This window comes from Pinus tabuliformis, chromosome 9 (assembly GCF_031772625.1).
Source record: "Pinus tabuliformis cultivar Carrire ecotype Pingquan chromosome 9, CPIR1, whole genome shotgun sequence".
Lineage (NCBI taxonomy): Eukaryota > Viridiplantae > Streptophyta > Pinopsida > Pinales > Pinaceae > Pinus > Pinus tabuliformis.
The window spans coordinates 669,317,817-669,389,905 of NC_142307.1; positions in this window are offsets into that span (position 1 = coordinate 669,317,817).

Here is a 72,089-nt window from a genome sequence, read left to right on the forward strand (position 1 = left end):
ACAAGTCACATTTTGTAAAAGGAAAGATTGTCCGCCACAATGTAGCCTTTAAAGTTATTATCGGTTTTAATAAAAAGTTTCTTTGTGGTTTTTGTTTATTGGGCATTCTCCTTTTTTTCTCTTTTGGCCATTCAAATTTTCAAATCTTGGGGGCCTCCTCCCAAGATTCGGATCAGTGGTATCAGAGCAGGTTATGATTCCATGGGAATGAGGGTTTGATGCATATTTCAGTTTCAAATTTTGCAGCAATATTCAGCAAACTTCAGGCATGTGATACATCCTCCACAAAGCATTTTCTTGGGCCAAGCGGGAAGAATTTTTCTTTTTTCATTTTTTTGCAGGAATGTTTTTGGGCGGCGAATTTGCAAATCAGATATGAAACATTTGGTACAAAATTTACAAAAACAAATACGAAATCTGGATTCCTTGCGAAAAATCACCCAATTTAAAAAAAAAATGGGTCGAATCGGAGTCCGGATGAGGGATATATCGCTGATTTAAGATCAGCTATTTTTTCAAAACTTTTGTGACGGAGGAATAGTTGTAGTGTGAATCTGAGATTTTAGAGTGTCCAGATAAGGATTTCCAACACATGGGAAGATGCAAAATGATCCTTCTGTTTCCAAAAACAGTTTATAATAAATATTCGGAGTTATATTGACCGAGTTATGTCCATTTTAATCTGGAGCAGCATTCGGAGTGGGTTCCCATTGGAGATGTGCCCTCCCACCCCACTTTAGTAGGCACCTGCTTCACATTCATCAGTTTCAACATAGCAACATTCGGCTTGGGTTATTTGGGGATGTGCCCTCCCACCCCAGGCTATGTAGGCACCTGCTACTTCATCAACAACCAACATCACGGTTATGGGTCAACTGCATAAAATCCTTGTCATCGAAGTCCATTTGCTAGGCCGCACACTGTTAGTATCATAGTTGGTCAAAAGCATTACAGGGTATCTCTATCCTCGGATCTTCATTTTTCATGGTTATGGGTCATCCACAACCCCACACTTCATCGAAGTCCATTTGCTAGGCCACACATTGTCAGAATCACAGTTGGTCACAAGCATTACAGGGTATCTCTATCCTCAGATCTTTGTTCATCATGGTTATGGGTTAACCACATAAAACCCTTATCTTCAGTAGCTCTTCATATTCAACAAAGGCTTCGCAGGAGGGAACTTTACGCAATGGGGACCATTGCTTCTTAAGGAGGGAGGAATGATCTGAATGGAAAATGGCATCAACCCATGGTACTCATCCACCCATATTGTTCATCGACCCATGGAATTTACCCATGGTATTGTAAATGGCATCCGCCCGTGGTATTGTAAAATCCACCCATGGTATTCATTCACCCATGGAATTGACACGTGGTATTGTAACTGAAAAATACTATAAGTAACAAGTCACATTTTGTAAAAGGACAGATTGTCCGCCACAATGTAGCCTTTACAGTTATTATCGGTTTTAATAAAAAGTTTCTTTGTGGTTTTTGTTTATTGGGCATTCTCCTTTTTTTTTTTCTTCTGGCCATTCAAGTTTTTAGATCTTGGGGGCCTCCTCCCAAGATCCGAATCAGTTATTGTGGTGGAAGACCCTATTTCCATAATCAAGAATGGATGTATTCAATGTTTTATATGAGTTATTTGAGGAGTGTTTTAGAGAATTTATGTTTCTGAAAAAATTATTGAATAAATTTAACTCACACAAGCTAACATTTAATGTGTTGTTTTGATTCAAGGTTTATGGAAATATTCATATATGCACTAGATTGAATACTAAAAAGTTATAATTCAACAAATTCATGTATGGGATGAATTATAAAATTAGAGCTAAGGTGAGGATATTTCTACCTCATAGCTTACATGAGGTAGTTTAGAAGGATATCATAGTTAAGGAGGAACTTTTGGGTGGTAGTCAATTTATCCACTTTGACATAGTTAGGGTAAAGAACATAGATACCAATTCCAAAACTAATTAATACATTAAGACCTATGGAAACTTGTAGATATGTGTTGAGGGGACTAGATATGAGTACATACATATTATTGATATAGAGCCAAAGACTACCATAATGGTCACCTATGTAGTATACTCATCTAATATAATAGAATAATAGACCTATTTTTTCTTAGTTTGATAGTCAAAGTCAACCTCCTCAGAGGGGGTGCTGGATATGTGGAGGATCACATTTTCAAAGAGAGTGTCATTGATCATAGAGTGAAACCAATAGAGAGTAGAGTTAGATGATAATTGATGACTTGGTTAAATCCCATAGGATATATGCAACGATGAACATCTTCTTAGCCAGCAATTAATCTACAATGTTGTATACATTGGGTAAGATTAAATGACCTCAATTTTTCAATATTAATAGTTTTAGAAGTATTTGGAAGTTTTATTTCTCATATTGCTTTATCAAACTTAAAAATAAAATCAATAGATCAAGAAGAGTTTAATGAAACAAAGTTACCTTCAAAAGTGAAATAGAAAGTATGCTAGTTAATTAATACTATGAAATTGATCTAGATGTATGTGTATCTCATGAATATTTGTATGTAACTATTATGGGACAGTGTGACATAGTGATAGGAATATATTAGATAGAGAGTCATGAAGTAATTTTATTTTATTTTATTTTTGTGACTAGTGGAATTAGCAATTGGGCCATTCTTGTACTCAAGTGGCACAAGGTCAATTATATCTGCTACCATTATAACCACTAAGGTACACCATACCTACCCCTAAAAAAAACATGGGTTAGTTGGGGAATTGAACCATGGACCTCAAAATATTTTACATAACAAGTTTACATGCTTTTCCGAGTGAGCTAACCTTGAGGGCTCAGTCATGAAGTAATTAAACATTGTAAGAATAAGAAGATCTATTTTATAAATGGCATAGGTCATAAAATAACTTTAGTTCGGAAGAATAATGTAACATCCTTGTGTTAACCCCTCATTTCATAATGATATATAATGACTGTGATTGTAAATAAATTTGATATTTTGTTGGAACTGAAGAGTGGAACTGAAGAGAGGGAGACCTAAGAGTGGGTGGGATGGTGTAACAGAATGACCCACGACGAAACAATTAGTAAGGAAATGATTGGGTATCAAAATTCCCACATCTTTTATGAACTCACAACATGGGTAAATGGAAGCAAGACAACCCCATAAGAAACAAAGAGCCTGGAGGAAAAAAAAGTATGGCAAGACAAAATGAGGATGGGAAGAGGATAAGAAAACTTGATAGGGACAATCTGAGAGAGAATGATGGAAAGAAAAAACTAAAGACAAAAAAAGCATGATAGCAAGGGAAAGGTTGTTGTGCACTAGAAAAATCTATTGAGATTGATGGGATGTAATTCCCAATTTTGATGCATTGGAGAAATTGGACTATGGTGTCCAAGATTGTAAGGTCAATGGGAGCCTCATAGGAGAAATTAGGTGAAGAGTTCTTGCTAAAAAGGGTTGATAAACAATTAAGTTCTTGCCGAGAAGGATGGTAAACCACTTAGTTCTTACTAAGTAAGTTGATAAAACACTTAGGTTCTTGTTGTATGGTTGATAAACCACTAGGTATGGTGGAAATTCACTAGGGTGCTTGTTGAAAAAGAGTTGATAAGCCACTGAATGCTTGATGAGGAATCTAATAAAAAACTTAGTGCTTTCCATGTAAGTTGATAAACCATCCAGACAGTGTGTTATAGGTCCTGCAATGCAATGCTTTCCTTGAAAATAAATCTGGAAAACCACCTATAAAGAAATCCCATACTTCTAGAAAACTAAGCGATACTCCAACTGAACTTAGTTGGAATCCTTGAGATAACACTCCCTTTGGTCATGGATCTGGATCAGGGGTCGACAACTGCAAGAAATATTTTGGTGCAACTGACCTAAAGTTGGGTGGAGAGTTGAAGTCCCATCTTCAGTTTCAAACCATCTGTAGCTATTCAGATAAGTGTACTATCTTGGGTATATACTTGAATGTGAATGAATTATATAATTGACTTTGATTTATGTATGGCTTAACATTACACTGAATGGCTATTGAAAATTGATGCATGTCCTTAAGGACAAGTTATTTGTATGTTTTTTTGGGCTAAGCTAGAATACTAGTTTCTTGATTTTAAATGAAATGGTGATTGGTTGCATGAAGACATGCAATTAACTATTATTACTAGTGCTCTGATAGTTGGAATGCTTATGAAATGAAAGGATCATTGTCTTCTTTAATACAATAATTTATTATGTTATTCAAAGAGTCAATTAAGCATTGTGTGTGCTATGTATTACAATTATTTATACATATGTAAATGGTTAATGTTTCATTACCATTGTGGGAGTGCACTAAGCCACATTTAGACCCTAGGAAAGCTCAACAAAACTTTGGGAAATCCTTGGAGTCCCTAGGTTTGTACATGGCTTGAATATTCTTGTATTTCAGTTGAATAAACCTTTGAATCTATATATGTATAAGAGATTTAAAAATGGGCATTATAGACAATGGCATGAAGAGTGGATATTCTCTTGTCATCTAAGGTGAAATTTTGCATCGTCCCACACCTACCTCACTAAAAATGTGTGTTAATCATTTTGGAGAGGGGCACGATTAATAAAAGGTGTGAGACATATATTTCCCTTTTATCTGATGTGAAAGTTCATGTCGTGCCCCACCACCCTCGCCAATGGAGCATGCTAATCATTTTGGAGAGGGGCGTGATTGATAGAAGGAAAAAAATATACTTATTCTTGTCATATTACATGAAACCTCACGTTGTTCCATGCCTAGTTGGATTAAGGCCTTGTTATGGTGCTATAATGCTATGGCATGAAGGTGGGACAATAATATATCCATCCTGGGTAACAAAGAAATGAATTTGGCAGTTAACGATGAAATCGTGTTGCACAAATAAAATCTACTATAACGTAAAATATAATTTTTTCACATAAGGTCTAGCCCTATGGGATCCTGTGGTGATGGGTAAGGTGGAAGGTTCCATGTAGGGTATGTAAGGCTACATCGACACCATGTGGATGGTGACATGGGAGATTTCCAACATGGTGCCTATGTGATGTGGACACTTAGTAGGTGGAATCAACCCTATTGGATAGTCAAAGGGGTCCCTTTTTTGGTGACACATGACACTATCATAGTATTCCATGTGGCAAGGTGACATCACCCTGACATCAACATGATTTCAACAAGGAGCAAGAGAGATAGGTGATGTGGATAGGCTAATGACATGACATGGCATATGGCAGATGGCATGTCACACCACCTGGCCCAAATGTGATAGATGGAACCAATGTGGAGTTTGACATGGACTAAGCCATGTTATCGCAGACTGTATACCTCCGAAAATGTTTTACAATGTTTATTGTAGTGGGAGTCATAGTAGACAAAAGCCATTAAAAGGGAAGCTTTCCTAGTGATCAACATGAAAAATTGTTGCTATGCCACGAAGGTTAAAAAGGGTATTTCTGAAGGATGGTGTGAAGGGGTGATGGAATATCACATGTTGACGTGGTAGAGCTACATTGGATTATCAGTGACATGGCAGAGCCACATATGCCATTTGGTAGCACCACGTGGCATGGCATGCTACTTTGGCAGGTTTGAAAGGGATCGATTTTCAAATGGGCATAACTTTCAATATGGGAATCAGTTTGAGATAAAATTTACATCACCTGAAATGTCTTGATGAGTCAAACAAAATGGTGTTGTTTGTTTTAAGTTTCACAGAAGTTGGAAAAAAAAGATTTTTATGACCCCGTATTCATAATAGACCTTAGAGATTGAGTAAATTTTTAGGTAACACCCTTCACTTCTTGAGAATAACCCAAGGGGGTGGGAGGGAGTGTTACAAATTGGTATCAGAGAGAAGGTTCAATACTGGACCTGAAGAGGCTCACATGCACACACAGGATGAGTTTTTAATATGCTAGTTTCCTTTATGTTTATAGATGTGTGTTGATTTTAAGTTACAACTAATATAATGCTTGATTTGACAAAATTTATAATTATTTATTTTATCCTTAAATATACTAACAAATATTTGATGTTTTAGATGGTTCACATCAACATTCTTATTGCAAATAAGCCAAGATGATGGATAATTGGGGTTATTTACATTTTTGGTTAGCTAACAGTTATGTGTGTGTAACAACACATAAGCATACATAAAGGAACAACAAAAGAGAAAAATGATGAGTAGTAGAATGGATCAATATGGAAAAAATAGATCCCAACATGATTAAGAAGAAGAGTTAGTTGGGAAAAGGAAGGAAAAATACTCTCTTGATTGGATGGGCACCCTTAGAAGCCTAAGAGTTGAGCTAAGAAGCTGTAAGGCATAAAATAAAATTATTTTAGAGCACAAGAATGGAAAGCCAAGGTGAATGTTGTAATATTGCAGAGCCTATCATACTTGCAAAGGAAAAAGAAAGAGGATCTTGGTGCTTTCTACCTAGATAGGCTCAAGTCCAAACCTAACCCATCAAATGTCCAAAGGAAAAGGTTGGATACTAATAGAGCAGGAGGAAGCAAATAAAGGAAAATGCATAAGCATGTGAATGAAGGCACAATTATACTCAACGCTCTAGAAAGAGAGTCAAACATCCCTGACTGGTCATTAGATACTACCATTAAGAGACACCATCATCAGAGGAGAAGAAATAAGAGTTCGATTCTAGAGGAGTTCAAGAAATAAAATCCTCCTACCTTTGATTGATAGGTGAAGAAAGATAAAGAGGTAGAGGCTTGGATGTTGGAGATAAAGAAGTATTTCAAGGTGCATGATTACTCCGAGAACATGAAGCCCAGAGTAGTGATTTTTAGTTTGAAAGGAAAATTTGATATATAGTGAGAAGATTTGAAGAATGCTAAAGACATCAGGGATAAAGAGCTATCATGGACAAAGTTTGAGAAATAATTTTAGGAGAAGTACTTATCTGGAAAGTACTATGATAGTAGGGCCAAAGGATTCTATGAGAACAAATTGGGTAATTAAGAATTGATGAGTACACACAAAGATTCTTGGAGTTTCTGAGGTATGTCCCTTACATCAAGGATGAGAAGAAAAATATATAGATGTATGTTGGTGGATTACCACAAGTTTAAAAATAAATAATATAGTTTGATTAGCCAAAAACATTGGAGGACACCATTTGAAAGATGAGGTACAACTATGAATAGTTCAAACACAAGAATGAAGTATAAACACATTGGAAGAAGAAAGATAAGGAAAACTTCAAAGGAAAAGGGTTGTATTATTTAGGCTATAAGAAAGGAGGGGATAATGGGAAGTTCCCTACTTCTACCAAGAATGGATATCAACAAAATCCCACAACAAGTAGTATAAACAAACCCCAAAAATCAACAAAAGTAGAGGGCGAAGGGTCCATGAAGGGGATAATACAGTTTTTGACTTGTGGAAAAAACCATCTCTAGAGGAACGGTCCTGAGGAGTAGCAGACTAACACACAGTTGTATAATGTGTAAGAAGAAACAATAGTGAATGATGTGGCTCAAAACATACCCAAAATTTTTGTTGAACTAGGCAATAGGAAGCTAGACCAAAAAGCTACAGTAATCCAAATGGAAGGTATGGTCATCAACCAACATGTTTCAATTTAATTTGATCCAAGTTATAATTTTAGCTATTTTATTTTGAAGATTGTAGAGATATAATTTCCAAAGAAACCTCACGAATAATCATGGTTGGTTCAATTGGCCACTAGAATAAAAATGCGGGTAACAAACATATTGGAGACATGCCCTCTAGAGATTTATTGTATTGCCACCATAAATTCTCTCAATTTATACCAATAGAATCATATGATGTATTCATTAGCATGGACTAGTTGGAAACCCACAAAACCAAGATTTACTATTACAACAAAGCACTAGAATGCCTTAGTGGCATTAGTGAGAAGATAAGAATGTAGCGAATAAAGAGACTAATCTCACTTAGGAAAATAATTACACTTCAAGTGAAGCGAAGCAATAGAAAGGGTTGTGTGTTGTATGTTATCCATGTGACTTAGGATTTGGAAGGAAGCTTGGATCCTTTTGAAATTCACCTAGTGTAAAAACAATTTAGTGATGTATTCCTGGAATAATTGTTGGGACTACCACCTGGAAGAGAAATTGATTTTACCATTGAATTACTTTCAGGAAAAATATTAATAACAAAGAATCCATATCGCATGAGTACACCTAAACTTGTGGAATTGAAGTTGCAGTTGAAGGATATGTTAGATAAAGGATACATTTGGCCCAACATATCACCCTAGAGAGCCCCAACGCTATTTGTCAGAAAGAATAATGGCACGTTATGCCTATGTATAGACTATCGATAGCTAAATAAGGAATACTAAATATCAAGTACTCAATACCCAAAATTGATGACTTATTTGATCAGTTGAGACAGCTTGCAGTTTTTTACCAAATAGATTGAGGTCTAGATACTATCAAGTTAAGCTTAAATATGAATACATTCAAAAAACCACCTTGAGGGCTAGATATGGCCGCTATGAGTTTGTAGTGGTGCCATTTGGGCTTACAAATTCCCCAGCCACATTCATGTTCTTGATGAACAATGTCCTCAAACCTTATTTGGAAAAAATTGTATTGGTATTTGTAGATGATATCCTAGTATATTAAAAAACCAAAGAAGAACATGAAGGCCACCTGAGAGAAATATTACAATTATTGAGGGAACATAAGTTGTATGCAGAATTCAATAAGTGTGATTTTTTCCAAACCCAGGCTCACTACTTGGGGCATGTCATTTCAAAAGAAGTGATTGTAGATCTCAAAAACATCAAAACTATAATGAAGTGGCCCACTCCATGAAATTTCATAGAGGTTAAATCTTTCATGGGGTTATATGGATATTACCAAAGGTTCATTTAGGACTTCTCAAAGATTGGGCATCCAATAACTGCTTTGCAAAGAAAATGAGCCAAATTTCAGTGGACACCAAAATGTGTAGTTATTTTTAAGCAACTTAAGAAATTACTCACCAATGCACCTATCTTAAAAATAATATAACACCATCCTACCACATCTACCTAAGCAACTGACCATTCGGGGTAAACATGCGACGAGAGGCCACTATGATATGATTCAACCTCCTAAGTTACATTAAGGAAGTGGAACTAATAGAAACACACCATACAGACATCCAACATCATCAACAAAACCCTTAGAGGACAAGTTAGCCATTCCGACAGCATGTCCCTGGGTCCCACTGTTGTTTTAGGTCTCCTGGGTCATAGTCGCTCTCATGCTATGGGAAAGGGAGCAACAAACAACCTAAAGTCGCTCACATAGGCCTGCCTACTAACGACTATGGACCAAAATTGTCAGTGTTGTTCTAACGACCTTGGGTTTAAGCCACTTTTTTCAGGCTCAGAGCCCAAGACACTACCCAAAACTGATCCATCTCCTAAAATCAATAAAGTAACATGGAAATGAAATTACTAAAGCAAATACTTGTTCAAGACCTTGACTGGATCCCTACTAGCCATGGCAGGTGTAAACAACAGAATTAAGTGTAGGGATCTTGTAACCTATAGGTGTAAACAACAAAATTAAGTGTAGGGATATTGTACTTATATGAGAATCGCTATGAACCATTGTTCCCTCATGCAATTTGCTGCATTATCATCTATTAGGTCATAGGCACATTATCCATTCACATACAAGTAAAAACATGCTGAGAGCCATACATAGTCATTGTCATAAAATGTGCATATAACCAAGATAATAAGAACATAAATACAATAAATATATATGCCATCAAATCCATAAATACATCAATACCTTTACACATGATGTTGAAAATAGGAACAAGAATTGATAAAAATAGAATCCAGAAATTCCAGTTTAATTTGTTCTTGAATTAAACTGAGCATTAAAATCAAATTTTATTCTCATAGCAACTTGTAATAGTTAACTAGAATGAGTTGACTTAGTTAACTTAGGAATTTAGAGTTGGAAGTCTTTTTGAAGTCATGTATATGTTCTCCCTATATTATAGGGGTCCAGGATGAGTTAAGTATGAGTGGTAATTAGTTAACTCAATTTATTGAGTTAAGTCCAGATAAATTAGTTCCAAACTATTTGAGGAACTAATAGTGAGTTAATAGTCAGTTGATGCATTAGTGCACTCAACTAGTTCTACTCCAGTTAACTGAAGATTCCCTCATCAGAAACTCATGCTTGTCGATTCTGAGAAAGAACCATTTGAGACGAGAGTTCAAGGACAATGTAATATTTGTTGTATAATTTTTTGAGTTGTAGAGATGGTGCATGCAATCAAGAACTGAACCTAGAAGGGATTGTGCAGTTATGGATGAGGAATTTACCTTTAAATATGGGATAATTCTCTCAGGAATTGTGCAAAGACTTAGAAGCTTGGAGGCTTGGAAATTTGGCTAAGTATTGGCCAAAGGAATTCATTAGGAGGAGGATAGGAAATACTTGTGCAGGTTAAGCTCAAGGTTGAGCATAGCATATTGTATTCATCTGAATTCTTTGACCAAGGGTGCAAGGGAATAGAGACTTGGAGAGCTTGTGAAGAGGCTAAGCTTTGGCCTTGAGATTGCTTATGAGTTGGAGATTGAATTTGTTGAGTGATGGGATTTTTCTAAAGAGAACAAGCATTGTAATTTCATCTTGATTTTCCGGATTAATACAAAACAAATAGTGGGGTTTTGAGTTGTCGCTTTCCCCAGATATTTATTATGTTATGTGCCTTTGATTCTCTTCCTCTATTGATTATTTTTTGGTCGATGTTTATGGGCTTCCTTTGTAAAGAGTAGAAGTAGATTCTTGTCTCTTTCTTTAGAAAATTGCATTAGCTTGTGAATCTACAGGATTTTCTACATGGTATCAGAGGTGAGAACAATATAGTAGAGGAGATTTTGAAGTTTTGAGTTTTGGGCCGCGAGTTTGCAGAGAATATCTAAAATGTTTTGTGAAAAAATTTCAAAAACAAATAGCAGATTTGGATTCTTTGCGAAAAAATACCCAAATTCAAAAAAATATCGGTTGAATTGGAGTTCGGATGAGGGAGATATCGCTGATTTAAAATCATCTCTTTTTCCAGAAAAGTTCATGATGGCGGGACAAATGAAATAGATTGATGTGCTAGCCATAAAATTATATGCTCTTGAATTTCAAGATGCATGCAAAGCCTTGAGGAGCAAGGTAAATGTTAGAGACTTGGTGGTTGAGAGGGAGAGTAAATTACCTCTCAACATGCAGCCCCAAAATAAGCCTCTGAAGCAACTTCAAGAAGTTGTGGAGCAGCCACAACTAGAGAAGCTGAGAGGAGACTGAGTGGAGAGATCCACTCAAGTAGAGAAGGAGTCTCAGACAATTGCAGAGTAGCCACAATTAGAGATGTTGAGTGGAGACCGAGTGGAGGCATCCAGTCATGCAAAGACCTCCAGTAGGGGGAAATTTTGAGCCAAGTGGGAAGAGGCATCACATGCATCCATACCTCTAGATGTGAGGTGGGGTGATGTGAAGTGATAGTCCTAAGAGGGCTGAAATTGGGTAGGGTCCATTGAGTGGTTTTATCTCATGGATTGTACCTTGCTACGGGAGCCCAAAGTACATAGTAGTAGGAGGAATCAGTGGGATTGATGCAGTTAGAGATCAAAGTGACATACGCTAGAGCAGTTAGATACTGAAGAAGTGTAGAGAAGGGTTGAGAAAAGTGTAAAAGGGTAGAGTCAAAAGAAGCGCAGAGATTTTAGTCGACAGAGGCAATAGCAGTCAGAGAATTTGATGACAGAGGCATCATTCTGATTCAAGTTGGATGTTTTTTGTTTCTGGAGTTGCTGGAGCAACAATAATAGAGAGAAGTGTTGCATGTAGAACATTCCAAAGGTTCAGGATCAGGATCACGATGAATTCCTTTCTTGTTGAGAGGAAGTGTTGAAAATGTTGGAAATACTGAGAGGGTTGGGTGAGTCAGTATTTATTTTAAATTTTTATTTTTACAAGTTAGATCACTTATAATTAGAACACAAAATGAACAATAAAAATAAATACTTTTATTAATCTCAATAAATCAAGTACAATATTTGTGTAGGGTTCCAACCCTAAATGAAGACACCAATCTTCAGTCTTCCAGGCTCCAACCTGTATTTTGCCAAGCACCGACTTGGACTTACCAAGGCTCCAACCTTGTCACTTTGAGGCACCAAGATTGTCTTTTGAGGCTCCAACCTATAGGGCTCCAACTCTATCTTCCAAGGCACCAACCTTATCTCTTTGAGGCTCCAACCTCTTGGGATTCAACCCTTAGCTTCAATTCATCAAGATATGTTTGGTTATACTTCACAGCTCCCAATGTATTCTTCAACAAGCCCTATCAATCTTCAACTATGCCTTCACTTAGTCTCCATGTCACATCAACAATGGAAACCTTTTTCTTCACATGAAGGTGTCACCATTTCTCTTCATGTTACCCAAGAAAAAATTCTTCAAGGTCACCTCATGATGGCTTCAATGCATCATGGTATTCAATGATCTCCACAAATATTCAATATGCTGCTTCACAAAGTTCTCCAACTTTGCCCTATTTTGTTCTCAAGAGAAGACTTCAACAAGCTCTATTTGTCCAATCCCAATAAATCAACACTTCGACCATGACAACTATGACAACTTCTACCATGGCAACTTCAACAACGACAACTACGGAAGCTTCGATCATGGCAACTACAACAACTTCGACCACAACAACTACGATAGATTCAACTAAGGAAACTACAGTAGCTTCGACCATGACAACTACAACACTTCAACCACGACAACTGTGGCAACTTCAACCATGGAAACTACGATAGCTTCGACCATGACAACTATGACAGCTTTAACCACGACAACTATGACAACTTCGACCCCGAAAACTATGGCAGCTTCAACCAAGATTTTATGCCCAAACAAAATTATCCTTTTTTTTCATTCTAAACAATAGTTTCCTTGTTCTCCTTAGCCTTATGTCTTCTTTTGTACTTTGTATCTTTGAATTCTTGCCCAAATTGCTGATCAAAATGAAGTGTTTAGATGTCTATTTATATATATTTCATTTATAACTGAAGGGACAAGTCTATTTGAAGTGAGGCTGACTTGTATGACTAAGTGTAGGTCGGCTCACTGCTAGAATAATTTCCTTAACTTAAAAATTCAATATCTCACAAACTATTGGGAGTTTCGGGGAAAATAAAGGCTCATTAGAAAGAGGAAAAAATACTCTTTAAGATGGTCTAGGATCCATTTTGAAAGGATGCCTCCAAGGTGTCCAAAATAATTTTTCTTTGTGACTGTCCTTAAATTTTATGCATAAAACGTTTGGGACAACATGAGAAATGTTTGGGATAGCGTGGCTTCTTCATTGTTATCAATGTCATCATAGGAGCATAGAGTCATTACGTAGGAGTGCAACATCCATGTAGCATGATGCATGAACAATTTCATCATATACTACTTCAGTCATAGTGCAACATCATTAGGAGAACTCCAAAATAATCTTCCAACCATCAAATGATCTCCAACCATGTTATTAAGACCTCATCAAGTGCCATCATCAATTGTGGTCATTCATCAATAATATGACATCATCAAATGTAGTCCTCCATATGTCATCAAGGGCTTCTAAATACTTGGCACTTGGCACTTCTTAATACTTCTTCATTCGTGACTTGACATATTAATTGATGACATTCTTATCAAACAAGAGTTACTACATCATCATATGGAACCAGACATCTATTGTATTCAACCTTATCATCTCATTCTAGGGTTTCATGATATTCATTAGGCATATCAAGAATATTTTCCATCTCGGCCAATGCCATATTGACATCAATGGCAAAATTGATTAACAATCTCTCCCTTTGTCATTGATGGACATATTTTTTCCCTTCCAAAATTCTCTCCCCCTTTGACATGAATGGAAAATGGGGTGCCCAAGTACTCCCCCTATCAAGCTACTTCTTTTCATCATATTTTCTTTATCAATAGTAGTTCTTCATAGGTATGTTACTCCCCCTGTCATGGTGCTCTTTCTTCTGGCAATGTGGTCCATGATAGATGTGCTTAAATTCCTTCATGTGATGAACCAACTCCCCCTCATGAAATATTACCTGCTAGTGATCAAGTGGAAGAGATATTCAATAATAATCCACTGGATGAATAAGGATTATATTCTTCAAGGAGTGTTCTTGAGAGATGATATATCAAAGAATGATTGTCCATATAGCTCATCAAGGATTTCATAAGACCAATTTATGGATAGCTTCTGCAAGAATGCTTAATCATCATGAGCTCCCCCTAACTGTATGCATGGTATTCATTTTGGCAGAGTCTCCCCATCAAATACTTGGAATATCAAGGATGACTTCATCAAGTTAACAACATGTTTTGTTGGCTAGAGTGTTCAAGGGACTTCCAGATTCAATTTGCTTCCTTCTCCATACTTGTATAACTTTCTTCTCTGGCATGGTTCTTCCTTGTGTAGGGGCTCAAGTCAAGTTACAATCACATGAATTATGTCCAATGTTATGTCACATGAAGCACTCTATGATTTTCATGAATAAGAATTCATGACTTCTTCTTGCAAAATTTCTTCTCGGAGATTGATGGGGACCATTATATGCCATACAATCTTCTTCCATGTGTCCAAAGTTTGTACATGCATAAAAATAACTAAGCAATATACTTTGGTACTTGGGAGATGGAGATTTTCTTGATGTACTTCTGAAGTCTTTCTGCCTTGAGATCCTTTGATGATAACCATTGCTTCTTTCATCCTTGGCACCATCTGCATTTCTTCTTGGAGTAGGATTTCTTCCAATGTTAATTTGACTCTTGCCTTTGCTAGGGGCACCAAAATTTCTTCCAGGTTTCCTCACATCCTTGTTGTTTGAATCATTATCATTCTTTCTTGAGGATTCACCTGAATATATCCAAGACCTGATTTATCAAGGAGAGACCTTTGATGACTTAGGATGTCATCCAGGGTTTGAGAACTTTTCAAGTTCTTATTCAACAAGTCAACTTCCTTTTTAAGAAAGACAAATTCTTCCTTCATTTTCTTGCATTCTTCATCCATATTTGATATAATAATCTCTGTTTCTTCCTTCATCTTGGTTGCTTCACAGTATTGGGCCTTGAGTGAAGTGATTTTTGATTTTAACTTGGTGATGTCATCATCCTTTTCTTCTAGTTGGCATTTTTAGGGCCTAAATCTACCTTAGGCTGAGAAAGGTAGGATCTAAGGTAACATCAAACCAAGCTTAACCTAGTAGCTAGCCCTACCAAGTCGGGAGAGGGCTCTCTCCTGTCAATCTCAGAAAAAATGATCAATGAGGCTTGAGATGACTTAAATAAACAATGATTTTAGGCTAGGTATTTGTGCAAAAGGGTTTGATTGAATTTAATAAGGTTTTGTTGGCTCAAATAGAAAGGCAGTTTTTGGGTCTTTGGGAATGAGGCTCAATTTTGCAGAGATCTCTATGGGGCAAGGTAGGCAACTGCTTTGGCACTTCAAAATGAATGAAATGGAGAGATTTAGACAGGTGAGGAGTTGAAGAGGGCAAGAAAACCTCAGGGATCCTCTTCAAACAGCTGAAAAAATCAATAACTAAACAAACCCTAGGTAGAGCACTGCAATTTCAATGGATTCTACCTTTATCCTTGTTTGCTTTAGTTAAGAAGAAGCAAGAGAGATAATGGCATACATAAAACACATATAAAATTACAATTTACTAAAGAAAACACAATACCAAATCAAGATGCCACATGAATCCCATAAAGTGCTGCAAACCCTGGTCTATTCCTTAGCCAAAACTGTTGAGATGAGTATACAATGAATCTCCAAGCTTTGTCAAAAGTCCAACCATGCTAATGACTGAAAAAACATAAGATATAGGCAAACAACAACTCATCCTCGCCTCCAGGGGTCGAGCTCATGAGTTTAGGAGCTGTTCCAACTAATTCTAAACTGAGAACTACAAATTAGGCAGTGGAACAACATGCCTCTAAAAACTAGGGAACTGATTCATTCAGTTGCAAACTAACTTCTTATGGATGAATCTACCTCCATGACTGAAAATTTGACATAATTGCATAAAGATCCATCAATTTACATTAAATTACATCATAATTTTGACATCAAGAAAGAGAAAATTCAAACTGTCAAAGAACTAGCCGAAAAACAGAGTATACTTGGTCAAACTGAGCCAAATTTCCTCTATACGCCGCGCTGAATTCTCTATGCATAGCGCCTGTTTACAGCCACTTTTGGAGGCCTTCCCGGTGTCCAAATTTGCTCCAAGTGTGCTTGTTAGAAAGGTCTGCCTATCTAATTTCCATCCCAAGTGTAATTTTTTAATTTTTCCTCCATTTGCCCCTCAAAAACTGAGTACTCCCAACATTACTTCCTGTGTGTCAAAATAGGGGCAGTAAGGTCATTTTTTGGGTGTTGTTGACCTTTTTGAGGGCTCAAAACTTGTTAAAATTTCTTGGCCATTGGTAGGAAAGCATATTTTTTCATGAAAAATCCAAAAATGCTGAGTTTTTGTCATTTGGAGGCTCCCATCAAAAGTGAGCGCCAGGTGGCGCGACGCATAGGGCAGAAAATTCTGTGTTTTAGCCCAAAAATTTCAAAAATGCAAAAAGTGTCCCAAATTTTTTGAAATTTGGGCTGAGTACTCTCCTTCAAGTACTGTGTTGGGCCAAGGAAGCTTCAGCCAAGATCTGAAGTTTATGTTGCGCTTGTTGCCTCCTCGATCTCTTCTTCAATTTTGCCTTCAAGCTCCTGATTCTAGCTTGACACACCATATTCCTTGACAAATAATGATATGCCATGTTTCTCAACATATTCTTCTCATTGATGGCTTTCTCCAACCTCCTCTCTAAGTGTATATTAGCTCTTTCAAGCCATGATTCTCAATCGGCATTGATTTCTTGCTCAAGTGATGTGAGCTTCACCTTCCTTCTTTTGGCAGCTTGGTGGTTTTCTCGTATGTTTTGCAACTCCATAATCACTTGTTGATCCTCAAGCTACTTGTTTCTTTGCTACAATTACTTTGTTATCCACTCGGCTCTTTCTAAGTTGAGGGACAAAGCATTGATGTCCACTTGTTGCTCTTGGATGACTTCTTTGAGATTTGAGCTTTGTGGGCCCAAATCAGTATCATCATCCTGAATGAGAATGAAATCGGTCTCCTGCTCACCTGAAGGCCCCTCATCATGTAATGGCCTCTTGCCCTTTTCCTGAACCTACTGTGCTGATGAAGGAAGCGAGACCCCTTCCACCCCGGGTGGAGATAATACTCGCTTTGCTGCTGCAAACAACTGTCTAGTGACCTTCTGATATGTGACAAACACTGGCACACTAGCGGTCTGTGTCTCATGACCCTCCTGCTGATGAGAAGGTCCACCTGTCTCATGAAACATTTCTGGAGGTACCTGAGGAGATGTGAAGAACTCACGAGAAATGAAATCTTCCCATGTGATGCCCTGCAAACCAAGTTGATGCATGACCACAATTTTGATGAGAGCAAAATGATATATACTGTTGAACTGCTGCTGAGGAGTCTTCTGTTGTACTAGGGTGGTCATCTTCTCAATGTTTTGTCACATGAAGTAGGGGAGATTCATCATTCTCACCCTGGTAAAGTGCATCAACAACCTGATATGATAGGCATATAGGCGAGAAAACCAGCCCTCACAGCTGAAATATTTCATTATCAATTTCATCAAGGGAGCATATGAGTCTTTCAGGTACTGAAAGGGAAACACTCTGCTGAGTTGTCTCAAATAACCGGGCTTGATGTATGGTTCATAGTGTTCCCTGTCAATTTGCTGCCTCTTATTCCATTGCTCTCCAATATTAGGAATGCCGGTTGCTAGAGAAATAGACTCTGGTGTTAAAGTGAATGTTACACCAGCTAGAGTGGCTTGACCATTATGTAAATGAAGCACAAACAACCGGGCCAACTCATGATGATACTGGACTCTAGCAACCATCTCACAGAATTCATAGTAGGATTGGTGTTGGAAGCATGTGATAGCGAGAGGGCAGGCCTGCAGCTCAACAAGTGTGGTAGGTTCCTCTCGTATATGTTTGCCACCCTTATGAGGTCTCCTTGGTGCATGTATTTCTGCTGGAGAGTCACTGTGTGTCTCTTCCTCACGGTCATATGAAGGATCAAACTCCATTCTTTGCTAGTGGGTGTGTTTTCTTGATGAGTAGTAGGAAATTTATGGTGTTGTTAATTTTCTGCCACCAAGGGAAAAATATATGAGGGACTGTGGGGGGAAGGAGTATGAGGGATTTTGGGACTATTAGGATAGGGTTTTGTTTGGGAAACAGGGGATTAGGGAGTGATATGTAAGTTTTAGGGACAACAATTAGGGTTTGGGGATTTATAGTTAGGATTTGGGAAAATGGGAATTAGGGATAGGGGTAAATGAGTTTTGGGAATATGGGAGTTAGGGAATGAGGTATAAGCTGGGAAAATGAGTGGAGAAGTGAAAAGTGAGGGAGTAGTAGGATGAACTTGGCAGCCAAAATGACCAATGCAAACCCTAGGCAATAGTTTCTTGAGAAATGGCAAGGAAGTAGGGTTTGATTTTTATTTTACATAACCACCATAAATTGTATGAAAAACTCCTTCACTAGCAAGGAAGAGGACTTAACTTACTTGCACACTAGACGTTTTGAGCGATTTTGGAAATTTAAGGGATTTTTTGAGTGAAACGGGCTTGGTAGCTCTATGTGTCGTGCCTCCTTTGTGCGCTGTACCAGTTCAAATTAACACTGAAAACCGCGGCCCTATGCGTTGCGCCTCTCACCCAGTGTGCCGCACCCACAATTTTACACAGTTTTTCTCCAAGTTCACTCCTTTGGCTCAACATGATCTTCACTTTGCTCAACCTTGTTCTTTGAATGAAAATGAGCTTTTGAATTGAGAAAATGATTTATATACAAGGAGCTTTTTAATTTTTGATTAAAAAAAAAAACCCACTTTTATAATGTTTGCAATGTGACTTCATTTTTCACCTCTGTTTTTTGAGCAGCTTGCTTTATTTGAGCCTTTTGATGAACTGAATGACTTGCTTTTTGTTTGCCTTGTAGGGAATGGAGCTACTGAAGCTTGGAAAGGTGACTAGGGTTGCTACTGAAGTGATGTACATATGAAAGAACTGAAAATACATGAATTTATACAAATAAAACCTAAAATACTTTAGTTTTCCTCAAAACAGAGTTTTGAGGAAAAATACATTTCTGAGTGAAATTTATTGATACTGGAACTTTATTCAACCTCCTCAAGTGCCTGCTAGCTGTTATTGGACATTTTGAAGACCTCTTTGATAAAACCCTAAACCTATTGAAACTGAAACCCTAAAAAAGACTTTTGCAAATTTGAAGACAAAAAGTGACTGCAGATGATCTTGATGAATGGAAATGAGCCAGCATGTAAAGGACATGAGGGAAAATGTACAACAAGCCACTACCGTTAGATGATCCATGCTCCTAATGGAATGCAACTGACTGGGCGAGACACCTAATATGCAATGCAACAAGAGAATTTGATCTCTGACGGAGGGATGAAGATACTGCCACTGATAGGCATATCATGGTGTTTCTCTCTTTTTCTGCTTCATCAACTTGTCCTTCTATGAATGTCAAAGCCTCCATCACCTTCTCAGCACCTTGTGCTTGTTTCCTTGCTTCTTCTAGTTGAGATCTAAGGGAGGAGACCTCTTCCTTGTATTGACCAATCTCTGCTTCAAGTTTGTTCAATCTCTTGTTCCTTTGTTCAAGATGGCTTGACAAGGTATCTTCCCATTTCTTTGCCTTATCCAATTGATTTTCCATAGATGTGGCTTCGTCATGATGCTTTCTCTTGTTTTGATGAAATTATTCCTTAATCTTGGTGAGCTCCTCATCTCTTTCTTGTACTTGAAGCTTGACAAGGTCAATTTCCTTCCTTTTCTTTTCTTGGTCACCAACTTGCGCTTTCTTCTTAAGTTCCTCATTTTTGTTTTTCAATTTTTTAATCTCTTCTGTGAAAGCCATAAGTTTGGTGAGGAGATTTTCTTCAAAATCTTCTTCATTTTCTTCATCTTCTGGATCTTCATTAGCCTTGATGTTATCACTCTTATATTCAACTTCCTTGATGGGCTTTGGATTTCCTTCTTGTTTTCCATCATTTTCTTGACTAGAGATCATTTTCAATGCTCCTTTTGAGTGAAGATCATGAATTTTACCCCATATGCCTTTTGCTGGCAAACATTTTTCGAAATTGGTCTTCATAGAATCAGGTAGCCCATTTACGATTGCTTTTATTGCTCTTGTATTATGTTCCTTGGATCCTCCATCCATCATGCTATCAACAATCACCGATTTCTAGACTCCAATAACTTGAGTCTTTAAGAAATTCCCTATTCTTTCTTCCCATATATCAAAGTTTCCATTGAACAATGGAGCCTTCAAAAATTGATTGACTTCAATTTTGGTGGTTGAGGGAGACACATTTTTAGGAGGATTGGAGACTTTCTTCCTTGGATTTTCCATTTGTGTTCTAATAATCAAACTTCAAGTTGTTAGGCTTTGAGTCAAGATACTGGCTTTGATACCAATTGTTGGAAATACTAAGAGGGGTGGGTGAATCAATATTTCTTTTCAATTGATATTTTTACTAGTTAGATCACTTATAATTAGAAAACAAAATGAACAATAAAAATAAATACTTTTATTAATCTCAATAAATCAAGTACAATATTTGTGTAAGGCTCCAACCCTAGATGAAGACACCAATCTTCAATCTCCCAAGCTCCAACCTATATTTTTCCAAGCACTAACTTGCACTTCCCAAGGTCCAACCTTGTCACTTTGAGGCACCAACCTCTAGGGCTCCAACGCTATCTCTGGTACAGGCACCAACCTGGTCTCTTGAGGACTCCTCTCCTCTAGGGCTCCAACCTTATCTTCCAAGGCACCAACCTTGTCTCTTTGAGGCTCCAACCCTATCTTCCAAGGCAGCAACCATGTCTCTTTGAGGATCCAACCTCTTGGGCTCCAACCCTTAGCTTTAATTCATCAAGATATGTTTGGTTATACTTCACGTCTCCCAATGTCTTCTTCAACAAGCCCTATCAATATTTAGCTACGCCTTCACTTAGTCTCCACGTCACATCATCAATGAAAACCTTTTTCTTCACATGAAGGTGTCACCACTGCTCTTCATTTTACCCAAACAAAAATTTTTCAAGGTCACCTCATGATGACTTCAATGCATCATGGTATTCAATGATCTCCACAAATCTTCAATATTTTTCTTCACAAAGTTCTCCAACTCTACCCTATTATGTTCTCAAGAGAAGACTTCAACAAGCTCTATTTGTCCAATCCCAATAAATCAAAACTTCGATAATGAAAACTATGACAAATTCGACCATAGTAGCTTCAACCACGACAACTACCAAAACTTTGACCACAGAAACTACGACAGCTTCAACCATGACAACTATGATAGCTTTGACTATGGAAACTACGACATCTTCGACCACGGAAACTACGACAACTTCGACCACGGCAACTACTACAACTTCAACCATGATAACTATGACGACTATGAAATCTTTGACCATGGCAGCTTCGACCACAAAAACTACGGTAGCTTCGACCAAGATTTTATGCCCAAACATAATTATCCTTTTTTTCATCCTAAAAAAATAGTCTCCTTGTTCTCCTCGGCCTTCTGTCTTCTTCTGTACTTCGTATCTCTGAATTCTTGCTTGAATTGCTGATCAAAATGAAGTGTTTAGACATCTATTTATAGATATTTCATTTATAACTGAAGGGACATGTCTATTTGAAGTGAGGTAGACTTGTATGACTGAGTGTAGGTTGGCTCACTCCTAGGAATAATTTCCTTAACTTAAAAATTCAATATCTCACAAACTATTGGGAGTTTTGGGGCAAATAAAGGCTCGTTAGAAAGAGGCAGCAATCCTCTTTAAGATGGTCTAGGATCCATTTTGAAAGGATTCATCCAAGGTGTCCAAAATAATTTTTATTTATGATTGTCCTTAAATTTTATGCATAAAAAGTTTGGGACAACATGAGGAATGTTTGGGACAGCATGGCTTCTTCATTCTTTGGCTTCTTTATTGTTATCAATGTCATCATAGGATCATAGAGTCATTATGTAGGAGTGCAACATCCATGTAGCATGATGCATGAACAATGTCATCATTTACTAGTGTAGTCATAGTGCAACATCATTAGGATAACTCCAAAATAATCTTCCAACCATTAAATGATCTCCAACCATGCTATCATGACCTCATCAAGTGCCATCATCAATTGTGGTCATTCATCAAGAATATTTCATCATCAAATTTAGTCCTCCATATATCATCAAGAGGTTCTAAATACTTGGGACATGGCATTTCTTAAGACTTCTTCATTAGTGGCATGACATATTAATTGATGACATTATTATTAAACAAGAGTTATGACATCATGATATGGAACCAGGAATCTATTGTCTTCAACCTTATCATCTCATTATAGGGTTTCATGATATTCATTAGGCACATGAAGAATATTTTCCATCTCGGCCATTGCCATATTGACATCAATGACAACATTGGTTAACAGAAAATAACAACAAGAAATGATAAAAATAGAATCCAAAAGTTCCAGTTTAATTTGTCCTTGAATTAAACTGAGAATTAAAATTGAATTTTATTCTCATAGTAACTTTTAATAGTTAACTATAGTGATTGACTTAGTTAACTTAGGAATTTTGAGTTGGAAGTCTTTCTGAAGTCATGCATATGTTCTCCCTATATTATAGGGGTCCAGGATGAGTTAAGTATGAGTGGTTATTGGTTAACTTAGTTTACTGAGTTAAGTACAATTAAATTAGTTCCAAATTGTTTGAGGAACTAATAGTGAGTTAAAAGAGAGTTGATGCATTAGTGCACTCAACTAGTGCTACTCTAGTTAACTAAAGATTCCCTCATCAGAAACTCAATCATGTTGATTCTGAGAAAGACCCAGTTGAGACTAGAGTGTAGGGATAGTGTACTATTTGTTGTATAATTTTCTGAGTTGTAGAGATGGTGCATGCAATCAGGAACTGAACCTAGAATGGATTGTGCAGTTATGGATGAGGAATTTCCCTTTAAATATGGGCTAATTCTCTCATGAATTGTGCAAAGAATTAGAAGCTTGGAGGCTTGGAAATTTGGATAAGTATTGGCCAAAAAAAGTCATGAGGCAAAGGATAGGAAATATTTGTGCAGGTTAAGCTCACGGTTGAGCAGAGAATATTGTCTTCATCTAAATTCTTTGACCAAGGGCACAATGGAATAGAGACTTGGAGAGATTGTGAAGAGGCTAAGCTTTGGCCTTGAGCTTGCTTATGAGTTGGAGATTGAATTTGTTGAGTGTTGGGATTGTTTTAGAGATAAAAAACATTGTAGTTTCATCTTGATTTTCTAGATTAATACAAAACAGAAAGTGGGGTTTTGAGCTGTGGCTTTCCCCGGATATTTATTGTGTCATGTGCCTTTGATTCTCTTCCTCTATTGATTATTGTTTGATCGATGCTTATGGGCTTTTGCTGTAAAGAGTAGAAGTAGATTCTTGTCTCTAGCTTTAGAAAATTTCATTATCTCGTGAATCTATAGGATTTTCCACACATTAAAATCAAGGGTATGGAATTCTCATGAATGAATGCAATGAACCAATCGAAGATGGGACTACCATGTTCCACCCGACCATAGAATGGCTGAGCCAAATCTCTCTTCATCAATTTACCTGTGTGCCATATTCCAAGCATGAATGTGGGATGTCATAGAACACATCAATCAAAACTCATTTAGGGCTTTAAGAGGTCATCCACCTCAACCCATCAGACAATGATTCCATGTCAAGATCGGAAACCACAAAACCATCATCATATTGGTCTCCATCAAGCCTTCCAGGTCTTCCAGAGTGTTTGTTCCAACCAAGGATTCAAGGACTAATAACTCAACCCACAGCTACTGCTGGGCTTCCAATGCATTTGTCCAACCAAGGCTTCCAGGACTAGTAAGTCAACCCACCAAGGGCTTTGAGAGCGTTTTTCCAACCAATGCTTCCAAGACTAGTAACTCAACCCAAGCTAAGGAATCATGAGAACCAACCAAAAAAAATCATGAAAGTAAACCTAGAATCACCATGTCTATCCAGGAAATGGCAAGGATAGGCAACCCAGTATCAATCCAGGCAACCTCCATGTCAATGAAAGATCACAACCAAGAAATCACATGCATATTTCATGCATTCCAAAACTAGTGAAGAAATCATACATGCAACACAGTACTTGCAAGCAAATTTGATGTAGTTGCTATTGTCAATGCCTTCTTTTTCTTTCCTGCTCTTCCTTTTCCTTCTTGCTCCAAAAATCCAAGTATGCCACACCCTCCAAGAGTGATCCAAGAAAACTCTAAGTATCTAAGACTATGAGAGAGAGAATAATGAGAGAGAGCTCCAACTCTGAACTGACAAAAGGTTACCAACTAATTCTCAGCATCCTTTTAATGAATGAGGCCTATATTTTCTTTATTTTCCATTATTTTCCTTCAATTTCCTCCGCACATGCAACCTATCACCTTTCATGTCCCTTTTCTCCTAATTTCCATTATTTTCATAAATAAATGTGCCAAAAATTCCTTTTAATTCCATAGCCACTGCATTTGCAAATTTCCTTAGCCATAAACAACCAAATGAACACCCCCTAGGATGTCTTGCCAAACATTTAGCTTGGAATAAGTGTCCCAGTCATCCATGGTTATTGTTTTTAACATTTATTAGAAGGAATTTTTACCAAGGCTATTACAGAACCCTCCCCCTTGGGGGACACTATCCTCGGTGTTCAATCACACATATACCTCAGCATCCTGCTGAAAGAAGACATAATTCTTATGGATCTTTATAACACAACTCGATGTAGTATTTACAATGAAATATCTTCTCAGGAGAATAACATCATGACAACATGACAACATACCGCATAGTGGATCTTTATAACACCACTCATTATGGTATTTACAATGATCATCCTGGTGAGTGCCAATTTGTATGATATCATAACATAATGATAACATAACCACATGATAGCATAATAATATAACACCCATACCACATAGTGGAGCTTTATAACACAACTCGTTACGGTATTTACATCCATACACAGGTGTACATATAACAACATCATCAAAATATATATACCAAAACATATGTCGAATCATATATCAAAACGTATATCAAACATATACTAACATCATATCTTAGAATATATATCAAACATTATATAGCATATATCAACCATCATAAAGCATATCTTGATCACCATAAATCATATACTAAACCAACATAAAACAAATACTAAACCACCATGAAGAATATACCAAGCCATCATAAGCAATCACCAAACCACCATATCAAAGATGCTTTGCTTCAACCGGAAAACAAGGAAGGATACATGGCCCACATCTGATCCGCCATCTCCCATGTAGCTTAATCAGGCCCAAAGTGCTTCCATTTCACTTTAATTTACTATATTTATTAGTTCCGAAGCATGAGCACCTTTTTTTTCAATATACAATGAGGCTCCGGCTAGAATTCTCCATCTAGTTCCACCTGCAATACAGACCAATCGATCACATGATCAACATTTTTAACATACTTCTTAAGTAATGAGACACGGAAAACATCATGGAATTTCACTGTCGGAGGAAGTGCAAGTTGATAGGCGACTGGCCTAGTCCTCTCAATGATACTGAAGGATCCACAAAACAGTCATGCCAGCTTGGCAGATGAGCCAATTTGCAAGGAGCTCTTCTTTAGTTTGATGCACAAGTACACCTGTTCCCTAACCTAGAACTTCTTGAACAACCTGTTCCTGTCTGCATAGCTCTTATGCCTATCCCATGTTGCCTTGAGATTCTTCTTGATCACCTACATCTCTTGTTCCATGTCTGCCAACATATCTTATCCAATCAATACTTTTCTAACCAGATCCCTCCAAATAATGGGAGTGTTACAACTCCACCCATACAATGCCTCAAAAGGACGTATCCTCAGTGACTCCTAATAACTGTTGTTATATGCAAACTCAATCAAAGGGAGACACTCTTCCCATTTGCAATGATGATGCATAACATACATCCTCAACATGTCCTCTAATATCGTGTTGACCCTCTTTGTCTTTCCATCCATCTGGGGATGATAAGTTGTGCTGAAGGCCAACTCTATGCCCAAACTTGCAAATATCTCCTTTCAAAACATGGAAGTGAACTTTTCATCCCTGTATGATACAATCTTCATTGGAATATCATGTAGTCTAACCACATCTCGGATGAATACCTATGCCACATCACTAGCTGAGAATGTAGAATTTACCGAAACAAAGTGTGCAACCTTTGTTAAATTGTCCATAATGACCATGATGGAATAATGTTGTTTCACTGTCTTCTGCAGCCCTATGATGAAATCCAAGGAAGTTACCTCCCATTTCCAATCCAGAATCATGATGGGATGTAGCAGTCCATCTATATGTTTACACTCTGCCTTCACTCACTGATAATCAAAGAATCTAGCCACAAACTCTGCTACATCCCTCTTCAGATTCGACCAATAGTAATATCTCTTCACTGCTGTGAGTGTCTTATGATAACTTGGGTGTTAGCTTATGGGGGCTTGACCTAGGTTCAAAGTTATTTATCCAAACAAATCCCTACACTACTGGCCCTTTCAGCATCAGCTCGTGGAGCGTGGACTGAAGTCTCACTCAAAGCAGTATGGGGGGAAGCTGGAACCAAGTTTCCGCACCCTTGAGATGGTTGTGATGTTGGTTTATTCCAACTAAACCTGCCTTCGTGCAGGTTGCTCCACGCTCTGTTCCACCATTCATACCTTCGTGAAGAGTTACAACTAGCCTGTGCGTAGCCCTAATAAGGGGCTGAGATGCTTTCGCATTACTAGGGTAGCGAACTGCGCTATTTCCCAAACTATACTAAGTATATTACTTATCTTATTGATAGATCTTAACTATATTCACGTAAATAGATGTTATATCTTGAATTTGCTTAACTAATGCAGTTATACACATTCATGCATCATATAAGCATTAGAAGTGAAATTCATACCCAATATAACAGATGCATAAACAGGAAATAAAGACATAGAATTGATAGAAAATTCTCTTTATTAATACTTCCAGATGATTACAAACTCGACTCGCCCTGCGCACTCAACTGCAGGGGTCTGAACTCAGCTATGGACTACTAGGCCTCTGCACACTCAGTTGTAGAGCCTCTTCCTACGCTACAACCCAAAACTTCGACTTACACTTCAGAGCTATCTCACATACATCATATGTTCTTCATCTTACTAATTGTTTTAGCTACTTAGAGCTTCGCTCTATTTATACAATCCCATGGTCCACGGACCATGGGTAGATCTTCTACAGCCGACATCACGTTATCAAAATAAGGGCAGACAACCCTATGACTCTTTAACAACTACGCACTCCGCGCCCACAAAATGCAGAGTCTTTATACTGGAATTACAAAATTGGACCAAAATCTGGGCTCTAAGCCCCAAAACTACCCTTGGGGGATCCTGCACCCAATAGGTCGCCAACAAAAACATCCTGACTCACCCACGAGTCACTCTACAGCTGTGGAGATCTTAGCGCGAAGACCTCCCAACTCTAATTGGATCGCTACAAGTTTGGCAGCCCACTGAGTGGCTGCCTGGTGAACTTCCTCCACGTACTGTTCGATGACCACTGTTGCTGAACTGATGCCCTGAATCCTCTCCCGAGTTGCTTGTAGTTGCATGAGCTTTACTTCAATGGAGACTGTAATTGTATAAGCCTCGTCGATCCATGACTGTAGGCGTGCTTTCAAAATTGCTTCTTTGTGTCGAGCGACATCCAGCTATTCCTTGAGCGCCTTTTCCTACTGCATCCTTGAAAGCCTCTGCATAAGGGAAACCATCTGCGTGGTCCCTTTTACCTCATCATATTTCTGTTGCAGCTCGCGGGCCTCTGTCTTTAGGCACTCTATGTTCGGGTTCTCCTGCAGGGTGGTGAGGACCTCGAATGATTGTTCTAATAGCTTCATGCAATCTTTCACTTCACTGTCCACTACTGCCATTGCTGTTGTGACCATGGTGGTACACTATTATTTGACCTCTGGCGGAGCTGAAGGCTGAGCCTTTAATTGTAGTTCAACTATCTGAAGGTTCAGCTCCAGCTGAACCCTGGCCATTTCTGCTCTTGCGTTGCACACCCTATGGCTAACTTTTAGGCGCATGCCTCCACTGGTTCCTCTGCTTGAATGTCCAAATTCGAGACCATTTGGAAGGCTTCCTCCACAACCTACATTATTTGTTTTTTCTACTCCACTGCCTCATTGCGCTACAGGCTCAACTACTCAATGCTGATGCACTGCTCTCTCATTACCTGTAGAGAGCGACTCTCCCTAGCCTGAAGTTTTGTGGTGACTCCATCCTGCAAGATATAGAGCATCTCCCAAGGGAGCACAACCATATTTAATCCGACCCATTTCAAACTGCTGGCCATAGGCCTGTCAGCCTCATTCTCTGTAATGAGTGCTCCATCTGGTAGCACTATTGTGTTGGTCACCCTAGCGCACAACATTTCCTCTGCAGCTGAAGTACCAACTGCGAGGCTAGTTGACACTGTGCCAACCTATGGAGTGCGCACTTGCAACTCCTGTATTTGTGTCCGGAGAGCCCCCAATACTAACAGGTGTTGTTCCTCAAAATGTTGGATGGCCTTTGCAGTGACATCCCTCACCGTTTTGCCAATATCATGGAAGTCCCCTTCAGTGAGGGTGATAGGGTCAAAAGATGTCTTCGAGGCCTTTGTTTTCTTTCGCGGCCCTACCTACTCTTGTGGTCGTGGACGTTTAAGTTGGGTGGATGCCGTCTATGGGTCTGCGCCACCTTGTTCTATGTTTGTCTCCAGTTCGGGCAAAGGTGACTTCTGTCCTTCACGCTCTTCTTCGTCTGTTTTCTGCTGCTCCACCAATTGTGCAGTGTCGTGCACCGCCTGAGCCTTAGCCGCTGCTTCTTCTTTCCTGTGCTTTTCCGCCAGTTGCACCATCTAAAGTTTTGTCTCTTCCTTCTTCCGCTGCGTGGAAAACTTCTCTGCTTCCACCGCAGAGTTAGTCAGAATGCACCACTCTGGTGGTCAAGACTCAAGGATCGCAAAAATTACATCGTCGGTTGCCAAGTATGGTAACTAATTCCACTTCTTCATAGGGTCCTTACGCACCCTGATGAAGACATGGTGTAATTTTCCTTTGAACTCCACAAAGCTCTGCAAACTATTATAGACAGTGGGCGATAACCGCGGCTTGCGATTAATCCCCATCCGGATGTTCATTTCCATTATCACCCAAAATATCTTACTCTCCCTTATCCTATGTGCATCCCTAGTCACCCACAGTGAATCGTACTTCGCTACTTCTGGAAGGTCTGGCGCAACCGAAGGGAACTAGCTATCTTTGGGAAGCTCCCATGCCACTAGTATGATCAACAACAGGAGCCATGCATAATGAAATGTTTTGCCCTGCTCCTATGCCTCACAGTAGTTCGCAAGGAACTCACCACATAGATAGTTTTTCTAGTTGAACTGGACCGCTTTTGCACATTGTGCCGCTAGTACAACCACTGTTACGGGCACCTCATCTGCGTGATAGTTCTGCATCACCTTCCTTGCCAATATCTGTGTTGTGACCTTGACTTCAGGGTTGTTGATGTTGGAGATGGAATACCCTTGCTTCTTCTTCTCCAACTTAAATTTCTTTTTCATTGCCTCCGCGAGGGCCAAATCACTACCTTTTCCCTCTCAAAATGTTCGTTGGATCCTCCCCTGAGCAAGGTAGATGTGTAATCTAGTGAATCAGATGGTCTGTGATGGGGATGGGCTCCTCCAGCCACAAGCACCCATCATGCACCAAGTAGAGAAGATGTCTAATGATGAAAATGGTTAGTGGGGCGCAGTGGTAATACGACACCTAGAGCAGGTTTAGCAACCCTGCTTTCTCGATACCTCCGAGCCATTTGCACGGCTCCAATTCAATCATTCTAGCCGTCGCGTCAATCTTCTGGCGCATTAGCTTCACAGTTGCTAAATGCAGGAACTTCTCGTGGTTTGCGAGGTCCTAATCTTCAAACTTCAGCACGGGAACCCATCCCAAGTGCGCTCCTTCGAAAATAATATTGTCAGGGAGTAGTGGGGTTTGTAGGGAGCTCTTGCTCTCATCTATATTCTTTGGAACCTTGGATTTACCCTTTCGAGGAGGAAAATATGCAGGTAACCGTGTGATAGGGTCTGCGCCCTAGGTTTCGACGTCCATCTCTACATCCTCCTCCTCCACCAGGATTTCTTCAAACTCTTCCTCGTCATTAGCCTCCAGATTAATGGTCTTCCCATTTTCCTCCAATGTGAGCTTGGTCCTCAGCGGATTTCTAGGTGAGATGCACACCGGTATCATGACCTGCTTATCCTTCTTAGGTCTCAATGTGCGCGGTGATTTAGGGACCTCAACGATTATTCTGACGCTCTTTGGGGCTTCCACTCCCATAATTTCCTGCACGGCTCCCTCAGCTGTCACTACTCCTATGTCCATGGCTTATTTGGGTGCTAACATAGTGTTATTCCATAGTTCTCTCAGTGTCTCTGGTAGTTTCTCAAACAACAAATTTTCTTTTAGAGTCTCAAATAAGTCTCGGTTCATGAATACTTGAGCGTGCAACAACTCAATTCTCAAATTGCCAAATGTTGTTTGTTGGACAGCCATTTGTAATTTATAGCACCTTTTGAATTCAAATTCAACCATTGCCCCCACATTCGGTCCATTAATGCTAGAATGGTGGCATATTTTCAAGAATCTAGCCCATAAAGTTCGCCTTAAATGCTTGCCACCTACTCCATTTGGCCTGAAACCAACCATCAAATCATGAATAGTGACTGTAACGGTCAATTTCCGTCAAACTTGCGCGCCAACACAGCTGCCTTCGCGTTGTCGCAAACCCTATGACACTTCGCTGCTGTGTGTAGTCCTATCATCGCACAATTCCTGGGCAGAGTAGTTTATAGTCTTGCTCCTCCTTTCAGCTACCTGGAGCACTAAGACTGTGCTTCTATTAGCTAGTCAGATGGCCGGGCCACCTGTATCTATCTTCAGATGGCTGCCATTCACTTTTCCTGGGAAGGGATCTCGATTTAAGTTAACCAGTTGTACCACACCTTCGTTGGTAATCTCCTTAATAACATATGGCCCTAACCAATGCATTCCGAACTTCCCTGGAAATTTATCAAACTTAGTATCATACAACAACACCAAATCATTCACCTTAAAGGTGTGCAGCTTAATATTTCGATCGTGCCATGCCTTTTCACACTGCTTTTGGACCTGCTCGTGAAATCCAGCCAAAAATCATTCTTCTTAGAGCTCATCCAGCTACACGAGCCTCTCCTCCAGGGATCCACGATCTGTCATACCTGTGAGTGCTACTATGCACAAACTAGGCACGATGTATTCCATAGGCATTATGGCTTCCACTACATAGACAAGGCTAAAAGGTGTCTGTCCTGTCAGATTCTTGCATGTCGTCTGATAAGCCCGTAACGCTGTAGGTATGCGTAGGTCCCAATCACTTCGTTGTGCATTGCATACCTTGGTCAGCGTGGTTTCCAGTACTTTGTTGAACACTTCTACTGTCCCATTAGCTTGTGGGTGATACGGTGTGCTCTTTTGGTGATACCCCTGAAACTCTTCTGTCAACGCGCTGATCGTCTCATTCAGGAAGTGCATACTGTGATTTCTCATCAAGATCTTCGGACATCCAAATCGCGTCAGTACATGTTCAAATAGAAACTTCGTGGTCGTTGCGCCTGTGCAATCCTTCACCGGTTGTGCTTCTGCCCAAAGAGTGAGATACTCTGTCATAGTGATAATACACCACGCGCTTGTCTTTCCTTGAGGTTTGATGGGTCCTACAAAATCTATTACCCATTTTTTGAAAGGTTAAAACACCATTTAGGGATTCAAAGGCATTTCATCCCTCCACGATGGCCTACCTATTCTTTGACATACATCACATGCCTTGCAATATGTTTTTTAATCTCGATGAAGGGTTGGCCACCAAAACGCAACATGTAGAATCTTCTGCACAGTTTCTCTTCTTGCGTAATGTCCTCCCAATGTTAAGAGCCATATGCAAATTTCCCCCCCCAACACATGCTTATTGACCATGTATTTTAGCGCGGAATACATGTGCATCTGCGTAGGTTGGGGCTCCTCTCCATAGGCCTGCGTCCACTTGACCAGATGCGCGTGCGGATCATTTTGTCCATCACACTTGTCTGTCAGTCACATCTTAGGCTTCCGAAATCATGTTCGCATCATTCTCCTACATTTGCGCTAATCATCAAAACTTCCCTTGTGCATACCCTACCATCTTGTAGGTGTAGCGCGCAACACCCAGTCCAAGGCCTGGAAGCGTTTCTTTTCTGGCACCTCCCTTTCAAATGCATCCAAGAAGGTATCTATCTTAGTTAGACCATCATAAGTAGGTAGATCTCTTACTCCTGTCGACACGCAACGCAACGACCTGGTCATCATATTGCAATTCAGCATAGTTACTTCATGTAACCAATTCTGCCATTGCTCTATTTCTTGGTCAAGATCCGAAGTGCAGGAGCTCTCACGCTCCCATGTAATTCACCCATCCGCAGTGGGATTCACCCAGTCTTGGTCTCGCGCTGTTATCTTATAGATACAGTCCAGATCATCATCACTCTCATAGTCACGAACTGGTTCCGTATAGTGCGATCCTTTAGCAGGGTCCAGGGGTATAATTACACGCAGTGATTTCTTTTCAAAGACATCTTGTGCTTCTTCAAATTGATTACCCCGTTCATATCAGTAGCCCAGTCAATTCCCAGGGGCGCGGGGTAGGGATTGTTGTCATCGACAATCTCTATCACTTCAAAATCTGCCAGCACTTGCTCCCTCAATATCCACAGTTATTCCCTACAATCGCCTTATGGGTATTATTTTATGTTGATTCACCATTCTTAGCTAAATTGGAAACCATTGCAGCATAGGTCTCCCCATTCGCTCCCATGTCTGTTTTGGCAGAACATTCACATCTGATCCCAAATCCAAAATGACTTGATCCATCTTGTATTCTCCGATCTACGCTGTGAGCCTCATTTCACGTCCTGTCCTTGTTTTATGTTTTCAGATCGTGGTTCACCTGGCACGGTCCCAACACACCTATTGATAAGTTCCTATAACCCTTTTACAACCTTATTGTTGCACAGTAATTTCATACATGTTTCCAGGAAAGTTGTGAGCATGGATGGGTCCATTTTCGGCTCCAGTTTATCTTTGCTTCCTGAAGTGGAGGCCTCAGTGAAGCTCTTCTTACTTCCATGAAGGTTTCTCGAGCACACTCCAAATCGAATTTAGCTTCTTTCATCGGGGGTTTGCGAACCCAAGTACTATCTTCTGGCCGTTTCCCTTTGTCATCTCCCGTCACGATTCCACTTCGGAGCACAATGCTTATGTTCGAATATTCCTCGCATGACTCAAACCTTATCATATACAAGTTCTGAGTCGGGGGAGGTGGTAGCGCTCCTTTGTCACGTATCCTAGCTATCAGCGTAGGACAATCTTATCTCATGATAAAACAATGTGCAATACTCGCACAACGGGCGCGTTGGATTAGTGCAATCGCTAGCATAGTGTCCTGGCCCTTCGCAATTATAGCAAATCAACTGCCCACGACCTATACCAAGTCCTCCTCTGCCTCGGCTTTGTCCACACCCCTGAAATCTTGTCCGTGCCATCCTTGTATTCTGGTCAAGGGGCCATGTTTCAGCCTGAACTCTGTAGGTGGGAGTTGTATCCATCATCAATTCATAGCTTCTGCAAGTATGGTCATCATGTCCCACCGACCTACAAAAGTTGTAGAACAATTGTTGAGAAGTCTATGTATACTTCTGTAATAGGTGACAATTGTCTGTGGCATGCTTTCTGATGATTTGATAGATCGTGCATCACAAAGCAGGCACCGCGCTAGGTCCTGCTTGAGCTTCCGGCCTTAGAGGCATCAGTCCTCCTCCTGCGAGGTAATTTGTAAATACTGAGCAATGGTCTTTGTCATGACCCTAACTCTTGCATTTCATGCACCACACTTATTCGTGCAGTTCTAGTCAAACAATCCTATCCCGTTTCAGACTCTACATCTCAAGGCACAGATTTTTCAGCTGCACGTGGATCTGCTGAACTCCTAGGTTAGGATCCTGCATCGAGGTCTCATGAAGCTTCATGGAAATATCCACAGCCTCTACCTGAGTTGTATCCTCTGCTACGATAGCGCACTCATTAAATGTGGTAGTAGCAAAGCTACAAACCACTCGCAATGTTGTCCATCTATCAGACTCATATTGGCTTCGCAGATCGTACTTTTCAGCCTCTAATCTAGTTCCTAAGGAGTCTCACCTGGTAGCATCGTGATCTCTTTAAATCCGACAATCGACCACGCTTCCAACTTAGGCTTGCTAAATTCCCTATTTAGCATTGTTTGGATATCCGCAACTCTCACATTCAGGTTATTGTTGGAGTACTTAATATACCAGGTCAACGCACGATCCTGCAGGGCACTAACCAATGTTTCTTTCTTTATATGGTCATCCATAACACCTTGCGCTTCCCATACAACCCTTACAACGAACCAGAATTGGTCTGGATCCTCATTTCCCAAGCCCTTGAACACAGGAAACTTTACTGTGTTTGCGATACTGAATCGTGGTGGTGGTGGAGTTGGTACGGGTGCAGATGGAGGTGATGGCGGTGAAGCTGGTGTGGTGTGGGAGGAGGTGGGATTCACGAGATTCTTTGTCTTATTAGGTGAATAACACTTCACGAAGAGACCTTCACGAGATCTTCCTCGTCCCCTCATCGAGGTGAAATCAAGGGGATATTTTCTGGACCCTTATTTCCTTCGTTCCTGTAAACATTTCCACTTCACGTAGCCCCAAACATCAAGGTAACTGCATAACCCGCTTTTCGCACAACAACATTTTAATCCAAGTATTGAAAGACTTTATGTACTTACCTTGCAGTCCTTTGAGAAAGCGTCGCTTTGCCTTATTATAGTTGACTGAGGTGTCGACCACGAACTCAGTAACAAATCCTCTTATAATGCGATCGAGCCAATGATCGACGACGCACATGATCTTATCCTTCGATGCTTCCAACCTTCGCACTAGCTCTAGGGTCCACACAATAGGACTATCAAGTTTCCACCTTCCTTGGCTATCTGTTAGCTTCGTGATCTACTCTTATAACTCAGTAGGGAAGGACGTGAAAAAGATTTCGTGGATATTCGTATACAGGTAGCTGTCTAGCCACTCTTCTTTTGACAGTCGCGGGTTTCTGTTCTCCTACATCGCGAACTCAAGAATTCTTCTATCCAACTAGCCTTTGATCTCTTTCTTAGTTGGATTCTAATGATACGACATCACAAATCTCTATGAAAATTCTGATCCCGGAAATGGAACCATTTGTTCACTTATGGGGGCCTCACCCAGGTTCAGAGTTATTTAGCCAAACAAATCCCTACACTACTGGCCCTTTCGGCATTAGCCTGCGGAGCGTGGACTGAATTCTCACCTGAAGGAGTATGGGGGGATGCTGGAACCAAGTTTTCGCACCCTTGAGATGGTTGTGATGTTGGTTTATTCCAACTATACCTGCTTTCGCATAGGTTGATTCGCGCTCTGTTCCACCCTTCAGTACCTTCGCGAAGAGATACAACCAGCCTACGTGTAGCCCTAAGCAGGGGCTGAGATGCTTTCACACAGATAGGGCAACGAAATGTGCTATTTCCCAAACTATAATAAGTATGTTACTTATCTTATTGAAAGATCTTAATTATCTTCGCGTAAATAGATGTTCTATCTTGCATTTGCTTAACCAATATAGTTATACACATTTGCGCATCATATAAGAATTAGAAGTGAAATTCATACCCAATATAACAGATGCATAAACAGGAAATACAGACATAGAATTGATAGAAACTTATCTCTATTAATACTTCCATATGATTACAAACTCGACTCGCCCTGCGCACTTAGCTGGAGGGGTCCGCGCACTCAGCTGCGAATTACTAGGCCTCTGCGCACTCAGCTATCTCGCATACATCATATGTTCTTCATCTTATTGATTGTTTTAACTACTTAGAGCTTCTCTCTATTTATACAATCCCATGGTCCGTAGATCTTCTACAGCTGACATCACATTATCAAAATAAGGGTGGACAACGCTATGACTCTTTAACAACTACGTGCTTCGCACCCACAAAATGCAGATTCTTTATATTGGAATTACAAAATTGGACCAAAATCTGGGCTCTACACCCCAAAAATTCTCTTGGGGGATCCCGCGCCCAACACTAGGTGAAATGAATACGGTTTCTCATGAAACTCCCTCAAGATCACCCTCTTGAGCTCACTGTTATCTGGTACATATATCCTGTCTCGGAACCTAACTAATCCATCTGCTGTAAAATAATATTCCAAGACCTGTCCACCTACACATGTAACTGTACCACTACTTGTACCTATACCATCACCTGTACATGTACCACCACTTGTGTGTGTACATGTACCTGTACTTGCACTCTGCTACAACCTGTGCACAATCTTCATATGTCTGAAATCCTGTTGTCCTGCCTGCAAGATCTTGTCCTGTAAATCTGTCCCATAAGAACTCATAGCTACTAAGTGATTCACCTGTATCCATCTATTGAGAACATATGCCACCTTTTTCTTCTTTCCTTTGATGTACCTAATCTCAAAATCAAACTCGTTGATCGTGGCTAACCATCTAGCCTGCATGGAATTTAGATTCGGCTGGTCAAAAAAATATCTCAACCCAATGTGATCACTCATAAGATGTTGGGATGGGGTCCCCTGGGTTAGTTTTGGGGTTAAGGTAACCCAAGTTTTGAAAAAGTTTTGTAATTAATGTAAAGTCTCCACAATTTTTGTATGCAGAGCACGTAGATGAATATGAGTCAAAGGGGTTTATCCCCTTGTTTTATGTGAAGTTTGAGTCAGTTTTGAGATCCACCCATGGTTCGCGAACCATGGCATTATATGAAAAAGGCTATAAATAGGTGTGTTTTAGAGAGTCTAAGGCATAATAATAAGGATAAGAATGGAAGATAATTGATGATAAAGAAGGGAAAAAGGCAACAAGGAGAAGTGGGTAAGGTAGTAGAAAGACTCTACATTTTAGTGCGCAAAGGCCTAAGTAGAGTCTACAGCTGAGTTCGTAGACCCCTGCAGCTATGTGCGCAGGGTAGTTTTGAGTCTGTAACCTTGAATTGAAGATCAATAAGGATAGTTTCCGAAGAATTCTTGCGTATTTTTGTTTACTTCTATTAATGCTATATGTTGTCGATGAATGATATGTTTTATGGAATATTTATTAAATGTTATGCAATTCTCTTGAATAACTGTTAATAATGTACACAATGCATGTTTAAGTACCTTCACGAAGACTCTGATGAATTATCTGATGTTTATTAATAACTTAAGTAAATGTGTGTGAATCCTAATTTAAGACTACTCTCTAATGCACGTAAGTAGACATATTGATTGTTAAAGGTTTGCAAGGACTGATCGTAGACCTTCACGAAGGTCTGAAGGATATTTTAACAGAGTTGTAGCAACGTGCCCTAAGAGGTTATTGATTTGCATGAAGGAAGATCTGAGGCGTTGGAAGACATCACACTAGTCCCTAGATGCATAAACTTGGTTCTTGCATCCCCCCATACTACTTCAGGTGAGACTGCAGCCTGTGCTACACAGGTTGTTGCTAAAAGGGCCAGTAGTGTAGGGTTTTGTTGGTTGGCATAGCTAACTCTAACCCCCTAAGCCAACAAATGGTTCCGTTGTCAGGTTCTTATGGAAATGGATCTACGCATTGCCATTAATCAACATCTTAGGTTGTGCCCAACCTTGTTCACGCAGCTATTAGCCTACGCGGCATTCAAGGCTGACTTCCACAGATTATACATCCAGGCATGAAAGGATCTAGTGTAGAAATGGTACGAATTTCCCTATTTGGTGATAGAAATGGATGTGCAGGAGGTCGCAGCGAAATGGCCTACAGAGTGGCATGCCCCGTCAGACTTAGATGCTAGACCAACGAGGGGTGCGGGAAATTCTACTAGATAGAAAAGAAAGGAGAAAGCTAAGTAGGCTGCACATAACCTGGCAGCACAGAAAAATAAGGAAGTCGTTGAAAAGGATCGTGTGGAGAAAGAATACTCTGCCAAGGAGAAGGTGGAATAGGAACATTGCGAGTCACAAAAAGGTGACAAGTCACCTTCGTCGGAGACAGAGGAAGAAGGTTTTTCAGGACTAGGCAGTGGAGGCGATCAGGGGTAGAGCACCCCATTTATTCTGAAGAGATGAGGCCAGGAGCAGCAGGGTGGAACGTAGAAAAATAAAAAATTGGATAAGTCACAAGTTGATCCCATGGTGTTAACAAAAGGCGATCTTGATGAGATCGGCGATAAAATCTGGGACACAACAACCAAAGTGTTGCAACAGTTTGAGCAGCAATACATGCAGACACTAGGGAGTGTCCAAAAGGATCTGCACAAGCTACAGATCCAAGCTAGCAGAATACAGGTTGGCGCAGGACAAGCGAGCGTGGAGCAAGTGAGCTTGACACCCGGGACAAGCCAAGCAGCAGAGCTAGTAAGGAACCTAGATCTCGTGACTATACCATTGCCCGATGAGACCATTCGCGTAGAGTCCGCTGACAATCGCATTATCTTGAGTACAATCAGTAACATCGGAATGAATGTAGTGGAACTCTCCAACGAGACCCTCCACACGCTGCATACAGGGGTAGCAGATGAATTGCAAACCAGGGAGCAGTGCGCCTTCAACCTCATGAGTGAGTATAAAGTCAATAATGAGCAAATGTTTGCTGAAAGGATGTAGCTTTTGAAGGAGAAGGAGGCACTTCAAATGTGTAGTTCCAATCTGGAGTCAGCAGTAGTAGAAGCATGCAAGACAGTGCTTGAGCTTCACATCCTGGAGGATACACAGCTAGAAGCCAAAATCAGAAAACTAGATGTTGGTGTGTGTGAGGCTAAAGCAAAGGTTGGTCGAGTCGTGTTTGAGCTCAACATGAAGTTTACATAGTTGTAGTTAAAGTTGTAGCCCACGAATCTGCTTGAGGTCTAGGAGCAGCACGAAGATGCGATAAAGGAAGGTGTGGTTACCTTGGAGGCCACAGTCACTGACTCTACGACATTGTTTGAGCAGGATATGGATCTCGTGACCAATCTACAAGAGGATCTGAACCTGTAGATGCTGAATACAGAGGTACAGGAGCTACAATGACAATATGATGAAGTCCAAGCAACTGCGCACTCCTTAGCACTAGCGCAGCACCTTGCCAAATTATAGGAGGGAAAGCAGCTCCTAGCATAGGTAGAGGAAGCGTAGAATAAGGAGGTCTTGCTAAAGGATAGGTTGCAACCTTGGTTAGAGGAGGCTTATCAAGTCACGAATACTATTAAGGATAAGCTTAAAGGGTTGCAGTAGAAACAATAGATGATGAGGCTGGCCATAGAAGGACCAGCCACGAGAAAATTGGTTGAGGAAGTCAAGCAGGGAGCAACATAGAGTGCTGTCGAAGTTGTAGTGGTTTAGGTGGAGCTGAGGGATCTTCACAGTAAGATCGCAGTGCCAGTAGAGTGAATCGAGGGTGAGTCCATGTGCTACATACAGTGTGGCATATGAATTGATAACCAGGGAATAACGCACCTTCAACCTCATTAGCGAATACAAAGTTAACAATGAGAAAATGTTCGCTAAAAAGATGCAGGCTTTGAAGGAAAAGGAGGCACTTAAAACATGTAGTTCTAGTATGGAATCAGTAGTAGCAGAGGCATGCAAGACAATGCCTGAGCTTCACATCTCAGAGGATGCACAGCCAGATGCCAAAATTAGAAAACTAGTCGCTGGTGTACGTGAGGCTAAAGCAGAGGTGGGGTGAATCGTGTTTGAGCTTAACATGAAGATTACTGAGCTGCAGTTAAAGTTTTAGCCCACAACTCTGCTTGAGGTACGGGAGCAGTGCGGAGCCACATTAAAGGATGACATGGTTACCTTGGATGCCACAGTCATTGACTGTGCGACATTGTTTGAGCAGGATATGGAGCTCATGACCAATCTGTAGGAGGATTTGAACCTATAGAAACTGAACACAGAGATAAGGGAACTGCAGCAACAATATGATGAAATCGAGGAAATTGCGTGCTCCTTAGCACCAACGCAGTGCCTTGCTAGATTACAGGAGGGAAAGAAACTCCTAGCACAAGTAGAGGAGTCACAGAAGAAGGAGGCCTTGCTAAAGGCCAGGTTGCAGCCTTGGTTAGAGGAGGCTTATCAAGTCATGAATTACTATTTAGGATAAGCTTAAAGGGTTGCAGCAGAAACAAAAGATGATGAGGTTGGTCGTAGAAGGACCAAACACAGAAAAATTGGTCGAGGAAGTCAAGCAGGCAGCAACGTAAAGCACTCCCGAAGTTGCAGTGATCCAGGTGGAGCTGGGGGATCTTTGTAGTAAGATCGCAGTGCTAGCAGAGTGACTCGAGGGCAAGTCACAATATTTGTGTTGGGGGCCTGTTGGGATGGGGTCCCTTGGGTCAGTTTTGGGGTTAAGATAACCCAAGTTTTGATACAATTTTGTAATTAATGTAAAGCCTCCACAATTTGTGGATGCAGAGCACGTAAATGAATAGGAGTCAAAGGGGTTTAGCCCCTTATTTTATGTAAAGTTTGAGTCAGTTTTGAGATTCACCCATGGTTTGCGGAGCATGACATTGTATGGAAAAGGTTATAAATAGGTGTGTCTTAGAGAGTCTAAGGCATAATAATAAGGATAAGAATGGATGATAATTGATGATAAGGAAGGGAAAAATATAGCAAGTAGAAGTGGGTAAGGTAGGAGAAATGCTTTACAGCTGAGTGCACGGATCCCCACAACTGTGTGCGCATGGTAGTTTTGATTCTGTAAACTTGAATTGAAGATCAATAAAGACAATTTCTGAAGAATTATTGTGTATTTTTGTTTACTTCTATTAATGCTATATGTTTTCGATGAATGATATGTTTTATGCAATATTGATTAAATGTTACGCGAATCTCTTCAATAATTGTTAATGATGTATGCAATGCATGTTTAAGTACTTTCACGAAGACTCTGATGAATTCTCTGATGTTTATTAATAACTTAAGTAAATCTATGCGAACCCTAATTTAGTACTTCTCTCTGATGTGCATAAGTAGACATATTGATTGTTAAAGCTCCGCAAGGACTCATCGTAGACCTTCGCGAAGGTCTGAAGGCTATTCTAACATATTTGTAGCAACGTGCCCTAAGAGGTTATTAATCAGCGCAAAGGAATATCTGAGGCACTGGAAGACATCACACTAGTCTCTAGATGCAGAAACTTGGTTCTTGCATCCTCCCATACTGCTTTGGGTGAGCCTGCAGCCTGCGCTATGCAGGTTGTTTCCAAAAGGGCTAGTAGTGTAGGGTTTTGTTGGTTGGTCCAACTAACTCTGAACCTGGGTGAAGACCTCGTAATCCAACATAAGAACAAACCGCCTTCCAAGAAGATAGTGCCTCCACATCTTCAATGCATGTATAATCGCTGCTAACTCAAGATCATCCATCAGGTAGTTCTGCGCGTGCTCATTTAGCTTCTGGGACTCATAACATACCACCTATTCTTCTTGCATAAGGACTCCACCAAGCCCTCTCTTGGAACCATCTATGCATACCACAAATTCCTTATCTAGATCTGTGATCTATAGTACTAGTGCATGTGTTAACAACTGCTTAAGTTGCTCAAATCTAGCCTCACACTCCTCAATCCATTGGAAATTATTACTTTTCCTCTACAAGGATGTAATGGGATAAGCAATATGCAAGAAGTTCCTGATGAACCTCCTGTAATAGCTTGCCAAACCCATGAAAGATCTCACTTCATCCACATTATTAGGATCTACCCACTCCATGATGGCCCTTATCTTCTCTGGATCTACTGCAATTCCCTCCTTGGAGACAACATGTCCCAAGTAATGTACCTCGATCTAAAAGAAACTACATTTCCTGAGCTTAGAATACAACTGATGATCTCTCAATAACCTCGACTATATCATCAATGAACACAATAACAAACTTATCCAAATATGGATGCAACACACTATTCATCAAAAACATGAATGTAGATGGAGCATTAGTTAAGCCAAATGGAACAACAACTAACTCATAATGCTCATACCTGGTCCTGAACGCAGTCTTGTAAATGTCCTCCTATTTGATGCATACCTGGTGGTATCCAGATCTCAAGTCAATATTCGAGAACACTACTGCTCCCTTCAACTGATCGAGAAAGTCACCAATCCTCGACAAAGGGTATCTATTCTTGATAGTCACTTTTTTCAACTGCTTGCAATCAATGTGTAGTCTGAGGGTACCATCTTTCTTCCTTGCAAACAAGACCAATGTGCCCCAAGGTGACACACTTGGCCTAATGTACCCCTTGTCCAACATTTCCTTCCGCTACAACTTTAACTCAACCAACTTAGGTGTGCTCGTCCTGTAAGGTGCTTTAGATGCTGGAACTGCCCCTGGCACTAACTCAATAGAAAAATCTACCTCCCTATGTAGTGGCAACTCTGTAATGTCCTCAGGAAATACATCCTTGAATCGCTGTAAAATTTGGTACTTGTTCAACACATTTGCATCGTCAACCTCCTTACCCTTATCACTAGAAATATGTACTACAAATAGCTTGCACCCTTTCTTGTGGCTACACTTTTCTTGCTTAGTTGTCACCATCCTAACTGATGTGGATTTCTTCTTACCCTGCAAGACTCTTGTTTCTCCATTGCCATCAACACATTCAATGTCCTTATCATAGAAGTCAACCTTGGTTCTATTTAGATACAACCAATCCATGTCCAATAACATATTGTATGAACCCAACAACAAAACATTCAAATGTGTTGTGGTAGGCATACCATTTAAGTTAAATGTGCAAGATCTTACCCAATGATGAAATCGCTTCTTCGTACCTATAACCAATTGAAATAACCAAGACTCTGCATGCAACTCCTTATTCAACCCACACTTATCCACCAAGTTAGGACTAACATAGCTATAATTAGATCCATGGTCAATAAAAATAGAAATAAATTAATCACAAATCTTACCGTCCATCTCAATGATAGATGCTTGGTGTTCTTCTTTCCCATTTTCCACGGCTGCAAAGATACGAGGAATACTCTAGCCTACATCTCCAACGGTCTACGCTTCTTGTGCACTGTATATCTAAGGTTTGAGATTCTGATGCTGCGGACAATCTCTCCTAAGGTGATCTTTGCCACAAGTCCAACAATGCATGGGCTCCTTACTCTTCTCCTTAGGTTGATGTCCTTGTCCTTTATCTAATGCATTGAACTTCTTAGGCGGTGCAACATTCTCCTTGTTATCTGTACTCTATGTCCCTGCTCACTTTTTATCCCATTTTCCTTTGTTATTTACATTACCTCTCTAGTCTAGCTTAATATCAGTTTTGCGCTTTGATTATTCATAGCAATGCTTTAGCTTTCAAATGGCCTCCTCCAATGATCTAGGCTCATTGAATTCAATCCTATCTTTGAATGCAATTGGTAACCCACTAATTAACCTCTGAAGCTTAGCCTTCTCCACTGTGAGGTAAGGCACATACCTTAGTAACTCCAAGAACCTGCTAGTGTACTCATCATCTATCATAGAACCCATATTTAGTTCATAAAAATCTTTTGCTCTATCATCAAAGTACCTTTCTGACAAGTATTTCTTCTTAAATAGCCGCTCAAACTCACTCCAAGACAAATCTTCCTCATGAATACACCTGACATTCTTCACATCTTCTCACCAGATGTCTACATTACCTTTGAGACTGAAGGTAGCTACTCTAGCTTTCATGTTCTCTGAATAATCATGCAACCTAAAAAAATTATTCATACAAAGCAACCATGCCTCTACATCTTGTGATCTCTTTATCTCTCCATCAAAAGTAGGTGGCTTTTCCTTCTTAAATTCATCCAGAAAATACCCCCTATCACTCCTCTTGTAATTATGATACCGATGATGATCATAGTGCCTATCTAAATCAGAACTAGAATCATACCTGTGTCTATCCCTTATCCTCTCCGTAGTGTCCAACAATCTGCCATCTTTAATTGTATCATCTCTATCTGATCGGCGACCACCATGCGATCTAATACCGTAGGCCCCACTTTTTTTATCTTCCTACTCATGACTAATCGTAGTGGTCCTTATCGCTGCAAATCCGACAAGCTCTGAAGTATTACTACATTCACCTCTGCTAACTTTTCCTGTGATTGTATGATTCTGTAATTATCTGCCTTACAACTCCTTATCTCCTCCTTTAAACTTCTCAATGTAACTTCTCTTTGGATTCATAGGGAGAGTCTCTATTGTCAACCATCTTTCTAGTCATTTGATATTTCTTCTTACAAGGCATAGTATGTCAGATAATCCAAATCACAATAAACCAATGTACCTTAGTATAGCTCGGTGAGGATACTTGTTTGTAAGATTACCAAATCAGTGGGATACATGTATAACATAATCATAACAACATATAGACATGCACAAATAAATGTACCAACTCATAAACATTACTCTAACTAGGATTCAATCATCAATGCAATGCCATATCAATAATGCATGCTATGACCTCATGCATGACAACAACCATTACTCCATTATACACATTGCCAGATGCAACCAACAATATGCATTAACAATGCCAAACCAACTACAAATACACATAACCCTATGTAGTCGAACATAATTGATCAGTTCTTGTAATCAACCTACAAGACTGATGCATATAATCAAAATATTCAAAAATGTAACCTAACAGACAAGGATGTAAGTAGGTACCATGAAATCAACATGTAAATGACATATAATCCATAGACAGTTAGTCACATGCTCATTTCAAATACATTTCATGAAATCAATAACAAATTTTCTGTGACAACCATACTACAACCCTAATCTGACATAAAGTAATTGCAATAAGTATATAAGCGTAAGAGACACACATGCAATTGATATGCATGCATGACCAAAACATAGCCCATCTAGTCCGAGGGGTGAACCATGCTCTAATACCACTCTATAATACCCTCCTCCCACATCTACCCAAGCAACCAGCTAGCAGGGGTAAACATGTGACAAGAGGCCACTATGATATGATTCGACCTCCTAAGTCACATTAATGAAGTGGAACCAATGGAAAAACACCATACATACATCCAACATCATCAACGGAATCCTCCAAGGACAAGTCAACCATTCAGACAACATGTCTCTGGGTCCCATTGTTGTTTTAGGTCTCTTGGGCCATAGTCGCTCTCATGATATGGGCAAGGGAGTGACCAACAACATAAATTCACTCTCAAAGGCCTGCCTGCCAGTGACTGTGGACCAAAATTGTCAGTATTGTGCCAGTGACCTAGGGGATTAAGCCAGTTTTTCAGGCTAAGAGGCCAGGACACTGCCCAGAACTGATCGATCTCTTCAAATCAGTAAAGTAACATGGAAATGAAAGTACAAAAGAAAATACTTTTTCAAGACCTTGACTAGATCCCTACTAGCCATGATAGGCATTCCGTCAAACATATCATCAACATCTAACCTACAAGTGTAAACAACAGAATTAAGTGTAGAGATCTCATACTTATTTGAGAATCACTATGAATCATTGTTCCCTCATGCCATTTGCTGCATTATCATCTATTATTTCATAGGAACATTATCCATTCACATACAAGTAAAAACATGATGAGAGCCATCAAATACAATAAATATATATGCCATCAAATCAATAAATACATCAATACCTTTACACATGAAAATCAAGGGAATGGATTTCTCATGAATGAATGCAATGAACCAACTGGAGATGGGACTACCACACTCCACCCGACCATAGAATGGTTGAGCCAAATCTCTCTTCAGCCATTCACCCTTGTGCCATATTCCAAGCATGAATGTGGGATCTCATAGAACACATCAATCAAAACTCATCTAGGGCTTCCAGAGGCCATCCACCCCAACCCATCAAAACGTGATTCCACCTTAAGGTTAGACATCACAAAACCATCATCAGATTGGTCTCCATCCAAGCCTTCTATGGCTTCCAGAGTGTTTATTCCAACCAAGGCTTCTAAGACTAGTAACTCAACCCACAATTGTCGACGGGCTTCCAGAGAATTTCTCCAACCAAGGTTTCCAGGACTAGTAACTCAACCCACCAAGGGATTCAAGAGTGTTTGTCCAACCAAGGCTTCCATGACTAGTAACTGAACCCAAGCTAAGGAATCATGAGAACCAACCAAAAAAATCATGAAAGTAAACCCACAATAACCATGGCTCTCTAGGAAATGGCAAGGCTAGAAAACCCACTATCAATCCAGGCAACCTCCATGCCAATGCCAGATCACAACCAAGAAATCACTTGCATATGTAATGCATGCCAAAACTAGTGAAGAAATCATACATGCAACTCAGTACCTACAAGAAAATATGATGTAGATGCTGATGTTGATGCCTTCTTGCGCTTTCCTACTCTTCCTTTTCCTTCTTGCTCCAAAAATCCAAGTATGTCATAGCCTCCAAGAGTGCTCCAAGAAAACTCTAATTATCCAAGAGTATGAGAGAGAGAATAATGAGAGAGAGCTCCAACCTTGAACTGACAAAAGGTTACCAACTGATCCTCATAAGCCTTTTTATGAATGAGACCTCTACTTTCTTCGTTTTCCATTATTTTCCTTCAATTTCCTCGTCACATACATCCTGTCACCTTTCATCTCCTTTTTCTCCTAATTTCCATTATTTTCATAAATAAATGTGCCTTTTAATGCCTCAGCCATAAACAACCAAATGAACACCCCCTAGGATGTATTTCCCAACATTCAGCTTGGAATAAGTGTCCCAGTCATCTGTGATTATTATTTTTAACATTTGCTACCTGGAATTTTCACTAGGGTCGTTACAAATAACATATTTAGAGAAGGACTTTGTGGTTTGCAAGGATGGTTGCAAGGAAGGACTTGATGGGGTATTGATGCAAGAAGGATATGTTTTTTTATGAATCAAGAAAGCTAAATGAACATGAGAAGAACTATTTTACCGACAATTTAGAACTTGTAACATTAGTTCACACTTTGAAAATGTGGAGGAATTATCTATTGGGGAGAAGGTTTGTGTTGATGACATACCATGGGGGATTGAGATATTTGTTTGACTAGCCTAAGTTAAATGCCATACAAGCAAGATAGTTGGCTTTGATCAATGAATTTTATTTTAATAAAGCACATCAAGGGAAGAAAATAGGGTTGCAGATGCACTCAATAGGAGTTTACTAGAGGCTCATTTATTAGCCTTGAGTACTTTCATAATTGACATCAAGGAAAGGATTAAAGAGACATTGTATCATAATGAAAAATACTAGCATGTAAATAAATGTTTGTAAAAGGAACCAAAGGGATCCATGAGAAAGGGTTACTAGCTCATTTATGATGGAATGTTGTTGTTAAAAAGTATAAAGTATGTTCTTGATGTAGTTGATCTAAGGAGGCTCATCATTTATGAATTTCATAAAAGACCTTACTCAGGTCATCCTGGTTATCAAAATATGATAAAAACCATAAAGAAAATATATTATTGGCTAGGATTGAAGAAGGAAGTTGTTGAATATATTGCCAAGTTTCTGGAGTGCAAGTAAATAAAGGTAGAATGTAGGCATCCAACATGATTGTTGCAACCAATCCCAACCCCTGAGTGTAAGTGTGAATTCATATCTATGGAATTCATTACAATATTTCCAAAGATAGCTAAACAACATGATGCTGTTATGGTGGTTGCAGACAAGTTGAGTAAGGAAACTCAGTTTATAACTATCAAGTCCACTCACAAAGCTAGTAATATAGCCTGTATATTCATGAAGGAAATATTTAGGTTGCATGGTGTTCCTAAGAATATTATATCAAATCAAGATGATAAATTCACATATAAATCATGGAAGTCATTGTTTACTGGTTTTGGAACCTAGGTAGCTTTTAGTTTTGCTTTTCATCCCCAGATAGATGGCCAGGTAGAAAGAGTGAATATCATTTTGGAGGACATATTGAGAATGTATGTCATGCATCAACCAAAGAAGTGGGAAGATTTCTTACCAATGGTGGAGTTTTCATACAACAATGAATATTGGGAATAATTAGGGATAAGTAATTTTGAGGCATTACTTGGCTGAAAATACAACATTCCTATCAAATGGGATGACCTAGTAAATAGAGTAGTCCTTGGACCTAATATGTTAAAGGAAATGGAGCAATAAGTGGTCAAGATCAAGCAAAAATTAAAGGAAGCTCAAGATATACAGAAGAGTTATGTAGACCAAAAGAGGATGCAAAAGGAATTCCAAGTGGTAGAGCATGTGTATCTCCACATTAGATTGAGGAATATTTCACTAAAAGTGTGGTCTTGTGCCAAGATGGAAACCAAAATTTATGGACCTTTTAAGATCTTGGAAAGAGCGGGTCCAGTGGCCTATAGATTAGCCTTTCCACCCACAGTGAATACACTTAATTTTTTTCATGTTTCTTTGCTTAATAAATATGTACATGATGCTAATCATATTGTTGAATAGTCTATGATACAAGTGGAATTCGAGGGAAAGTTCCAACAATAAAAAATATTCATCTAGGACCGAAGGTAGACCACACTCTAGAATCGAGTAATAGAGAAGGTAAAGGTGCAATGGAAGCACTTTGGAGCTAATGAAGCCACCTAGGATATGGAAGAACAAATGAGGATGATATACCCATTATTGTTTGATGAATAAGAGGATGTAAGAGCTATTTTATAAATCTTAGTTTTTTTCTTTTGTTTTCTAGTTACAAAAAACACCAAGGAAAATGTTCCTTAAGGGGTGGGGTTTGTAAAACCCCTGTGTTAGCCCCTGTTTTTGTAATGATATATAATGACTATGATTGTAAATGATTTTTTTATTTTCTGGACCTAAAGAGTGGGACGAACAAATCCATGACTTGAGGGAGAATTGAGAGTGGGTGGGCTAGCGTAATAGAACAACCCACCACCAAACGTTTGGAAAGGAAATGATTGGATAGAAAAATGCAAATTTTTTTATGATCTCACAATGTGGGAGAATTGAAGCAGAACAATCCTGTAGGAAATAAAGATCCTAGAGGAAAAAGACGAATGGAAAACAAAATCAAGGATGGGAAGAGGATTATAACACTGGATGGGGACAATTTGAGGGAGAATGATGGAAAGAGAACACTGAAGATAAAAACAAGCATGAGTGCAAGGGAAAGGCTGTTTCATTTTGGAAAAGTTTGTTGATAATGATGGGATGAAATTCTAAGTTTTATTTTGTTGGAGCAATTGGATTATGGTGTCCAAGATTGGAAGTTTAGTGGGAGGCTCGGAGGAGAAATTAAGTGATGAGTGCTTGCTGAAAAGGGTTGATAAATCATTAAGTGTTTTCTAAGAAGGATGATAAACCACTTAGTGCTTTCCAAGTAAGTTGATAAACCACTCAGGTGATTGTTCTAAGGCTAATAAACCTCTAGGTAGGGTGGAGATTCACTATGGTTCTTACTAAAAAGGGTTGATAAACCAATGAGTTCTTGTTGAGGAAGTTGATAAACCACTAAGTGCTTTCCAGTTACATCGATAAACCACCCAGATAATGTGTTGTAGGTATTTCAGTTCTTGCCTTGAAAACATGAATGAAAAATCACCTATAAAGAAATCCCATACTCCTGGAAAACTGAACAATACCCTAGCTAAACTTATTTGGAATCCCTAAGACAACACCTCCTTAGATCCTCGATCTGGCTCAGGGGTGGAAAATTGCAGGAAATATTGCAGTGCAATTGGCCCAAGGATGAGTGGAGAGTTGAAGTATCATGTTCAGTTTCCAGTCACTCTCTAGCTATTATGATAAGTGTACTATCTTTTATATATAGTTCAATATGAATGAATTATCTAATATGAATTTGATTTTTGTATGGCTTAACATTACATTGAATGGCTATTGCAAATTTCTACATGTCCTTGGGGACAATTTATTTTGTATGCTCTTTTTGGCCAAGATGGAATATTAGTTTTATGTGATGGAAAATAATGTTTCTTAATTTTAAATGCAATGGTAATTGGTTTCATGAAGACACAAATAACTATTATAAACAACACTCTAATAGTTGGTATGCTTATGAAATGAAAGGGTCACTATCTTGTTTAATACAATAATGTATTATGTTATGTAGAGAGTGAATTAAACATTGTGTGTGCTACATATGACAATTATTTATATAGAAGTAAATGTTTAATGTTTCCTTCTCATCATGGGAGTGCACGAGGATGAATTCATACCCCTATAAATCTTTGCAGAACCTCAAGAAATCCTTGGAGTCCCTAATTTTGTGTAGAGCTTGCATATGCTTGTATTTCAACCAATTAAGAATTTCAATCTATACATATATAAGAACTTTGAAAATGGGCATTGTAGAAGGCGGTGTGAAAAATGGAGATTTCCTCATCATTCGACATGAAATTTCATGTCCTGTCACGCCTCCCTCACTAGTGGTATGTGTTAATTGTGTGTTAATAATTTTGGAGAGGGGCATGATTGAAAAAAGGCATGGGATGGGCATATTGTGGTTGTCCAAAGTGAAACCTCACATCGTACCACACTCGGTTGGCTTAAGTCTAGCTTGTGGCATAGAGGAGGGATGGAAATATCTCCATCCTGAGGAATGGAGAAATGAATTTGGCAGTTAACGGTGAAATCGTGTTATGGGCATCAAATCTATTATAACATAAAATATCAATTATGCCAAAAATAGCAAGGAAATCATACATGTAACTTGGTACCTGCAAGAAAAACCCAATGTAGCTATTGATATCGATTTCCTCTTGTGCTTTCTTTCTTTTCCTTTTCCTTCTTGCTCCAAAATCCCAAGTATGCCACACTCCTCCAAGAGTGCTCCAAGAAAAATCTAAGTGTTGGGAAAATACTAAGAGGGGGGGTGAATCAATATTTTAAACACTCACAATAATAAGTTTCTTTTCTGAAATATGTATGCGAATTTACTAAACCCAACTCATTTATGTACATGACTGTTGTAAAAGAAACTAGCGTATGCTTAGTAAACTTGGAAAATAGTTAATTCTTTATTTGTTAAACTTAAACCAGAATGTAAAAGATTTATCAGGCAATTGATAAGCAGTAAGTAGGTGTAGTAAGAACAGAATAAAGTATCACACATAAGAAAAGCACATGATAACCACGATTTAAGGTGGAAACCCAACGTGGTAGAAAACCACAATCGTTGTCGTCTCAATATTCAAACTTATTAATATCAAAAACATCTTACATTCTTGTACCAGTGCAGACTCATGTTAGTAAGCAGGCACCCACCTATTAAAGGCTACAACCTTCACTCGTTCTCCAGCTCCTACTGGAAGGGAGCTCCAACCCCTTGATATGATTACTAGCTACTACTAGAAGGAAGATTCAAATTCCTCACTAAAGGCTCCAACCCTCAGCAACATCTGTGGATCACGTTTCATAAATGTTCTCACTAGATGCACCTGCTTTAATACATCACAACTTGTAGATCAACTGAAGAAAACACCAACTTAATTCAAAGAGAACAATGAGATCATTGTAACCAGAACACAAAACTGAACTCAGAATACTGCATCAACACACAAAATCAACTGTAACCCTTATCATTCATATGCCAACATGTATGCGCTACGTCACTTAAGGCAACACGCGTGTTACACACTTTTATGTAGAGAAACCTGCGTAGGGATCTCAATATACTAAAAAATTGTAACTTTGAATCAGAAACAAAATTGAACAGAGTTATTATAAAATATTATGTTAGCTTACAGAACCCTCATACAGTTAGCAACATCAATAATATTTTCAACCAATCAACATGTAACCAAATTCAACTTCATCATTCAATGAGTTCTACTTCAGACATTATCACTCAACCCAGATAAACATGAGGACATCAATGATAGACAATGGAGATATGAAAATATTGATCAGGTTGATCAATCATTTATGAAAAGAAACCCTTCCTTTATGTAAATGACTTTGAAGAAACGAACCCGCGTGTATAAGCGACTTAACCGAGATCAACCTACGTACAGATGTGCAATTTTTAACCTAAAATTGCAGAGCTCTTCAGAACTTCAGATAGACCCAGATCATAATATTCAGAGATAAAAACATGCATCAATACTTAGATCTAGTCAATCCATGAGTAGATCATACAATGGAAAGTCATTTCAGGTCTCATGACCCTGATCCATCATCGTATTCATCAGTGCACAATTATTTTAGATCTAAGTTTCAAATATGGCCCTTACAATGAAAATATACTTCAGATTGAATTATTAATCAAAAACCCTTTCACATACACACTTAGCACTTTGATCTTCGCCTCCTTATATAGCTAGAGCCTTAGCCAATACCATGAGTCAAAACTACACTAGTGTCGGTGGTAATCTTGGACGGGATCAAGTAACTGTTACTGTGCTCAATATTGTGGGCTAATACCATGGTAGGGACCTTGGTATTCTTAAATTAGTGCGCCAGCATGTACACGACTTTGCTTCTTTGTACCTGCGTGTATACGTGACTTAGCCTTAACGAACCTGCATATAGATATTCAAATATTCACCTTTATCAAAATTCTGATTCTGATCTGTAAACCTTTGTTCCTTCATTCTATTATTTTGTCCCATCACTCTATCACCTCTGAACTGACCTGTGGATTCATATAGTTACCATATACTTGTTCTGTTACATGTGAGTTGACATCAAGGAAAACACATGCATCATAATGCTAGCAATCTGCCCCCTTAGACTTGATGGCAACCATGTTGGTGTTGATAACCTCAACCTATAGAAACCTATTAGATACATCAAATAACCATTTTTCAAACAACAAGATACTCTCCCCTTTTGACATCAAGGGAAAAGGGCGAACCAAAGCTCCCCCTTTGGATCTGATTTGCACTATATTGCCCATGCTCCCCCTGAGCACATGTTGAATCTTTAGAAATATTTTCAAATGAAGAACATGACTCTATAAGTCAACTGAGTATTAAATTCCTATTACTAAGGACTCATACTTACATCAATCACCTAACCAAGTGGGGATACATATTTGACTAAACACCTGACCAAGTGGGATTACATATTTGACATGACCTCAAAAGTCCATACATGACTGAATATGAAAATTATTACATCATAGGTCTCCACATGACCTTTACATCAAATTACGTATATGCCATTAATAATTGAGACCAAAAGATCTTAATAGTAGCATAATTTAGCAACCATAATCCCAACAATGCATTATATTCTGCAAGGCTAATGCTCCCCTTGAGCCCGTGCTACCTATCAACACTAGACCAAGAAAAATCAAATCATAGTTGTTAGTAGCATGTCAGAGGTTGATCTTGAGTCTATCCCACTGTTTTTCTATTAGAGAAGAACATATGTGAATGTATGCAAAGAAACTCATGTATATATGCGACTATACTTCATGAAACCCGCGTACAGATAGAAACCTTCCGAGTTTTCACCTGTAGAATGAGCAGACTAGATTAACATCAAAATGAGGTAGAGACAACTCCCAGTTTCTATCTGAGAAATTCAAATGCTTCTCTAGGAAGAGGTTTAGTAAATATATCAACAACTTTTTCTTTGGAGGTAACATACTCCAATTTAACCTTTTTCTCAAGCACTTGTTCTCGTAGAAAGTGATACTTAAATGGAATATGTTTGGTCTTGGAGTGCATAAGAGGATTTTTCGAAATACTGATAGCACTTGTATTATCACATAGGATGTAGATGGGCGGAGAAAATTTGATTTGTATATCTTGTAATGTTTGCATCATCCAGAGAAGTTGTGTGCAACAAGATGTAGCAACCACATATTCTGCTTCTGCTGTAGATAAGGAAATGGAACTTTGTTTCTTGTTGAACCAAGATACCAATCAAGGCCCCATGTAAAATGCACCTCCACTAGTGCTTTTCCGGTCATCAACATTTCCAGCCCAATCTGCATCTGTGTATGCATGAAGGGTAAGATCTACATCTTTAGGATACCATAAACCAAAGTCTTGGGTTCCTTGGAGATATTTTAATATTCTCTTTACTATCTGAAGATGCGATTCCTTTGGATTGGCTTGGAAACGTCCAACAATCCCAAATGCATACAAGATATCTGGTTTGGTACCTGTTAGATAAATCAGACTTCCAATCATAGACATGTACTCTGGTTGCTTTACTATGGGAGAATCATCATTAGAACTAAGGCTAAATCATGTCATCATGGGAGTATATACAGGTTTTCAAAGGATTTCATCCCATACTTCTTCAAAATCTTCTTGAGATATTTTGTTTGTGAGAAAAAGATGCCATCATTTGCTTGTTGCACTTATAGACCAAGAAAATAGGTTAGTTCCCCAAGTAAAGACATTTGAAATTCTTGTTGCATAACAGAAGCAAAGTTTTGACTCATAGATTCTTCATTACTACCAAAGATGATATCATTAAAATAAACAACAACAATTAGTAGTTTATCATCCTCAATTTTTGTGTACAAGTTGTTGTGTGCGGATCCTTTTGTGAAACCTTTTTGTTGAAGATATTTGTCAATACGATAACACCATGCTCACAAAGCTTGTTTTAGCCCATATAAATCCTTTTTGATTTTTCCTACAAGGTTTTCATCATTCGCCAAAATGAATCCTTTTGGCTGTTCAATATATACTTCTTCTAGATCTCCATTAAGGAAAGTAGATTTTACATCCATTTGATAAACTTTGAAATGTCGAAAAATTGAAAATGCAAGAAATATTCTTATGGCTTCAACACTGGCTACTGGTGCAAATGTTTCTTCAAAGTCTATACCTTCTTGTTGAGCATAACCTTTACAAACAAGTCTAGCTTTGTTCCTAATGTGCTCTCCATTTTCATTCAACTTATTTTTGAATATTTATTTTGTCCCATTAACATTTTTATCATGAGGCCTTGGAAGCAATTCCCAAGTATCATTCTTTTCAATTTGATCAAGTTATTCATTCATGGCCTTAACCCAACATTCATCTTTACTAGCTTGATTTACATTTTGTTGTTCAATGGTGGATAATAAAGCTAGATAATTAGGAGATCCTACAAGGGTTCTTCTTGTTTGTACCCCATGTTCCTTTTCTCCTAGAATTTGAGTTTCTAGATGATTCTTTTGAACATACCTGGATGGCTCCTTTTCTTTGTCTGATGTGTCTTCTTTTGCTGCTTCATTAGTTTCTTCTTCTATATCATTGCAATTTGATGTGGGAAAGCATTCCTCATCATCATCCTCTTTTGCTAATGTTACCTTTTTGGGATCTGTGTATGCTTATTCAATTACAACATCAATGCATTCAAAAATTTTCCGAAGTCTTGTATTGTAAAATTTGTATCCTTTTCTTCTAGATGAGTAACCAAGAATTATTCCTTCATCTAATCTAGCTTCAAACTTACCAAGTTTTTCATCATTATTTTTGATGAAACATTTGCTTCCAAAAACTCTAAAATGCTTTATAGTGGGAGGCTTACCATACCAAAGTTCATACAGAGTTTTATAGCTATTCACACGAACATGAGCCTTGTTGAGAATATTTATCGCGGCATGTGCAGCTTCACCCCATAAGGTGTCAGGAGTTCCAAACTCATCAAGCATAGCACGAGCCATTTATTGAACAGTTCTATTCATTCTTTCTGCCATGCCATTTTGTTAAGGAGTTATAGTTGCAAAAAATTGTCTTTTTCTGCCATGTTGTTCATTGAAATCAAGGAATTCATCTGATATGTATTCTCCTCCTCGGTTAGATTTGAGACATTTGAATTTTAGATCTAATTAATTTTCAACTAATTCTTTGAAGACTTTAAATTTATCAAATGGTTCATCTTTGTGTTTCAATAAACTGATCCAACACATTCTAGAAAATTCATCAATGAATAAGATATAGTATTGTTCTCCACGAGGTGACTTTTTCCTTACTGGTCCACACAAATCAGTATGTCTAAGTTCAATAGGCTTACTTTTTAATCCTTCTTTGGAATTGAATTGAACATGGGTTTGCTTACCGAATTGACATGACTTACATATGGTACTTTCTGGTAGGGTGATGTTGGGTAGATCATGAACAACTTTGAGCTTGCTTGATTTTCTTATTTGAGAGAAGCTTAGATGTCCCAACCTTCTGTGCCATAACTAGTTTTCCTCTGCCTTGCCTAGGTAACATTGTTCTTGGCCAGCTTTCAATATATACAGATTGCTCGGGGTTCTTGTTCCTTTTATTATGGTATTTCCTATGTCAAGTTCACAAACCACACACTCAACAAGTTATTCTTTAATCCATCAACATACATAACATTACCATGTTTAACATTTTCTTTTAGAAAAAGCATAACCTTTACCCTTAATGACATCAAGTGATCCATTTCCAAAAGTGACATTCTTTTCTTTCTCTAAACCATTGTATGAAATAAGTTTATCTTTATAACCTGTCATGTGTTTTGAGCATCCGCTATCAATGTACCATTGACTTTCTTGTCCTTATGCAAACGATGCTATGCCACGGATTTCAAACGGTAACTCCTTCCTTTTCCATACCTTAGAATTTGTTGATATTTTCTCTTTTTGAGATGTTGGTTGTATTTACTCCTGCATTCAGTTTCTTCATGTCCAAAGTTATTACAAAATGAGAGTTCAATTTCATATTTAAGAGGTGAGAAGTTATTATAAGTGTTCTTCTTGACTCCTATCTCATTCCTTTGTTTTCTTGCTTCTCTAGTCCTGATAGTTTTGTACGTAACACATTGAAAAACCTTATGACCAAAATTATGACATGAGAAACATTGTCCATTAAAGAAGAAATTTATGTGGTCATATAATCTTCTGGTGTTGTTTACCTTTTGGCTAGTGCTTCTGTTGTTGTTCATCCTTGGATTAGAGTGAACATGATTTACCTCTGGAATGCCTTTATTCTTTTGCTAAGGACTGAAGCTTTAAACAAAGTCTTTCGGTAGAAATCACATGAGAGAATTTTTTGGCCGACGCATTTCAAACCAACAAGTGTGGTTCATCATCAGGACCAGATGAAGAGGCAGACCATGGCAAAGGCTTAAATAGAGAGCAATGTAGAGACACAATTTCAAGTAACGGCTATATTTGAACAATAATGTTTAAATTGTAATATTAATTTATTAATATATTAAACGGCTAGTTTTTGAAAAAAATATTTAAATAATGATATTATTTCATTAATTTATTAAAAATATTAATAGGTAATGGCTATATTAAACGACTAATTTTTGAATGGCTTTTTTCTGCATTTAGATAACTTTCAGTGGTGGCTAAAGACTTTTCTGTTTGAGATGTTTCTCTAGTGTATCCAAGACTTTTCTTCATAAGAGGAGAGAATTGTACCTTGATAATTTCATCTAATGTTTCAGATCCTTTAGCAAATCTAAGATTATTATTTTTTATTTTCTCAAGTTCCTTTCTTAGACTTACTACTTCACATTCTAACTTCTCATTATGCTTTTCCTTTTCTATGAGTTGATGCTTCAATGTATATATGGCTACTTTTTTTTCTTCCAAGAAAATTTTGAGTTGAGTAATTTCTTCTAAGAAATATTTTTCCTCTAAAGAATCCACAAATTTATCATTAGACACATTAGTATTTTTCTCAAACGCCATGAGTAATTTAAGATCTTGATCAGAGTCTCCTTGTTCACTATTTGACAAGCCATCACTATCTTCATGCATATAATAACTTCTTCTATTGTCAAATCATCTCTTATTACCTTTCGCAGTATCCTTACCTTTGTCATGGTTGTCTTTATGAGGACATTTAGCAACATAATGACCAACTCTACCACAAGCAAAACTTTTGAAGGGAAGCTTACCTCTGAACCTTCCGGCGCCCAGTTGAAGTTTCTTTACAAAGTTCACCTCATCTTATTCTAATATATATCCTAATTCCTTGTGTTCTTCCTTTTCTTTTCCTTTTGCAGATGCTTTAAATGCAGCTTCTCTGACTTCTGAGTGACCTCCTTTCCTCATTTCAAAAACAGTCAGGATCACGTGAAGTTGAACAACAGTAAGAGTCTGTAGATCCTACTTCTTTTCAATGGTAGACACTTTTGGCTTGAATTTAGGAGTTAGAGATCTTAATATTTCTCTACTAAAGTGGTGTCCTTTATTTCTTCACCCAGATTTTTCATGTGATTTACAATCCCCTCTATATGTAGAAAGAAACTAGTAATACTTTCATCATTATGCATTTTGAGAGTTTGGAGTTTAGCACTTTTTACCTTGGTATCACCTTCTTAGCTTTGAATGATTTTGTTACATATTTATTTTGTTGTGTTTAACCACATAACTTTGAAAAATTTTGGTTCTGGCAGACTTCCCAATAATGCATTGACATCTTTGGCATTGGTTTCATACATCTTCTTTTCTGTTGCATCTGTGGGAACTGCGGCTAGATATTGGTAACCTCCTTCCACAATTGCCCAATCATCTGCTATAAGGGATTAAAGATAGGATCTGGTTCTTGTCTTCCAATACATTAAATTATTTATATTGAAGAGTGGTGGTCTGATAGATGCCGTTCCATCTTGATTGCTCATCTTGGGAGATATTCCTTCAAGCAATCAAGATTATTTTGAACGACCTGCTCTAATACCAATTGCTGGGAAAAACACTGAGAGGGGGGGTGAATCAGTATTTTAAAAACTCACAAAAATAATTTTATTTTTGAAATATGTACGTGGCTTTACTGAACCCAACTCGCGTATGTACGGAATTGTTGTAAAAGAAACTAGTGTATGATTAGTAAACTTGGAAAGAATTTAATTCTTTATCTGTTAAACTTAAACGAAAATGTAAGAGATTTATCAAGCATTTGATAAGAACTAAGCAGGTGCAGTAAGAACAGAATAAAGTATCACACATAAGAAACACACATGAAAACCAAGATTTAAGGTGGAAACCCAATGTGGGAGAAAACGATCGTTGTTGTCGTCTCAGTCTTCAAACTTATTAATATCAAAAACTTATTACATTCTTTTACTGGTGCCAACTCATTCCAGTACACAAGAACCCACCTGTTGAAGACTACAACCTTCACTCGTTCTCCAGCTCCTATTGGAAGGGAGCTCCAACCCCCTGATCTGATTACCAGCTATTACTGGTAAGAAGCTTCGACATCCTCACTAAAGGCTCCAACCCTCAGCAACATCCATGGACCATGTTTCATAAATTTTCACAGTGGATACACCTTATTTAATACATCACAACTTGTAGATCAACTGAATAAAACACCAAATTAATTCAAAGAGAATAGTGAGATCACTGTAACTAGAACACATATCTGAACTCAGAATATTGCATCAACACACAAAATCAACTGCAACCCTGATCATTCATATGCCAACATGTATACGCTACTTCACTTAAGGCAACCCACGTGTATACGTGCTTTTCTGTAGAGAAACCTGTGTACAGATCTCAATATACTAAAAACTTGTAATTCTGAATCAGACACAGAGTTGACCAGAGTTATTCTAAAATATTATGTTAGCTTATAAAACCCTCATACAGTTAGCAACATCAATAATCTTTTCAACCAATCAACATGTAACCAAATTCAACTTCATCATTCAATCAGTTCTACTTCAGACATTATCACTCAACCCAAATCAACATGAGGACATCATTGATAGACAATAGAGATACAACAACACTGATAAGGTTGATCAGTCATTTATGAACATAAACCCTTCCTTTATGTACGCAACTTCAAAGAAACGAACCTGCATGTATACACAACTTAACCGAGACCAACTTGCGTACAGATCTGCAAATTTTGACCTAACATTGCGTAGCTCTTCAGAACTTCAGAAAGACCCAAATCATATTATTCGAAGATCAAAAAATGCGTCAATACTTAGATCTAGTCAATCCATGAGTAGATCATACAATGGAAAGTCATTTCGGGTCTCATGATCCTAATCCATCATTGTATTCATCGGTGCATAATTATTTCAAATCTATGTGTCAACTATGGCTCTTACAATGCAAATATACTTTAGATTGAAGTATTCATCAAAAACCCTTTCACATGCACACTTAGCACTTTGATATTCACCTCCTTATATAGTTAGAGCCTTAGCCAATACCATGAGTCACAACTAATCTAGTGCTGGTGGTAATCTTGGATAGGATCAAGTAACAATTATTGTGCTCAATGGCTAATACCATGGTAAGGACCCTTGGTATTCTTAAATTAGTGCGCCATTATGTACATGACTTTGCTTCTTTGTACCTTCATGTATACACAACTTGGCCTTAACGAACCCATGTATAGATCTTCAAATATGCACCTTTATCAAACTTCTGATTCTGATCTGTAAACCTTTGTCCCATCATTCTCTTATTCCATTCCATCACTCTGTCACCTCTGAATTGACCTATGGATTCATTTAGTTACCATATAATTGTTCTGTTACAAGTGATTTTCCATCAAGGACAACAGATGCATCATAATACAAACACTAAGTTTCCAAGAGTATGAGAGAGAAAGAATAGAATGAGAGCCATAAGCGAACTGAAAAATTCCATGAACTGATCCTTAAAGTCATTTTTATCATTGAGGCCTCTATTTTCTTCAATCTCCATTAGTTTTCCTTTATTTTCCTCCTCACATGCAATCTGTGACCTTTCACCTTCATTTTCTCCTAATTTTCATTATCTTCATAAATAAATTGTTAAAAATTCCATTTTGTCTTTCCAAAGCCTTTTCCATTGCCTTTTCCATTTTCCTTTAGACATAATAACTGAAATGAACACCCAATAGGATTTTTTGCCCACCATTTAGCTTGGAATACATGTCTGATGACCTCGGTCCTATATCTTTTAACATGAATTTTTAACTAGGGTTGTTACAAAACCCTCCCACTTGGGGGAATACCGTCATCAGTGTTCAATGACTCCTATAAACCAATAAACCACTGAAAACAAAACATAATTCCTATGGAGCTTTATAACACAACTCGTTACAGTATTTCAATGACCACTGCTAAATATATGACAATCATATCGTTTACTAGAGATTTATAACACAACTCATTGCGATATTTACAATAACCAACACATATACCTATGCACATTTTCTTCAACCAGAAAATAACCATACTGTCCATGAAGATCTATAAATAACTAGTTTGATATAGTATTTACAATGATATACACATGTACACATATGCACATTTTCTCTAACCAACAAATAAAATGATATGATTCCTACATCTGCAACAAGGGAATCTATAGGCTCACACCTCCACCCTTAAAGGAATAGCAGGATTCACCTCCTTCCTAGGAAGTCCAGAATCCACTGCCAAAGCCAAAGATGCATCCAATGTCCAATGCCACAATCTTGCACCAATTATCCCTGAGTGAACAGTTAGCGTCTCATTTTTCCAGGGCACACTCCCAATGTGCATATCATTCCATATGGAAATTCTAATGACCAAAACAAATCCATCCTTGACCTTCCCTTCTTTGATACACATTCCCTCAAGCAACCCCTCCCTTGGCAAGGTTTCCTCACATCGGAATTTAAAAAACCAAGGCATATCCCTGCCTCAAAACTATCATTCTGGTCATAGAATGCTCATGGAAATCCATGGACACTATTGGGTACCAATGTCCCACAATGACCCTACTCATGAAGTGCTTTACCAGAATACTGTTGCATGTTCCAATTCCTTTCACTGATGCTGCTAACATTCTTTGATAACAAATTCCAATCACCCAAATCGGGCATTCCCATGCTTTCCTGTATCAAGCACATAATTCCTATTAGATTCAAAATGAATTGAAATAAATCCAATCATACCTCATTGGTGGACCGTCAATAAGGTACAATTGCACTTAAGTTCACCTCTTGTCACAACATGCCAAACCAACTCTTGACCAAATTATCATGTATAAACATATCACATCCGATTAGCTCAAAACATAACCATCATAGATCAAAATCATGAATCACATGCAACCATCATAAACAAAATTCATAGATCACATGCATAATAAAACCGAATAAAATACCAATACTTATCCTTCATTTGGTCCTTTTATTCTTCCTTTGTCCTTTCTGTACACACACCAAATCAGTTGCCACACCCAACAAACACCCAGTGTATTTTTCTTTTCTTCAATCATGTACACATACAAAACGTACATCACAAAACCTAAATCCACATACAATGTATAACACCAAACAATATATACACCTACATCCAATGTACATCACTAAAAAATACATACTCCTACACCCCATTGTTACAAAATATTTTGTCACGCCTTCTGCACTTCCCTGTGACATACCCCGAAGTGCCCAAAACATGACCATTATATAGTATACTCATCCATGTATACAGCTCAGATCCCTCCTTTAACTTTTCTTGGAAATTTCCTTAAGCTTTCCCTGAATAAATAGGTCTTAAAACCCTAAAATGAGGATCATCACTCTTATGAAGCTTAAAACCGCAATGATTGTCTGTTGCATAGTGTTTGACCTATGATGGCATTGCTTTGTTCCCTTGCATACCTGCGATGATCCCAAAAAGGTAATTTTCCCAAAGAGTATGAGAAGCTTCCAGAGTGGCGAGCTGGAGGTGGTTTCACATAAATGAGGTCGAATCCTGCTAACTTGACCTCTTTGTCTTATCCCTATGAGCTACCTCCTTGAGATATGGGCCTAATCCTATCTTTGGAGGAGTCCTAACTCCCTATCCCAGCCTGTAAATTCCTCTTCTCCCATTCCCAAATGGTTGACCTATGTCCATTTGCACCCTTATGCTGAGCTTGTGCTTAGAGGCTATTCATTAGACTTGGAGAAGGAGTGTTTGGAGGGTTTCTTGGCTTGAAATTGGATTACCATTCAAGGAGAGCCTTTCAACATCAAGGCTATGGTTGTAAGCTTCCCTTTATCCTTAAATAATATAAAACTGTTGGTTCTTCTTCCCAAAATACATATGTTCATGTATGTATTATCTTGGCATTCCTGGATGAGTTAAGTAGGTTATTATTGGATTTGATATTGGTTTTGGCATGATTGGTTGTCTCTTGATCACTTGTGCAAGTACATAAGTGCTTAGAGAAGCAGAAATGAGTCTGTGACACAAGCGGTTCGAGGCCCTCACTAAAGGAAATCAGAATAGCATCAGAACGAGGTAGGTCATCTCTTTCGTTCTACTTTTCAATTATAACCTAGGAACATCTCTAGTTGATTGTCACTTCAGTTGCTAGACCCACTCATTGGGCTAGAGGGATTGTCTCTGTCCACAGAGAGGATTAACCTTTTCAACAAAAAGGAGACTCTGTTGGGGAGCCTATGACCCTTTCCTTCCATTCCTTCACCTTGTATTTTGACGAGTTTGATCAACCATTCGTTTTTAGACTTCATTGCTTGTTTGTAGTCAATATCACTTCCTAGTAAATGCCTGAAGGTTGTTAATTTAAGTTGTTCTTGAATATTTTGTGTTTATTCTTTGTTTTTTTCAACCATCATGGGTTTGACCTTGACAGTTGCGATGATATCGTGGTTTTCTTGATTACAGTAGAGATGATCGCTAATTTCCTCCTAGTGGGTGTGATGATTGCAGAAAATTAAGAAATTTAGGGTTTCTCTTCTTATTTTCAGTTTTATTTACCTTCTCCTAGTGATTTACCAGTGTGATTTTGGTTGAATCTTTTATTTTCTGATTGCAATCACTTTTGAACTTGGTTTTAGTGTGCTTGAAGTTTGATTAGCCTTTTAGGGTTTCTTGGTCTTCTAGGGCAACCTTCGTCCACTTGTTGGTATTTTCATCTGTTGCTAGAGATCAATTACCTGTGTTAAAGAGACTTTGTGTGTTCAGACATCGTTTCCATATCGCTTTTGGCTCTTATGTCTTAATTTGTTTTCATTAGTAGATATTGTGGAAGTTGCTTAAGTTCTCTTTGATAAACGATAGATTACAAATCGATTGTCTCATTGGAATCAAAAGGAAGTGTTTGCTTTGAATTTTGTGTTTCGAAAAGTGAAAGTGAAAGTGTTATTCTTTTCATAGTTTTCGAAGCATTTTGAGTTGCATTCAAATCATTGATGTGAAATATATTTTCATATTTGTTGGCTTGCTTGCATTCTCTTTTACTTTTGCACTAGATTAAGTTAGTTGCATTTTGAAAAATAGAAAAAATCATCATTATATCTTAAGGAAATTTTGCTTTAAGGTTTGTGTTGGCATTGCATTTCATATGAAATATTAGATTTCATATTTTTCATTTATTGTTTGGAGATTGTCATGGATGCACTTTTTCATTTTGTTTGATGCGTGATTTGAGTGATATTCTTCTTTGCATAGATAGATTTCATCGAATTGAAGGATTTCATTTCATCATCTAGTTTGCATTTTAGGAACAGGTAACATCGTTAAGGCCTTGAAATTGGAACATAATTCCAAGATCAACTTAAAAATATATCAATTAATCTAAGGAGAATTTGAAACATTAACATTCATATTTAGTGTTCTAGGTCAGAGACGTGTTCCGATGTCTTTAAAAATTAGCAGTTGTTGTTCGCTTCAGCATTAGACAGTGCTAGCATGGACTTGTGTTCCCCATACCGTTGCATATATGAAGGGAGACCCCCATAGGTTGTAAACCTTTATCCATATGAAGCCTAGTCTGCCACCCTTTAAACGTGATACAACAAACACAACATTTGGGGAGATTGCCTGCATGTATGTCATGTCCTTGGTAAGTTTATTTGCTGAGGTGTATATTGTAGTTCACGGTTACTTGGTACTCCTTTTACCTAGATTCACCTGAGCAGTAATTTCGATCTTTTCTGACTCTTTAAATTTGAAAATATCATCGAGCAACTTGTCCTTTCAATCTCACTAAATCATCTAAAGCGACTAGAGTCACCTTTTCTTCCTTTCCTCGACTCTTAAATGATGAAAAGGAAAAGTTTTTGTTTCTAAAAGTAACTGCCCACGATAAACATGTCGAACCCAAGTAGTTACTTCTTGGACCAATATTGAGTAATTCCCTATTAATTTCAAGATTGTTAAAAGCCCTAAACGAATCTCCTTTCCTTTTTTGCATTTGAGAGGAAGTCATCGTGGCTGAACCATTGAGTTCATCTCATAGTTCCCCTTCATTGCCTAATACTGAAGGGTCCTCCCAAGGAGTTCATCCACAACTTCCTCAGTCACTTGAGGATCAATGTTTTGAACTTGGAATTATTTTGAGTATCCAACCTTTGTCTTCTCGTCCGCCTCCATCAAATTTCTGGTCACCTCAAGAATCTGATCCAGATACCTCTGATAATCCTATCCATACCCCTGAGAGTCCACAGAGGCTTGTTGTCTATTCGTCGAATCCATTGTTCGATCCTGTTGTGATATCTCCTTAGCATCCTTACAGTCTGTACAATCGGCCTGATATTCCTTTGGAGTTATCTCCTCGTACATCTCAGGTTCCTCATCACCAGTTCTTTCAATCTATGGATTCAGAAGGTGAAATGCCAACCTCTTCTCTGGGTCATTTGGAAGTTTCCGCTACCCATAATCCTCACATCAATGATGAGTAGGGATATGAATTTCCTCTAGAAGGCTTTCTTTATACAAGAAAAGTCTCATCTCTCTCTTTTCCTGAAACTAGTGGACCCATGTTGCCACATGGTTATACCACCTTAGCTCAGTTAGTTTCAAGTACTCCTAGTGCCTTGTCCTTATATCTAAACCCCATATGGTCTTCCAATGCTATGCCTATAACAGGTCCGTTCATTCCAAACACGACCTCTTGAGCTTATGTACAAACTGTAGTCACCTCAGTTCCTGTTCAACCTACTATTCTGTCACAGCCTGTCTCATCATTTCAACCGACTCTTCCGGTACAAGCGACTGTTTTAGGTCAGGTTTCGGTAAGTTATTCTACCCCTCCATTAAGCGGACAGAATGTACCACTGCCTGGGGGGCAAGATCCTAATATTCCTCTTATGTCAGGCGAAACCAATGTGAGTGTATTACAAACTCGCATGGTTGGAGTTAATCAACCTTATTATGGTGTTATTCCTAACCCTGCTGGTCCATCCAGGTCAGGTAACGTCCAATATCAGCAGCCTTATATGGCTTAGATTCCATTCCAACAAGCTTATGTCCCATATGGTTCACAAGCCTTGGTTAATCCATCTTACATTCCTCAAGCATGAGCATATGTCCAACTTGGTCAATCCACTATTCTTGGTGGATATGGCTAGATTCAATTTGGGAACGATCAATACCCTCAGGGTATAACCCAAGGAACTATCCAGCTACCCTTCCAACAACAAGGACAACCTTTGCAGCAACAAGGGAAACCTTCGCAATAGTAAGGACAATATTTGCAGCAACAAGGGCAAGCATTGCAGTAGCAAGGGAACTTGTTACAGCAGCAGGGGCAACCTTTTTCCACAATTGCAGCAACCTTTGCAGCCACAAACTTAGTTTTTTCAACAGTCTTCCCAACGTTTATCCTTGCAAGGCCAACCTTTGTAGTAGCAAGGTCAACCTTTACAGTAGTAAAGTCAGCCTTTGCAGTAACAAGGTCAGCCTTAGCAGTAACAAGCTTTATATGCATATTAGCAATGTCAACTTTTGCAAGGCCAAGGTCAACCCTTGCAGCAGTAGGGTCAATCTCCTTACATCCAGGGTCAATAGGTTCAACAACCTTATAACTCGTATGCTGCATACAATCCTTATCAGTGGCCTATGGTAGGGCAAAATCAAGTCCACCTTACAATCAAGGGAACCCTCAGTGGGGAGAAAATGAGGTCCCATATGGACAAAATCCTCCACAGTGGGGAAAACATCCTTACCAGCAAGTTTGGAATCCGCAGTTTGGGTCTCCTCAAAGGCCCTATATGTCGTTTAACATGCAATTTCCTTTCTTGGCTACATTGGAGCTTCCCAATGTCTCAAGGCTCACGAATGATCCCATTATTCATTCACCTTACTGGACTCCATTTCCAACGAAAATTCCAAGCGATTGCCCCAAATTCGAGGGAAAAGCTAAGGAGGATCCACAATCTCACGTGATGACATATCACCTCTGGTGCTCCTCCAATTCGTATATCGATGATTCTATCTATCTTCAACTCTTTCAGAGAACTCTCACAAGTTGCGTCGCTAAATGGTACATCGAATTTCCTCGAGGTACCTACAGTGACTTCAACTCTCTCTCTATGGACAATCTCACTCATTTCCAATTGCCTGTTCGATATTAAACTGACACTCATTTGCTTACCTGCCTTAAGCAAGACATTGCGACCTATATTTCTGATCATATCCATGAATGGAGATGTCGGTGTCTCCTCATCAAATTTGAGATTGCTGATGAGTTATTGACAGAATGGTTCACAAAAGCATTTGTTAGCAAGATTTCTAAGGACATAGCTATGGGTGGATGTGTTACTAAAGAACAAGCTATCACCCATGCCCAGTATTTAGACTTGGTATATTCACAATCTGGTACATTGTGCAAGATGTTACCTGATGCTCTGAGACCATAATTGGACCTAATAGCATCAAATTCTCCGGTTACTCCACCTGTTGACAGTGTGATTAGTTTTGTGTCTCAGACTTCCGTGAAAGCTTGTTCGAAGTAGAAATCTGTCTCGAACACTAGTTCCAATAATCCCTCAAAGAATTCATCCAATCCTGGTAAAACCTCTCAGGTACATGTTGTCCAGTCTACCACAGAAGATAAGGCCTCTAAGGGTAAAAATAAGGGAAAAGGTAAGGCCAAATCCGATGCCCCAAAACAGAACCCTCCTAAATCATCTGCTAATGATTCTTCTAGAAGAAAGCCAAAATATCCTTGCCTCATTTGTGAGGAGGATCATTACACTAAGGATTTTCCCTGATGTTTTGAAGTTAATCGCTTGTTGAAAGGGACTCTGACTATCTTAAAAGAACCCTTTCCATCTCAACAGACGCAGTTGGTAGACCAACCGTAGTCCTCTACTTCCTCAGGTTCCCAAGTGTTCATGATGCAAGGTTCATCACCTATCTCGATCACTACTCGAACTAAGGACTATCAATCCATGCCTAAGCAGACGGTGGAGAAAGAAGCTATCGATATTCCTTCTACTTCTACTCCATCCAGTTCTGGTCCGCTCCATATCGAGCACCCTAACATTGAATCCGTAATCTGACCACCTCCTAAAGGTGTTCTTCGGAAGTCATCTTTAATCTGAATGCTATAGTTGCGCAACATTACAATATTGTTGAGGATTTATCTCAGGCACCTTCGGCAATGTTTTCCTTGGACATTCTCAAATCCTGTCCAACGCAGTGAAAGTCACTGTTGTCTACCATAGGTGCAATTGATCCTTCCTATTCGAGTTTGATTACCTTTGATCTAGAAAATCACATGCCTCGTCTTCCTCATCGTATTGAATTTCTGATACAGGTCCTAATCAAAGGAAAGACGATTCATTGGATGGTTATTGTTGAAGGTGCCTCTACCTGCATCATGTCAGTTTCATGTTGGAAAGCCATTGGCTCTCTTTCTCTTAACTAGTCTCCGAACACCTTGGAGGCCTTTGACGGTAGAGTTTCATGTCCATACGGTATTCTCATGAAATTTCTGGTTACCTTAGAAGGAAAGATTGTTGAATTATAAGTAGAAGCTGTAGATGCAAATCTCAACTACAACTTTCTTCTCGAGCAAAGATGGACCCATGCCATGTTTTGTGTGGTGTCTTCTTTGTTCCACGTGCTTCGTTTTCCTCATGAAGGAAAAATAGTCAATGTTGATCAACTCTCCTTCTTTTCTTCAATTCCATCCAACGGCAATGTCCCTTACGGGGGAAGTATTGATATTCCTTACAAGAGCTTGGGGGCAGGTCTCTTCAAAGACTCTACTTTAATGGGTACTTTTACTCTCCCACCTCTGAATGTTCATTCAATCAATATGATATTGACCTCTATGGATCCTTAGATTATCCCTACCAGAAATCAAATTGATTCATTTGGCAATGCTATGCCTTTAATTCTATTAGAGCTAAATTATCAAGAAATTTTCTTGGCTTTGATGGCTGCTTCAGATAGTCATATTGTTTTCAGTATGAACTTGAACACTTATGTGCCATCTCCTTGGCTTGGTTCTTGGGATTCTCTGGATCCTTTGAACGAGACATTCCCCATCGACGAGAGTATCGTTGAGGTCATGTCTTTGGATGAAACTCCATGGAATGGTCTACATCATCGTTCTTCTTTTCTTCCTAGCCTCGATGAGATGCCTTCCTGTCTTGAAGTGTCTGTTTCTCATTATCCTACACCTCCACTTCAGACACCTGTCCTGGTGCATGAAGTCTTGTCGGAGGGTAATATGGGGAACATCACTGCAACCCTACCCATTGACATTTCAGTTCACCCTGAAGTTGTCAAAATCTTTCAACTGGGGGCACCTTTTCCTCATCATGAGTTCAAGTTTTTCTTGCCTCCTTTTACAAGATTGTTTCACCGAGTCTCTACCATTTTCCCATCATTGCAATGGGGTTTTCATCTTATGACTTGTAACCCTCACTCGCCCAAGGGGCATGGGGGTATAGACTTCTATGAGTTTTACTCTATTGTTTGGTTGAGTCGATGCTTACACGCCATGTCAACAGTGAAACTCAGGTTTTATTCTCTGTTGATTGATTACCCAAGTCCAAAAACAGACTCCATATGAACTTTTTACGCGAGTTCATTGGTGTAAATTTAACTTTTTTACATTAGTGTGTTAATTCATTAGTGTGAATTTTTTTATTTTTGGTGTGTTTGTTTTCTCTGTAGACATGTGTTTTCTGCTTATCCTATGTTCCACTCGGTTTGCAGATGTCGTCAGGTCATTACGTTGGTTTTGCTAATGGTGCTTGTCATAACACATGAACCTTTCTTCTGCATCATGGGTACTCTATGACCCTAATGGAGAGTTGATTAACTTACAAGGTATCTGCCTTGGTCGAACAACCAATAATATTGTTGAATATAGTGTCGTTATTGAACTCTTGTCAGAATCAGTTGTTCTTGGCATTAGGGATTTTTTAGTTGTCAAGTTGGATTTGCAGCTCATTGTGTTACAATTAAAAAAGAATTACTCAATGAGAAATCCAAAAATATTGTGTATTTATCTACATGTTAGATTGCTGGAAAAAAAAATTATTTCATTACATATCAACATATTCCACATAATTTAAATACATTAACAGATGCATTAGAAAATTTTGTTCTTGATAGGAATTTGCGTCATTTATAAAACTGATCATGATTATGGAAACACAAGTAGGAAATAAAACATGCATATCTATATATATATATATATATATATATATATATATATATATATATATATATATATATATATATATATATATATATATATCTATATATATATATATATCTATATATAGATAGATAGATATATATATATATATATATATAGATATATATATATATATATATAGATATATATATATATATATCTATATATATCTATATATATATATATATATATATATATATATATATATATATATATATATATATATATATATATATATATCACATTTGCTGAAGTGTTTACATCAAAATATAAAAAAATAGAGTGTTCTAGGACACTTGGCTTTCAAAGCCTACAAAATGTGTAAAAATACTAGATAAACTATTAAACTGCATGGTGCTCATGATAGCACGAGACCACTCTAATCACTCAGCCTAGCAGCTGACGCAGTCTCACAGAGACTCCCACTATGTGTCTCTGCCAATGCAGTGGAACATCATCAATAGTGGCATACTTTGGGACTCCACGAGTTATCGCCTCCAGATTTCACTCTATCTCAGCTAAGGGATCTACCCCTTCCTCATATTTTGTGCCCACTATCTGATGTGCAACTTGTCGTGCTATCAACGACATGCCTCGTGGTCTCTCTGGTCCCACATCTACACATTTATCACAAGTTGAGTCTCAGTTTACACTTCTATAAAAAATCATAAAACTTGAAAAAATCCGAAAAACAAGTTTTTACCTGCATCAGTCCATTGTTCTCCTTGTGGTAGAGGTAGATCTAGATCCCACTTGAAATCCATTCTAGCATAAGCATAATTGTCCACCACGAGTAGTTGGATTTCTAGCCAAACGAAAAATTTTGGTGGATAATGCATATGTTGAACCGTGCCTCCTCGAGGCATAAGTTGACTTCATCATATGGGTCTTAGATCTCGAGGGGCAGGATCTAGTACCTCTGCCCATTGATACCAAAATAGGGGCACTCGCTCTAAAAAGAAGGTCACCAATATAGAACCGAACCCAAATTGCTTTAGATGTCCATGCTTCCCCTTGGCTAGTTGTTGTTTCATGTTTGCCAAAAGGCCTCCACACCAGTTGAAGACGGTGGGAGTCAAACATGCAATAGCATATTGGAATTGAGATTTTGAAGCCTCATGCAAGGCTTGCATGCCGGCTACACGCGCCATAGTGAACAAAATCGTTCTCAAGACAAGGTTGTTGGTGATTGTCGCTATCTTCACCTTACCTCCATTGGTCATTT